This window comes from Haliotis rubra, unplaced genomic scaffold, assembly GCF_003918875.1.
Source record: "Haliotis rubra isolate DU_JTF1 unplaced genomic scaffold, ASM391887v1 Scf77, whole genome shotgun sequence".
Classification (NCBI taxonomy): domain Eukaryota; kingdom Metazoa; phylum Mollusca; class Gastropoda; order Lepetellida; family Haliotidae; genus Haliotis; species Haliotis rubra.
In genome coordinates, this window is record NW_025767490.1 from 2,156,191 (window position 1) to 2,223,753 (window position 67,563).

At 39.9% G+C, this 67,563-nt stretch overlaps 1 protein-coding gene across 1 annotated transcript; it reads left to right on the forward strand.

The window, feature by feature from the left end:
• The first annotated feature begins 13,330 nt into the window (after positions 1 to 13,330).
• On the forward strand, positions 13,331 to 41,523 carry LOC124260602. Its single transcript, XM_046694923.1, has 9 exons — positions 13,331 to 13,339; positions 14,164 to 14,304; positions 33,081 to 33,290; positions 33,561 to 33,701; positions 35,386 to 35,493; positions 35,934 to 36,041; positions 37,609 to 37,662; positions 38,536 to 38,614; positions 41,495 to 41,523. The coding sequence occupies exons 1-9, from the start codon at positions 13,331 to 13,333 to the stop codon at positions 41,521 to 41,523; spliced, it is 879 nt and encodes a 292-aa protein (XP_046550879.1).
• The last annotated feature ends 26,040 nt before the right edge of the window (positions 41,524 to 67,563 follow it).

A 67,563-nucleotide genomic window follows, 5' to 3' on the forward strand; every position in this document is an offset into this window, starting at 1 on the left:
TGGGTCTGTCATTAACACTCCCAGTATTTTTGAAGTGCCTTGCCACATCATGCTGCGATGTCCGTCCTTGTAAACGGCCGATGGCGTTGTGTCGTTGAGCTTCTGCCAGTCTTTTCATTCTCTTGTCGTTTATAGTGGCTTAAAGCAATGCATGTAGAGTACAATTGATGTGGCTTTTTTAAAGTCTACAATCATAGGCTTCAGCTCAGGGTGATACACAATTTCATTATGCTCGTGCATTTCATGTAGGGTGCGTTTTAACGATTCAATACAGACGTGAGTGTAACGTTACGATTTTGTTAAACGTTTCTTTTTTTCAAACGTTTTGTTGTCGGCAACCATTCCCCCACATGCCGGGATTCAGCATGGATTGATTTGTGTCAAATATTTTCCTAAAATTCAAATTTGTCCAATGTCAAGTTTCTCTTTTGATAATATATATTTTATGAATGTGTTATTTGATTGCATGTTTAAGATGTCTATCATAAGTCGCTGAGCGACTGGTCGTAGTATATTTTATTATTTTATTATGCTGTATTTATATGAAGTCTTATACGTTTTATATGTACTACGAGTGAGGCTTTAATAAACCTGTCTGTCAAAAGCTACTTAAACGTCATGGATGGATTTCGAAATGTGTTTAGAAGAATGACGGACGGGTAAAGTAGCAAACATGCTTATGTCAATACCGCTACGGTAACAACATAAAGACAGATCTGAATATATTACAAGACTTAAGTAAGACTTTTGATGTAGTGATGCCCATCGTATGAACATTGAAATATTTTGCTTTTTAGAATAAACTCGTGTACAGATTAAAGAATATCCACGTTGGGTGAGTTATTTAACGAAGTACTGACATATAAAACTATTTATGTTATAACCTTCAGTGTATAAAGATATATTTCCCTTAATAATATCATGATGTTTTCGACTTGTGAACAGAAAATATAGGACATCTTCACAGTAACAACAAAAGAACAGTTAGATATTAAATGTGTCTTTTAAATTTAGATCACTGCAGCCGTGTCTGAGGTGACACTGGGTAACCTGATATAATCTAGTTCCTGAAAGTGCGTGCTGGTCAAATCAGAAGTAGAAAATTAAAATAATATGTATCTCTATTATAAAAATAAGTACATTTACAAAATGTATTTTGCTATACAGAAAAGAAGATATATAAAAACTCTGTTTATTAGTTTATCATGAGTATGAGAGAAGAACGTATTTGTAAAATTAAGTTTAAAATTATTTCACTATCATATGTACGTATATCTGTATATTGGCAAAAAGTTTCTAAACTGAATGAAGTATTGGTTAAATGGATGACTGACCGGTGATGACACCAGGTGTTCAAATAAGTTGGTTTAGGCGTTGGTTTCACTACTTTTGAGGTACAATATTATGTGCTCTTTCTACCAATGGAGGTAATGCTACACCTGGTCAAAATTTGTTACGACATTCAAGGTCTCGGTAATGTTTTCCAAAAGGTTTCAGCAACACGCAAGTCAATTTCCTCTTCTGACTTGCACCACATATTCCCGTGCTTGGTTCCGTGCCCGGTGACCAATTGGCTTGCCTTTAGATGTGTGATTGGTGCCAACTGTGTGTCAGGATAAATTCAACGTTTCACGATCACATGGTACCCATGTTTGATTGTGATGGTTAGGCTTTATTAAATAAACAAAAATGCGAGCAATTAACCCTAAGAAGAATCTCATGTCTCCATGTATGACCTGTTGGAAATCTAGTTTGAAGTAAATTATAAATTGTAAAGAATATTTAGCCGCCATGCAACATTATATTATGGAGTTCACAATAACATACAAATTATCGTACGTTTTGGTAGGATCACATGCAGGTCCGCTCTCAGAGTAAGACAAAAGTGTAAGACATGTGTTTTTTTGTTTTCTATTCCCGATTGATAAATTTCAAAATGAAACCATTTTTCCTATACGCCAAACTATCATAAATGTCCCGTGATACATCCGTGATTTTAGAAACGTTAAGGTAGACAGACCGCATATTATAACACTTCTGATAGAGGCCATATTAAGTGAGTGAGTGTGTTGAGTTTTACGCCGCACTCAGAAATATTCCAGCTATATGGCGGCGGTATGTAAATAATCGAGTCTGGACCAGACAATCCAGTGATCAACAGCATGAGCATCGATCTTCGCAATTGGGAACCGATGACATGTGTCAAACAAGTCAGTGATCCTGACCACCCGATCCCGTTAGTCGCCTCTTACGACAAGCACGGGTTACTGAAGGCCAATTCTAACCCGGACCTTCGCGGGTAAAAAGAGAGGAGAGGAGGGATGTCAGGGAAAGTTATTATTCACTTAAAAGAGAGTTTCCTTAAAATAACACTATTTGTGACACTGGAAATTCGTTATGTGTACAGTAGTATTTACTATTTTGCATGCATAGATGGATGTGGTGACGTGTGACGTTGGATTTTTTATTGAACAATGTATTAAAGGATACTACACACGAGGGTTTAATAGCAACTATGACTGCACGTTATATAATATATCTGATGTGAAGGTGAGGTTGTTCCATAAACCAAGGGGAACAACACAGTTCAGTGGACCAATGGGAATGCCCCGCGACTGGAAAGTTTATTGGGGATAAAATATATAGCATGCTTTTTCACTCAGTACCATATCGAAAATTCAGTATACGGAAGCTGTTCACACAAATTTTCTGTGGCTTTATGGCGTTGACTAAGAGATCAGTTCTCTTAGAAACCCTAAGAATCCCATAACCAACAAAAACAAAAACAAGTGCAATTAGAACAGCTATGACCTATTTTATTGTCAAAATCCCCAGCATGATTTAATATCAACATAAACAACAAGACACATTGCCAACAACCACCGGCATCACGCCGGTTAACAAACAACATGTGTGTACATATGTATCTGTATAGTTTAAACGTACATTTGAAAACGGCCACGGGTAGTTTGAAACCCGACACGTAAAACCAGAGATAAAAACGTTTTTTCTCAAAAACGCTCTGGAACCGTGTTCCCTCAACGTATGCAGCACTACCAACTCTACTGGAGGGTTTACAGTAGCAGACATGCCTAATGCATTGCAAGGTCATATATCATCAATTAAAACGTAATGAAGCAATACGTACATGGTATTATAACGGCTCTGCAGCCCAACTTATTACATTAGAGGGTATTATAACGGCTGGTGCAGCCCAACTTATTACACAGAGGAGTATTATAACAGCTCTGCAGCCCAACTTATTACACAAAGGAGAATATAACAGCAGCTGCAGCTCAACTTATTACACAGAGGGAGTATTATAACGGCTCTGCAGACCAACTTATTACACAGAGGAGTATTATAACGGCTCTGCAGACCAACTTATTACACAGAGAGGAGTATTATAACCGCTCTGCAGACCAACTTATTACACAGAGGAGTATTATAACGGCTCTGCAGCCCAACTTATTACACAGAGGAGTATTATAACGGCTCTGCAGCCCAACTTATTACACAGAGGAGTATTATAACGGCTCTGCAGCCCAACTTATTACACAGAGGAGTATTATAACGGCTCTGCAGCCCAACTTATTACACAGAGGAGTATTATAACGGCTCTGCAGCCCAACTTATTACACAGAGGAGTATTATAACGGCTCTGCAGCCCAACTTATTTTACAGAGGAGTATTATAACGGCTCTGGAGCCCAACTTATTACACAGAGGGAGTATTATAACGGCTCTGCAGCCCAACTTATTACACAGAGGAGTATTATAACAGCTCTGCAGCTCATCGTATTACACAAAGGAGTATTATAACGGCTCTGCAGCCCAACTTATTACACAGAGGAGTATTATAACAGCTCTGCAGACCAACTTATTACACAGAGGAGTATTATAACGGCTCTGCAGCCCAACTTATTATACAAAGGACTATTATAACAGCTCTGCAGCCCAACGTATTACACTGAGGAGTATTATAACGGCTCTGCAGCCCAACTTATTACACAGAGGAGTATTATAACAGCTCTGCAGCTCAACGTATTACACACAAGGGAGTATTAAAACAGCTCTGCAGCCCAACTTATTATACAGAGGAGTATTATAACAGCTCTGCAGCCCAACTAATTTTACAGAGGTGTATTATAACGCAGCTCTGTAGCCCAACTTATTACACAGAGGAGTATGATAACAGCTCTGGAGCCTAACTTATTACACAAAGGAGTATTATAACAGCTCTGCAGCCCAACGTATGATACAGGAGTATTATAACAGCTCTGCAGCCCAACTTATTACATAGAGGAGCATTGTAACGGCTCTGCAGCCCAACTTATTACACAGAGTGAGTATTATAACGGCTCTGCAGCCCAACTTATTACACAGAGGAGTATTATAACGGCTCTGCAGACCAACTTATTACACAGAGGAGTATTATAACAGCTCTGCAGACCAACTTATTACACAGAGGAGTATTATAACGGCTCTGCAGCCCAACTTATTATACAAAGGACTATTATAACAGCTCTGCAGCCCAACGTATTATACAGAGGAGTATTATAACGGCTCTGCAGCCCAACTTATTACACAGAGGAGTATTATAACAGCTCTGCAGCTCAACGTATTACACAAAGGAGTATTATAAACAGCTCTGCAGCCCAACTTATTATACAGAGGAGTATTATAACGGCTCTGGAGCCCAACTTATTACACAGAGGAGTATTATAACAGCTCTGGAGCCCAACTTATTTTACAGAGGAGTATTATAGCAGCTCTGGAGCCCAACTTATTACACAGAGGAGTATTATAACCGCTCTGCAGCCCAACTTATTTTACAGAGGAGTATTATAACAGCTCTGGAGCCCAACTTATTACACAGAGGAGTATGATAACAGCTCTGGGAGCCTAACTTATTACACAGAGGAGTATTATAACGGCTCTGCAGCCCAACTAATTACACAGAGGAGTATTATAACGGCTCTGTAGCCCAACTTATTACACAGAGGAGTATTATAACGGCTCTGCAGCCCAACTTATTACACAGAGGAGTATTATAACAGCTCTGGGAGCCCAACTTATTACACAGAGGAGTATTATAACAGCTCTGGAGCCCAACTTATTACACAGAGGTGTATTATAACGGCTCTGCAGCCCAACGTATTATACAGGAGTATTATAACGGCTCTGCAGCCCAACTTATTACACAGAGGGAGTATTATAACGGCTCTGCAGCCCAACTTATTACACAGAGGAGTATTATAACGGCTCTGTAGCCCAACTTATTACACAGAGGAGTATTATAACGGCTCTGCAGCCCAACTTATTACACAGAGGAGTATTATAACGGCTCTGCAGCCCAACTTATTACACAAAGGTGTATAATAACGGCTCTGCAGCCCATATTTTTATTCAGGAGTATTATAACAGTTCTGCAGCCCGACTTATTATACAGAGGAGTATTGTAACAGCTCTGCAGCCATAATATGGAGTACAAATACTACGGCTCTCCATTCCATGCAACTGTGCTTGGATAAGTGATGAAATCACTGCATAGTCCAACTATGTTCCTCATACACAGCCCACCTTGATACATGATATCAGTACACCTGAAACACATACATCTCATAAATAACAGAGAGCATATATGTGTACATATATGTACAAGGCTTGGAAATGGCTATAGCTACAGATCCATGAAACTCTAACTCCAAACAGTGTTCGTAGAGTATAGCAAAAGCATAGACAAGTCTCCTACACGATAAGGTCCAACACAATAGATTTCCGAAAGATAAAAACTGTTCAATAGAAGGGAAAAGGCTTAGCATAGGTTGTTATTGCAAGTTAGCTAGCCCAATAGGAGGTGTGTGGGGTGTGTTGGGTTGGGGTTGGGGTGTGATCCTTCAGCCTGGGTCCTCTTTCATCTAACATCCGTTTGACGAGATGGTGGCGGAGTTGGGAGGGTCGCAGCGCGCAGATACAGTCAAGAACTGAGTGAGGCAATGAACAAAAGGGATTTATCTGTGGTATTTTGTGCCGATATATTATGCCGTATATTGTATATATACCTTCACCTCTTGGTACACAGTTAGAGTGGGACAAATGTATAGCACAGAACAAAAGTATAGGGCTCACAAACGATTATATATGGCAGTTATAGTGCCTCTCGGGACCACAAGGGCCACTTCTAAGAACATTACGTCTTCTTGTACCCGAAGGTAGTAGTTTTGAAAGCAGTATGGTTCTTGGCACACTTCTACTCCTAGGTAGTCTTCTTCGCAGTTCTCCTGTCTCAATGAGTTCTGGGTCCACTTTTGCAAATGGGATGATTTCTTCACAGTCGCCATATTGCTGGGTGTCTTCAGAGTCCACCTCTGGCAATAGGAAGTCTTCTTGGCAGTCGTCCTGCCTCCATCTTGGTCCACCTCTGGCAATAGGAAGTCTTCTTGGCAGTCGTCCTGCCTGTGGGGCATTTCGATGTCCATTTCTGCAACAGAAAGTCTTCTTTGCATACCCGTAAGTCCAGAGGGCTTCATGGCAGTGGGCTGTCATACAGAAGAGTTCACGATCCACTTCTGATCAAAGTATGTCTTCTTGGCAGACCTCCTGCTTCTGAGGGACTTCAAACTCCACGTCAGGAAGTCTTCGTGAAAGGAATGTTCCTCCGCAGGTCTTCCTGGCGGTCGTCCAACCATGGAGGGACTCGAAGGTCTGTTTGCTCTGTGTAACTGATGGGTATCGAGTAGTCTTGGCATCAGTTCTGTCTAAGCATAGTTCATGTTCCACTTCTTGCCATTGAATGTTTTCTTGCAGTCGTCCTGCCACTAGGGGACTTGAAGGTCCGATTCCATCTAGAGGATGTCTCCTTTAAAGTATTGTGTACTTGAAGGTGGTAGTCTTGGTATCAGATCCGTCTCAGTAGAGTTCCACTTCTCTATTGGATGTATTTCTGGCACTAGGGGACGAGTAGGTGAACTTCCATCAACATGATGTCTTCTTGAAAGTTCTGTGTACCTGGAGGTAGCAGTCATGGCATCAATTCTGTCTCAGTATACTAGTAGTTCTTGTTCCATCTCTTGCCATTGGATGTCTTCTTGGCTGTCCAAAGGCAGAGTCTCCTTTAAAGTCCTGAGTACCTGAAGGTTGTAGTCTTGGTATCAGTTCCGTGTCAGTATAGTTCTTGGTCCACTTTTTGCTGTTAAATGTCTTCTTGGCAGTAGGGGACCAGAAGGTCAACCTTTAAAAACAGAACTTCTTCCAGGAAGTCCTATGCACTTGACGATAGTAGCCTTGCTGTCAGTTCCGTCCCAGTGTAGTTCTTGCTCCACGTCGTGCCATTGGGTGTCTTTTTGGCAGTCGTCCTGCCCCTAAGGGACGAGAAGGTAAACTTCCATCAACATGATGTCTTCTTGAAAGTCCTGTGTGCCTGAAGGTAGGCAAGTAGCCTTGGTATCAAGTCCCTCTCAGTGTAGGTCTTAGTTCACTTCTTGCCTTTGGATGTCCACTTTTGTCTGCTAAACGTCTCCTTAGAAGTAAAGTGCCACTCTGTTTCTTGACAGTCGGCAAGCCTCAAAAAGAGTATTTGATCAACATGTGCTCTGAGATATCACCTTGGCAGTCGTCCTACCTGTGATGGAATTCAAGGTAATCTTGCTTCCTCTGGACGTCTTGTTAGTGGTAAAATGTCACTCTGTTAACGAGATATCTTCTTGGCAGTCGGCAAGCCTCCAGAAGAGTACTTGGTCCAGATCTAACATGGAAAATCTTCCTGGCACTCGGCAAAAAGAGTACTTGGTCCAGATGTGCCTATAGGATATCTTCTTGGCAGTCGAAAAGTCTCAAGAAGAGTATTTGGTCTACATCTGCAAAAGTGAAATCTTCCTGGCTGTCGTCCTGCCTGGCAGGTATTTCCAGGTCCACTTTTGTCCGCTAAACGTCTTCTTAGTAGTAAAATGTCACTCTGTTTACGAGATGTCTTCTTGGCAGTAGGCAAGCTTTTAGAATAGTACTTGGTCCAGAGCTGCCTGTGGGATATCTTCTTGTCAGTTGTACTGCCTCTCAGGGATTTCAAGGTCCACTTCTGTGTTCTGAACGTCCTTTTTGGAAGTGAAATGCCACTATGTTTACGAGATGACTTCTTGGCAGTCGGCAAGCACGCAGAAGAGTTCTTTGGCCGCATGTGCCTATGGGATATATTTAGGGCAGTCGGGAAGAATCCATAAGAGTACTTTATCGAAATGTAACCATAGGAAATCTTCTTGGCAGTTGACTTGATCAAGATGTGCCTATGGGGTATCTTCTTCGCAGTTTTCCTGCCTCTCAGCAATTTCACTTCTGTCTTCAGAACGTCCTCTTGTTAGTACAATGTCACTCTGTTTACGAGATGTCTTCTTGGCACTCGGCAAGTCTCCAGAAGAGTACTTGGTCCAGATCTGCAAACTGGAAATCTTCTTGGCAGTCGTCCTGCCTCTGAGGGAATTTTAGGCCCACTTCTGTCTTCTTAGTAACGTCCTCTTAGTAAAATACTACTCTGTTTTCGAGATGTCTCCTTGGCAGTCAAAGTCTCCAGAAGAGTACTTGGTCCAGATGTGACTCTGGGATATATTCTTGGCAGTCGTCCTGCCTCTAAGGGAATTCAAAGTCCATTTTATTCTTCTGAACGTCTTCTTATTACTAAAATGCCAATCTGTTTACGAGATGTCTTCTTGGCAGTCGGCAAGTCTCCAGAAGAGTACTATGTCCAGATGTGCATATGGGATATATTCTTGGCAGTCGTGCTGCCTCTAAGGGTATTCAAGGTCCACTTCTGTCTTCTGATCATCTTCTTTGTAGTATAATGCAAGTGTATTCAGAAGATGTCTTCTTGGCTGTCGGGAAGTCTCCAGAAGAGTACTTGGTCAAGATATGCCTATGGGACATCTTCTTCGCAGTCTTCCCGTATCTAAGGGAAGTCAAGGTCCACTTCTGTCTTCTGAACATCTTCTTAGTAGTATAATGCAAGTATGTTTACAATATGTCTTCATTGCAGTCGGCAAGTCTCCAGAAGAGTACGTGTTCCTGATGTGCCTATGGGATATCTTCTTGGCTGACGTCCAGCCTCTGAGGGAATTCAAAGTCTGCTTCTGTGTTCTGAACGTCCTCTTAGTCTTCACTGTTTTCGAACGGCAAGTCCCAAGAAGAGTACTCCAGATGTGCCTCTCGGATAAAATGTCCTGCTTTGTGATAGAATTCAATGTCCATTTCAGACTTCTGAACGTCTTCTTGGCAGTCGGCAAGCCTCCATAAGAGTGCTTGATCCAGATGTTGATATCCTCTGGGATATCTTCTTGGCAGTAGTCTTGCCTGTGATGGAATTAAAAGTCCACTTATGTCTTCTGAACGTCTTCTTAGTAGTATAATGCAAGTCTGTTTACAAGATGTCTTCTTGGCAGCCGGCAAGTCTCCAGAAGTGTACCTGGTCCGGATGTGCCTATGGGATATATTCTTTGCTGTCACCCTGTCTGTGATGGAATTCAAAGACCAATGCTGTCTTCTGAACGTCGTCTTAGTAGTAAAACGCCACTCTGTTTACGAGATGTCTTCATTGCAGTCGGCAAGTCTCCAGAAGAGTACTTTTTCTGGTTATGTCTATTGGATATCATCTTGGCAGTCGTCCTTCGTCTGAGGGAATTCAACATCCACTTGTATCTTCTGAACGTCCTTTTAGTAGTACAATGTCGCCCTTTTGATGAGATGTCTTCTTGGCAGTCGGCAAGCCTCCAAAAGAGTATTTGGTCCAGATTTGCAAATGGGAAATCTTCCCGGCAGTTAGCAAGCCAGCAGAAGAGTGCTTGATGCAGATGTGCCTCTAGGATATCTTCTTGGCAGTCGTCCTGCCTGTGAGGGAATTTAAAGTCCATTTCTGTCTTCTGAACGTATTCTTAGTAGTAAAATGTCACTCTGTTTACGAGATGTCTTCTTGGCAGTAGGCAAGCCTTTAGAATTGTACTTGGTCCAGATATGCCTGTGGGATATCTTCTTGGCAGTCGTCCTGCCTGTGATGGAATTAAAAGTCCACGTATGTCTTCTGAACGTCTTCTTAGTAGTATAATGCAAGTCTGTTTACAAGATGTCTTCTTGGGAGTCGGCAAGCTTCCAGAAGAGTACTCATGTACCCATGTGTGGAATCGAATTGGTCTTTGGCGTGACGAGCGAACGCTTTGACCACGAGGCTACCCCACCGCCCCCATTTGGAAAGGATCCGTGTAGATCCGGGAGTGAATTGTCTTCAGCCTACCACGCTTATGCTTATAGCATAGACTGACGCTCGTGTGCAGCGGATGAAGACGTTTATCCCATTAAGATACCACAATATGATTAACATAGCTACACCACTCACAGCATATATACCGACTTCAATACGAACGTTTAAAGTCTTTTGTGCAAGTGACTGTTGTTTCACACTGCACTCGGCAATATGCAAGCTATTTGGCACTAACTTGAGCAAGGACCCGTGAAGATCCGGGTTAGAATTGATCCTCAGTAACCCATGCTTGTCGTAAGAGGCGACTAACGGGATCGGGTGGTCAGGATCGCTGACTTGGCTGACACATGACATCGTATCCCAACTGCGTAGATCGATGCTCATGCTGTTTATGCTCAATTATTTACAGACCACTGCCATATAGCTAGAATATTGCTGAGTGCGGAGTAAAATTAAACTCACTCACTGACTTGGGCAATGCATATCATAGTTCAGTTAAGCGATGATCATGATGTAAATCACTAGATTGACGCGATTATTCACAGGTGAGGTGAGGTGAAATTGGGTTTAACGTCGTGCTTGAGAATATTTCGCTCATATGACGACGTGCATGCGTGTGTATGTGTATGTGCGGCTGCTTGTACTAGCCCTGACTTAAGCTGGTTTTATAGTGCTAGCCCACTGAGATATCATGCCGCAGTTTCAGCATGAATACCCCACTCAGACACATTATACTGACTCCGAGCCGACCAGTCCTTGTTGAACCATTAATGCCGAGCGCCAGACAGGGACCAACAAGTACCATATTTTAACGTCTTATGGTATGACGCGGTCGGGGATCGAACCCGCAACCTTCCGCTCTCCGGGCGGACGCTCTAACCACTACACCACGGAGACGGTCGATTATTCACAGAACGTTGTTACATAGCAATAATTTTGCTGGGTGGAGCGTTAAACAACAACAACAACAACAACAACAACAAAAAGGTCTACATTTAAGGTATGAGACAACTCATAAAACAATAATTGTGATCTATAAAAGCCGTATGCTACAACATCATTCGTGACCAACTGTTATTCAGGGCCAAGCCGAATAGCGACTATTGCCCGTCTGGAAGGATTTCATCTTTCGTTACCAACTCCTGGCGCGCACGTAAAATAACTGTATCTGCGACCGTCTACTCCCACAATTCTATTCTATCTATTGCAAAGCATCGGAGGCAAGGCCTCAGCAATAAGGGAAGCACTTCATCAAATCCAAACAACAAAATGTACACACTGGGCACAACAAATCCAACCAAACAAAATAAATACACAGTTTCATATTTGCATTGAGCAATAAACGCACAGTTTGTTAACCCTCTGTTCCGGTACAGTTTGATCGGATATCCTCCTAAGCCCAGGCACCCTGGCCGATGTGCTCTCACCCGTGGCAGTACGATCACGCAAACTGAGTACCCGGATGTACCGATCTTGGGATGCAGTGGTGACTCTAGGTCTGCCTGTATGAAGAGGGTCATTTGTTATACCTGTTTAGTTTTAAGGAGATGCAAGTCGTGATATCGTGCTCAGCCTAATATTCAGACGCCTGGCAACAGAAGATTGATAATCTCCAGCGTGGATTTTTTCAATGGCGATGTTCCGTGTCGCAGCGTCAAGACGTGGCGTAGTGATTTGACCTTGAAACTCCTTCAAAACAAATGCCAATTTCCGAAAGTAATCTGGATTTTTATAGTCAGCCAGTGCATGCTCTTTGCTGCACAAATTCAACTGGAAGGTGTTTGCTGTTACGTTGTGGCGGTGCATTTTTAATCCTTGTAAAAAATCTCATAAAAAAATCAACATTTTCAGGTAAAGTCGATTTTCTACTTGTGCAATTGTGTAAAATCATGTTATCAATACGTTTGTTACATATTTTGACGATTGTCTGAACACAATAGGTAATTAATACATTTAAAAAAAATACAAAACGTCTATGCGTTTCTTTTTTTGGATAGTATATATGTAACGGTGTTCCACAACCCTAGGCCATACAAGCAATCAGCACCGTTCATAATCAGCATACCATACGTGGATACAACCAACCATCATATCCACAATAACTAAAGAAGCAAGCCAACATAGAAAGCGTCCAAAGGGATCAGGTGGTCAGGCTCGCTGACTTGGTTGACACATGTCATCGTATCCCAACTGCGTAGATCGATGCTCATGCTGTTGATCACTGGATTGTCTGGTCCAGACTCGGTTATTTACAGACGGACGCCATATAGCTAGAATATTGTTGAGGGCTGCGTAAAACTCACTCACTCACTTTCCCATACTCAGCGTGGAGTAGCAATTTTGATCAAAGAAAACAAATGATCATATATGTCCCTGCCACTGTTATGCACTTCATGCACTGTCATCGGTAACCCATACTGATGCATCACTCCTTTGTGTGAAACGTGAAACACTTGGAATTTTATGCTGCATCAACATCATTCTAGCAATAAAGCGACAAGGGTAAGTGGGTTTTGTTTTTCATTTTTATCATAAATACAAAATTGGATTCAGTATAAATTCACAGAAAATTGTTAACAGTGAGTTCAGGTGAATAGTATTTTAGAGGTGTTTTCTGAGAGAAGTTAACGGAGTTAATTAGGTCCTATATGGAGGGAAAACAATGTTTCATATATAACTTATGAGTAGAATCAGTATGAAAGTTATTATGTTTATACATAGTGACACCAACTACTGAACTGATGTGATGTAGGAACACTGAAGTATACTACAAAAGTTATAATGTCTGAAACTGCTATCTTAATCTAATACATAGGCAATAAAGATTCAAACTATCGTTCAGATACAATGAGGTTTGTAATTGATTTATTGCGGAAGAAAAGTACCCCACAAATACCATTAAATTTGATATGCAATCAATATAACTGGTTGACGTTTCAAGCTAAGTATTGATTGGGAGCAGGACAATTGCCACCCGGACAATTACCACCTAAGACAATTGCCACCCAGGACAATTGCCACCCAGTTATGTTTACTGCAAAAGTAAGGACAGTTGCCATCCAATATTTATATGTGATTTTATTTGAGAAAAATGAATGCGGTAAGGGTGTAACGATGCATCGAACTATCGATTGATCGCGATTGTGAGCGCCCCGATAGTACTTTATCGATAGGTGTATGAAATGACGATCCAAGCCATCGATAGTTGCATCAACTATCGATACATCAACTATCGATACTATCGCTATATTTGTTTTATAAATAACGGTAACTTGGAATCATGTTTTGTCCAACAGTCCTACTTCCGATAGGGATTAATCTCCATTTGTGTAAGCGACAGCATTTTGTGGTGATATAAGGGGGGATCTAGAGTTACCCTCCTTACCAAACTAGCAGCTCAAGCAGGTAGCAGGAAACAATACAAACAGATCAAGTGGGCAAGAAGCTTATATTGAAGTATGGTAGAAATACAACTAATTTGACTGATCATCTGCGTCGGAGGCCTAAGAGACAAACAGCCCTGCTAAATGACAACACTACGATACTTTCGTCGTCAGAACAAGCAAGAGGCATTTCGATCATTTCAGCTACCACTAGCAAATAGTTGAGAGGAAAAATAATCCAAACAGCCCTTTGTGAAAAGGACATTACAAATGCAGAAGATGTAATGTCTATCCCGACACTGTTGAAGACAGCAACAGTTTCACTTTGTGAAGAGAAAACCCCAACACTCGCCATCATACTCCCGCTTCAGATGCATCTATTGAACAACACAGTGACCATTCGAGAAGAAGACAATGTTTTCGTCAAACAGGTCAAGGAAGTTGTGTCCGTGGATTTGGAGCGGCGATATGCAGATACAAAAAGTCCTCATCACAGCAACTCTTCGTGATCCAAGGGTTCGAGACTGCCCCATTCCCTCAGGTTGATGAGAAACTCTCATCTTTCAAGTCCATGACCCTTGAAGCTATCAAACAGACTGAGGACAAACCTGTAGTGAAAGCAGAACCGGTCGAGCCTCAGCCAACATTGCCATCTCTCGTTGATGATGATAACGAGATCCCTGTATATTTTGAGGAGAAAAATCAAACTTGAAGAATCTTCTGGAGAATCTCCAGAGTCCATGGATGACTGTAGTACCAATGCTATGTCAAATCTGTTTGGGAATGTATACATACATGTCTTCAAATGTGATTTTCGTAAATCAACCTTGGATAGAGTTGAAGAAAAAGTTGCCAAATACAAAAAGACAGCAACTACCTCATTATCAGCCAACCCATTGTTGTGGTGGAACAACACCAGTGAGATTTTCCCATTCTTGCACGTCTGGAGAAGAAATATACTCATGCCAATAATGGTTGTCACCCCCCCACCCCACCCTACACACACCTCACTTCACCCCTCTCCAATTAAAAAATTGAAGGGGTGACAACCATTATTGGCATGAGTATATTTATTCTCCAGACGAGCAAGAATGGGAAAGTCTCACTTGTGTTTTCCACAGCTGGAGACATCATTACAGCAGTACTGCTCTTAAATCTGTACACGTGGACAGACTCTTGTTTCTAAAGAAGAATTGGAAATGTTCAGTGCACTGGATATATTTTTTCATCTTCATGTTGTTTAAACTTAAAATTGTCTACCTTTGAACTGTTTAATTTTCAACCTTTACACACAGTAAGTGTTTTCTATGGAAACTGAAAGGCGACCATTTGTTAAATATGTTACAGAGCCACAGAGCCAGTATTTTTTATTTAATTGGTATGTTATTTTGCATATGAGTTGTGGCGATCAAAGTGTCTGCAAACCACATTTTTGTAATAAATATTATTAAATCCTGTGTGCATTTGTTTGCTTGTTGCGGAACTGTTTGATACTAAATCATGTTCTTCAAGAAGTCATCATGGCAACTTGAGAAGTACTGACCTGAAAAGTACTGACTGAAAGGAATAAACAACTGAACACATTTTATGGTTAAATAGTTTAATGTAGAAGCAGTTGGTAGAAAATGGTAATTTATCCGAAGTTTAAATTTTGTCTGAACTATCGCAATAGTTATCGCAATAGTCTATCGACATCGCAATAGTAGCATGCAATAGTCTATCAACATCGCCATAGTAGCATGCAATAGTCTATTGACATCACAATAGTAGCATGCAATAGTCTATCGACATAGCAATGGTAGCTTGCAATAGTCATTCGACAAAGCAATAGTAGCATGCAATAGTCTATTGACATCGCCATAGCAGCGTGCAATAGTCTATCGACATCACAATAGTAGAGTGCAATAGTCTATTGACATCGCCATAGTAGCATGCAATAGTCTATTGACATCACAATAGTAGCATGCACTAGTCTATTGACATCACAATAGTAGCATGCAATAGTCTATTGACATCACAATAGTAGCGTGCAATAGTCTATTGACATCACAATAGTAGCATGCAATAGTCTATTGACATCACAATAGTAGCATGCAATAGTCTATCAAAAATCAATAGTCTATCAAAATCACAATAGTAGCATGCAATAGTCTATCGACATAGCAATGGTGGCTTGCAATAGTCTATCAACATCACAATACTAGCATGCACTAGTCTATTGACATCGCAATAGTAGCATGCAATAGTCTATCAACATCACAATAGTAGAGTGCAATAGTCTATTGTCATCACAATAGTAGCATGCAATAGTCTATTAACATCACAATAGTAGCATGCAATAGTCTATTGACATCGCAATAGCAGCTTGCAATAGTCTATTAACATCACAATAGTAGCATGCATTAGTCTATTGACATCACAATAGTAGCATCTGTCGACATCGCAATAGCAGCGTGCAATAGTCTTTCAACATCACAATAGTAGAGTGCAATAGTCTATCAACATCACAATAGTAGCATGCAATAGTCTATTGACATCACAATAGTAGCATGCAATAGTCTATCAACATCACAATAGTAGCATGCAATAGTCTATCAACATCACAATTAGCATGCAATAGTCTATTGACATCACAATAGTAGCATGCAATAGTCTATAACATCACAATAGTAGCATGCAATAGTCTATCAACATCACAATAGTAGCATGCAATAGTCTATCGACATCACAATAGTAGCATGCAATAGTCTATCGACATCACAATAGTAGCATGCAATAGTCTATCGACATCACAATAGTAGCATGCAATAGTCTATTGACATCACAATAGTAGCATGCAATGGTCTATCGACATCGCAATAGTAGCATGCAATAGTCTATCTACATCACAATAGTAGCATGCAATAGTCTATCGACATCACAATAGTAGCATGCAATAGTCATTGACATCAAAGCAATAGTAGCATGCAATAGTCTATTGACATCGCAATAGCAGCGTGCAATAGTCTATCAACATCACAATAGTAGCATGCAATAGTCTATTGACATCGCAATAGTAGCATGCAATAGTCTATCAACATCACAATAGTAGCATGCAATAGTCTATTGACATCACAATAGTAGCATGCAATAGTCTATTGACATCACAATAGTAGCATGCAATAGTCTATTGACATCACAATAGCATGCAATAGCATGCAATAGTGCAATAGACATCACAATAGTAGCGTGCAATAGTCATGCAGCATGCAATAGTCTATCAACATCACAATACTAGCATGCAATAGTCTATTGACATCACAATAGTAGCATGCAATAGTCTATCAACATCACAATAGTAGCATGCAATAGTCTATCAACATCACAATAGTAGCATGCAATAGTCTATCAACATCACAATAGTAGCATGCAATAGTCTATCAACATCACAATAGTAGCGTGCAATAGTCTATCAACATCACAATAGTAGAGTGCAATAGTCTATCAACATCACAATAGTAGCATGCAATAGTCTATCGACATTGCAATAGTAACTTGCAATAGTCAATCGACATAGTAATAGTAGCATGCAATAGTCTATCAACATCGCAATAGTAGCATGCAGTAGTCTATTGACATCGCAATAGTTCCTTAGAAGCAGATAGTATCTTTTTTGCAATATTCCAGCAATGCCATGGCTCATAATAACAGAAATGTTCTTAAAACATTTTCATGTGATTAATCGAACAAGGGTCCTAAGCGTGACGAGCGAACTCTTCTTCCAGCAGACTTCCTTAACACTCCCTTTGAAATACATTACATATAGTAAATAATAAAAAAAACATATAGTACATTTTTCATGAAACACAGTGGATTAAAGCAATTCAATATAGCTTGTTTCCTTTACATCAGATACCAATCACGAGAGATCAACAATGGCCCAGTGAGCAGTGGATCCTTATTCTCTGACGTGTACGATTGTACGATTGTCTGAACAGCAGATAAGCAATACAACCTGATTAACGTGAAAACCGGTTCTACTTTTCTTTCAGTTTGAAGAAGTAAATAATTAATGCTGATTTTGTCAGGTAAATGGGCTTGTTTTTGTTTTTTAAATTCCATAAAATTATTGTGTGGGAGACGGACGATAAGGTTTTAAGATTGTGGTTGCTTTCTAGTGGAATACACTTAGAGCAATCTAGATCTACGCAGCTAGGTCAACGAGTCTGACCACCCGATCCTGATAACTCTAACGTATGTCAATAAGCAATATAAAAAGTATAGAATATTTTTAGGTTCTTTTCGTGCCTTCATATATACATCCAGCTGAAACCGGTTCTATATTTCTTTCTGTTTTAAGAAGTAAATAATTAATGTTGATTTTGTTTCAGCTAAAATTGCTTGTTTTTCAAAAATTCCATGAAATTAGAGTATGGAAGACGATAAGGTTTTAAGATTGTGGTGGCTTTCTAATGGAGTACTCTTATGGCAATTGATCCTTGTCGGTATATGCCCACTGTATCTGTACCTGAGTTCGCTGTGTAGAGATGCTGTGCGTTCTCAGCATCATGTGTTAAACAAGAAACAAACAAACAAAACATATGTTTTATTCAATTGACAGCCGCCTTCAACCTGCGTCATTAATTCCGTCTACCCTGACAATATTCGGAAAAAAACATCGGATAAACGATGTTTGACAGTACAGTTTAGACACTACAATTATCATCAACTATTTCACCGCATGCACATTTTATACATCTGGGGTTAAATTTAATTGGGAAAATATAGCCCCTTTTCTCTTTTCCACCAATGCAGTTAGTAGTTGTTTGTTTGTTGTTTAACGCCGAGTCTGGATCAGACAATCCAGTGTTCAACAGCTTGACAGCTTGAGTATCGATCTACGCAACTCGGATACGATGTGTCAACCAAGTCAGGAACCTGACCACCAAATCCCTCTAGTCCCCTCATGACAAGCATTGGTTGCTGAAGACCAATTCATTGCCAGACAGTTTCGAAACGCACTCGAAAAACACAAAAGAGCCTAATTTGGCAGCTAGCAAACCCGGAGGTAGACCTAATATTAACTTTTGTAAAGAAATCTAAACAACCAACCTATTTTCCAACAAGAATATTATGACATATTTGAGGAGTATTTAGAAATTATTTAAGTCTGTGTTTACAGATGGATGCACTGATATTGGCACAGTTACTAGTGTCACTACCGCTACCATTGGATCCTGGACAATATCTTCACGATTACCAAATCATATACAGTTTCATTTTAAGTGAGTGAGTGAGTTTTACGCCGCTTTTAGCAATATTCCAGCAAGATCACGGCGGGGGCACCAGAAATGGGCTTCACACATTGTACCCATGGGGAATCGAACCCGGGTCTTCGTCGTGACGAGCGAACGCTTTAACCACTAGGCTACCCCACCACCCCGGTTCCATTTTTAATGCTTAAGCAAATGCCTTATAAAGTATATAAATAAGCAGTCTGAATATAAACAGTTTATGTTATGTCCAGAATATTTTCGAGAATTCATATACTATCCACACAAAAAAAGAAACGCATGGACGATTTATATTTCAAAACATCTAATAATTACCTATTGTGTTCAAACAATCGTCAAAATATGTAACAAAAGTATTGATAACATGATTTTTCACAATTTCACAAGTAAAAAATCGACTTTACCTGAAAATATTGATTTTGATGAGATTTCTTACAAGGATTCAAAAGGCATCGCCACAACGCAACAGAAATCACCGTCCAGTTGAAATTGTGCAGCAAAGAGCATGCACTATCTGGCTATAAAAATCCAGATTACTTTCGGAAATCGGCATTCGTTTTGAAGGAGTTTCAAGGTCAAATCACTACGCCAGGTCTTGACTCTGCGACCTGGAACATCGCCATTGAAACAATGCACGCTGGAGATTACCAATCTTCTGTTGCCAGGCGTCTGAATGTTAGGCTGAGCACGATATCACGGCTTGCAGCTCGTTACAACCAAACCGGTATAACAAATGACCGTCCCCGTACAGGCAGACCTCGAGTCACCACTGCAGCCCAAGATCGGTACATCCGGGTACTACATTTGCATGATCGTACTGCCACGGGTGAGAGCACAGCAGCCAGGGTGCCTGGACTTCGGAGGGTATCCGGTCAAACTGTACGGAACAGGTTGAAAGAGATTGGTCTGAGAGCCAGGAGACCCGACGTCGGGACCGTGTTACGTCGTCACCATTGCGCTCAACGTCTCCGTTATCTAAATTTATCCACTTGGTTGTATAGACATTACCTTCTTCTAAACTGATGTAGAACTTCATGTACTAAAGTCTATTTGTGGACGAGTTATACATGTTTGAAAATACAACATTTTCGCAACAGATTTCTGGCTTATGCGTTTCTTTTTTGGGATAGCATATATTCAAATTGTTTGATCGAGATTCTGGAAGTTGGTGAGTCACACATGAAACATACAACTTTATAGATGACAATTTCTTGTTTATTGCATAGAGCGACGTTTCGATATAGATTCATACACCGTTATCAAGCGAGTGAGTGAGCGAGTGTGTCGTTCTATGCGATTAACAAGAAGTTGTTATCCACACAGTTATATGTTTCGCGTCATATATTCATCCACGTTTAATTGAAAGTATTGAAATATAAAGTGATCATGCTTTTGGCCAAAACGACATCGACATCGTTTTCTGTTGGAAAATGCACTGGCAAATGCTGATGCTAAAGCAGTACTTAACAAATCTGTGACATCTCGTCTTATTGCTTACAGTGATCTATAAGCCTATAATTAGGTGTTATCTCAGTGATGAAATGCAAACGAACTGGGACACCCATGTAGGAATAAATAAACTTCATGAGTTTGCCACAGCAATCAAGATTTGGAATTTCCACGGTTGGTTTACTCGCGAATATCTGCTGATATCAGTAAGGATGAGGCTCTTAAGTGTATCCCTTGTGGTGATCAATGTTCACCGTTAAGCACATTATATTTGCAAGACATTCACATTATCTGCAGTAATCCTGAAAGATCTGTTTTACAACGTGAGCTGGCATCTCACAACACAATTACTGGAAAGAATGGTCTGTACCACAAAATATTAATAATATTTGTGTTGGTATTGAAGTAATTGATTGTTTCTATATGTTGTTCTAAATTGTAAACAATATGAGTAGAACCTATGTTTTAAATTGTAAATATTACTTTCATACCCCGTTCCGTGTTCGTATTTGATTGCGTCAATCACTGGATGATGGCCCGGACTTGAATATTTACAGATCGCCGCCATACAGCTGTAATATTGCTGAGTGCAGAGTTAAACATACAGACAAACACATGCTCATAGTCGGAATCGACACTGCATAAAATATGTTTTTTAATGGACGTGGAAAGGGTAACATATCATCTGAAATTAATCACTTTGTATTTATAATTCATGTGTGTATACGGGTGTGCTTAGGCTTTTCGCTGTATGACTGAACTGTAAGTAAAGCTGATGCTATTAAATTTTGAACTCACTCTCCTGCTAGTGAAAGTGTGATTAGACTTATGTTACACATTAATGATGGAATTCCAGTTTTTTCATCAATAGTAATGAAATTCTCAGAACAACTGAAAAAACGTACTATCAAGGGTTCTAATCCATGATATAAACTAAATAGTTAACATTCAATATTCAACACCCCTGTGTTAATTGAGAGGAATAGGCATACCTTGATCCGACTGACGATAGTTCTTGCCTCGTTAATGTTTCTGAGATACTTAAACAACTTCTGACGCACATATTTCTTTGTCAGCGGCACTGGAAGTCCATAACATTACTCAGCATATCATATCTTACTATGTGGGGTGGAGGCTACAAATATGAAACTGGTTTGAAAAGACGGGCAGTGGGGTAGCCAAGTGGTTTAAGTGTTCTCTCGTCCAGCTGAAGACCAGGGTTCGATTTCCCCATGTGTGAATCCCTTTCTAGAGGTCTCCCGTCGTGATTTTGCTGGAATATTACACAAGGCGGTGTATAAAACCATACCTACACATTCGCCCTTGTTGTAACATGTATCCCGGACTCCTCTTGAGTGATCGCCTTGATCCGCAAGTCTGGCTTGTGACGATGCTCATAACATCACTCCCTGGTCCAGATTTGATTTTTGACAATTTTACATAGTAGCGTCAATGTAAAAAAGGAGCAAACTTACATGAAACTAAATGAAACTATATGAAACTTAGCCCAGAATTAAAAAAAAAATGTATTTACGTTGTGTAATGTCGCACTCGTCAGTATTCCAGATATAATGAATCGGTCTGGTAATAATGGAGTCTGGACCAGACAATCTAGTGATGGACAATCTGAGTATAAGCATCAACAAATTAGAGGTAGACACATTAAAGGACCGAAATTCAGCAATCTACATCTCTTGTATGTGTGTATTCACTGTGTAAGAAAGAGGGGCAACGTGATCCTGATAACAATCAGTCATATCCAAACTCCGATTTTGAAACTGTACATTTTCCCAATAAAATAGAGAAATCGTACAACAAATTATTGTAGGGGAATGAGAGCATTTATCTATTCTTTTGATTACATCAAAGACATTTTACTATTTTGCCCATTTTTAATTGATCCTTTGTATTATCTAACATGTCTTTGGAAATTCCTTTAACTGCCACGGCGTGCTTTATGTCGAGTTTAGAAAAAAACAATACTTTACAATTATGGTTCTTACATAATAACAAAAAATACATTTATCAGATACACAGCAATTACATGATATACAATGCTATCTTTTGCAATACATAATTTCACAAAACAAGCACCTGTCACGTCCAAGTGAATGTGCTTAAAGACAATTCCAACACCCTCTTCACCCACCACAAGAAATGAAAAAAAGCAATATACTGATCATTCAAGTCTTCGTTGTGATCAAGGTTAGAGAAAGTTTTGAATAACTCAGATGTCTTAAGAGACTTGCTGACTTGGTTGACACATGTCAGCGTATCGCTACTGCGTAGATCAATGCTCATGATGTTGATCACTGCATTGTCTGGTCCAGATTCGATTATTTACAGACCGCCGCCATATAGCTGTAATATTGCTGAGTGCGGCGTTCAACAACAAACAACACTTTTAAGTGTATTCCTTCTGATGAAAGGTTCGCCGACCAAGCATAAATTTATGCTTGACTGTGTGGACATTTCAATTATCAAGCAGTGAACGTGACGGGTCTGTTGTGAGCTGATATCTCATAGCACATTACTGGAAAGAAATTGATCTGTACCATAAACTATAACTATGTGAATGAAGGTGCTTAACTAATTGATTGTTGATAAAGTTTGTTTTAAATTGTAAATGATATGAGTAGATCCTATGTTTTTATTTGTAAATAATGTTATACCCCGTGCTGTTATTGTATCTATTACTATCTAACTGTCAGTCACTGTTTTGTCAAGTCCAGAGTTGAAAATATGCAGACCACCGCCATACAGCTGCGTGGCGTTTTAACAACAGACAACCCCCCAGAAATGTACTGTAACAAGCAATGTCCCGGATCAATACCACCCATTCAGTCTGTTCACCTCATCGAAATACAGAATGCCGTTTTAGAAAGTGGTCAAATGTAACATATGTCATATTTGGGATTACACTTTCTTTGTGCTGGCGATTAGGTGCCTGGCTCTGAGGGTGTGGGTTCGAATCCCGGATGGGACTCAACCCAACAAAAGTACTAGAATCTGTACGTTACCAAGAAAGTGTAATCCCAAATATAACATGTGTTACATGTTCACCTCATCACTCATCATGATATTTGTAGCTAAATTCAAACTCTAAGATTCTGTCTTCGCTAGTCGTGTATGACATAAATCTATGTGTTATTTGACACAACCTATATTTTTAAAGAGTTTCTGAAAGTGTACCAAACTACTCAATCTCGAGATTAGTAAATATATCCATGAAATGTCACCGTCGAAAAAGCACACGTACTTCATACCATTATGAAATTATCAAGAATTGACACCATTATAAATTCAGTGGTTGACTAAAACGTATAAGGGACCCGTTCAAAAGTTCGTTGTCGGATAAAGTTGAGGTGCGTGCGTGGTGCATGCGTGCGTGTGTCTTTCAAGATCTTCATGCATTCATAACTGCATATTTTAATGGGGCTACCAAATGATGTGGAGAATTGGTAGGCCGGCATTTTACAGGGAAACGACTATTGACATTGGTTACATGAACTACTGACTGTCTATGACTCTTTATTCTCTGAAACCCCAAGGGGAATAATAATGTTCTTCTGCCGATATTCCGTCAAGTTACCTGATATCAGTTTTGTATTTAGCGATGTGTGGGACAATGCTGTTAACTCTGTCACGCAACAGTTTTCGCTATACAAGTGCTCTGTGGATTTGTCATCAAATCATTTTTACTCTTTCTTCAAAATCGGGTTTTGCCGTCGTAGCCATCGTGACAGTGTGAATACTTCAAGAAATTAAACAACTTTAGAATATATTGTCTTCATGGGCGGATGGATAATGGAATGCATCCAAGCTAAATGTCTGAAGCATTTATCCTACATAAAACTTTTGAACTGGTCCCTTCACTCTCTTCTTCATACAAATACATTTATCATCAGGCGTACCGCATTCTGGGAGCTCAACGTGAGCGACTATGCTTGTGACACTATATATTGGGGTCCTCGTTTTGCCCACAGTTTGCTGCTTAGAGGAGTGTTTACCAATATTTGCAAAATTTGCACTAAATGGGGAAAAGTCGGATACAAAGGCGTTCAGATTGTCGGGCAGTGATGTCATGAGGTGTGCTGTGAGATGCTCCCTGAAGCAGTTCTTCTATTTCGTTGACGATGGTGTTTGCCATTGTGCAAATATCCTGAAACCACGCACAAAGAACTACCCAATCTTTTCACTGTCATCGTGGCCGAAGGTAATGTTTTAACCTACTTTGTTCTGTTGATTACGAATTAATTAATTCGGCTGACTTGAACTTTAAATCTCACGAACATAAGATGGCTAAATCTTCCAAGAGGTTAAAGTCAGCTTCAATAATCATGTATTTCAATGCGGCTTGTCTTTGGTTGATTAATTGTGTAATTAATGTGTATCTCTCCCGACTGAAAGTTCATTCTTGTTCTCACCAAAATAACATCCCAATGTCAGCAAGATGAAGAATTCTGTTTTCATTGTTGTCCTCCAAACAGCGTTTGTTTAAAACAACTATATATGGCTATTTTCGTTCAAAATGTAATCCATTGTACGACTTAGGACCGCCTCCGTGGTGTAGTGGTTAGGGTGTCCGCCCTTAGAACGGAAGGTTACGGGTTCGATCCCCGGCCGCGTCATACCAAAAGACGTTAAAAGACATTAATAGGTAAAAACAAGGAATGGTCGGCTCGAATCAGTATAATGTGTGGGGTATTCATGCTTTTCTGCGGCATGGTGTCACAGTGAGCTAGCACAATGAAACCAGCTTCAGTCTGGGCTAGTACAAGCAGCCACACATACACACGCATGCACGTCGTCATAAGAGCGAAATATTCTTAAGTACGTCGTTAAACCCCATTTCACCTCACCTTGTACGATTTGGACTGTATCGTTATCGTGTTTATGAATCATTATGAAATAGTGATAACAGGTGAACGTATTCTGTCGAAATGTTGGCTTCACAATTGATGCGCCAAATTTGGAGATGTCTGCCACAAGTTGTGAGCAACGGAGATAATTATATGGATATACAACTTCACTATTACAATAAATGCAATGATGAAGATACCAAGACGTTTATCGATCAGGTATAGAAATATGTAACGGATTGACATGAAAAGATTTGACAATAGGTTAAGGGATATTAGACATAGTTGTCTTCCCGGCCAATACACCACTTCCGTTCACACCCGGACAGTGACAATAAATACATGACAATTTTAGAAGGAGGACAGTCTTGCAATCTTTGTGTCGACGTTGCATAACTGAGAGGTATCCCAATGAAAATCAATATTGGTCATAACATATTCAATTTGATATTTCCGCTGCCACTGATTTTGAATAAATGTTCGCGCTGATTTGAATATCCTATTTCGTAAACAACCATTGCCGTAAAATGTCTTAGCGTCCCATGCCTGAAATCCTACGATGGTGAAGCGAGGTGGCAGAACAATAATTGGTGATCCATTACCATTACACTGACATAAGGCATTAACAATTTTGCTATACCAGTGTGGCTATAGATATGTTTGGATAGAACAAGGTGTTGAATCAATTCTTAAATTTATAAATGCTTTCAAACAGAGAAATGTCGATGGTGAAATGTGGATAACAGATTTCAAAATGTGAGTGAGTGAATGAGCATTGCTTAACACCACATCAGACCCCGATTTCTCTCGAAACAAACTTAAGTTTTTACTCAAATTTCAAACTGAGTTTGACAATTTGAAACAGCTGAATTTTTAACTCAACTGCATTTATTAAATAAAAAAAGCCCAAACAACCTAAGTAATCTATCCACCAAACTCAAATTGTCTGCTAAGTTTGAGTTTAATATTGATTTCAGTTTATTCTGGGAAATGCATTTTCATGCGTTTTCTCAAATTTGAGTAAAAACTCTGACTTAAGTCAAAACTCAGACTTAAGTTTGTTTTGAGAAAACGGGGCCAGATGGTCGCGGCGATGATTTACAAAGATATTCCAAATTAAATTTTTATCGTACTATTCAGTTGTATCCTTCTTCTGAATTGCGTATTTGTCACACATAAAGGTGAAAGCATACAAAATAGCTTTGTGTAACGTTAGATGTAGTAATCATGAATTAATGATTGGAGAAGGTAGAAAGCAGAACATACCAGCTTTGGAAAGATTGTATTCTGCGTGTATTGTTCCAAGACCAGAAAATGAATATCATTTTATGTTTGAATGTCCATTTTATGATAACTTAAGATGTGTAACATTGCCTCAATATTTCTGTAAAATTAATTCATCGCGCAAAATGGCATTATTATTCATGTCTCTAAAACAGCTGTTTTGAATTGCCTTGGAACATATGTTGTAGAGGGGTGGGGTGTGGGGTGTATAGTCCCAAATGACGTCATCGAACACCTGGCTGACCTCATTTCACAGGGGGCAATGACCTTGTACTGAGATGGCCTTGGGATAAACAACTTTTCCCAGAGGTATGACTCGTGTGGTCAATATAAGACTCCCGAACAATCTCCATGTCATTCAGTCGCCAGAGAGAACGTCTGCTCTCTGTGAAAAAAAAGGGTCTATGCTCCTGACTCTACTGGTTCTGGTAGCCGTTTACCTCGAAGATAGAAAATGGAAGCCGTTCACCGTGATATCCTGAGGAAGAATCGCTCTGGACTAGTGAAAGCTATACAGCGTATAGAAGAGGTGGTCGACAAACTGGTACAGTTTGAAGTCCTTACCATCTTCATGAAGGCAGAGATTATCGAAAAACCACAAACCTCCTTTGACCGGGTCAGAGCTTTATTAGATACCCTTCCCTGGCGAGGACCCCAAGCTTACACCCTCTTCTGTAAAACTTTGGAGGAATGCGGAGAGATACAAGCCATGACATTGCTGGGACTAGAGACAGACAAGACAGAGTAGCCTCATGGTCATGATGATCTAGGTAGGTACCTATGTATGGACAGTATCCCTCTCAAACCTCAAACACGGTTCCAAGAACGGCTGAATTCCTTTCAGTCTTGGCCTGTGCAGATGAAACAGAGTCCTAGTCAAATGGCCCGGGCAGGATTTGTGTACTTAATCAGAGGAGACGTTTGCAAGTGTGTTCAATGTGGTGTTGTTCTCAAGAACTGGGACGTAGAGGATGATCCTTGGGTCGAACATGAAAAATGGTCTCCAAACTGTCCGTATTTGGCCCTGGTAGGAGTACCTCAAAAACAGGTGGTCCGCTGGGGTAGTCATATAGATTTACATGTGTAAGACTGTGATGTTCATTGTACAATACTGTGTGTATTTGTGACTATTTGAGAATAAATCCATATTGGTTGTTAGGACTAAAGACCTATATAATTGACAGAAACGGTTTTAGCTTCATTTAGATGGAAGTGATAGTGACACTTCATCTGAAACCTCTGTGTGAGAATCGTATTCAACTGGAACAATAGGAAAAGACAATGGGAAGGCTAAAGGATATCCCAATCCCTTTACAACGTCAACAAAAGATGGACGAATGAAAACAGATTTTTAGGGAAAACACAATGGAATAACAAGAGACAAAAGGCTAAATAAGTCATTTATAGTAGGACTGTCGATGTGTGAACATCATTATGCATCCCTGTCCCGTATGCTACAAACAATATGTTTGGGCTCATGACTTGTCCCGTCATATTCGAACAAAACATTCAGGAGAAGATATCTAGCAGCAGCAGCAACAACAACAACAAAAGCAGCAGCAGCAGCAGCAGCAGCAACAAATGCAAAAGCAGCAGCAGCAGCAGCAACCAGTACAACCACATTCAACAGAAAGTAATACTCAGTCTTTGGAAGAATTTAGACTAATACACCCATTCACCATGTGAAAAACCTACTTAGTGAAACAGATTCTAGAAAGGATGAACATTAAACCTTATCCTGAACGTATTATCTGGCTCTACAAACAATGGCAGCCCTTGTATAACACCATTCAAAGCCATGTTTATCCCTATGTGGAATTTCATCAAGGCATTCCTTCTGACCTGGAAAAGGATGCGTTTCTGGACCCCCATGTGGTGAATGTGGTTATAATCGATGACTTAATGACGACAGCGAGCAAAGATCCATGCATTTACGGAAGGAAGTCATCATCGTAATCTCTCAGTGATAGCCTTGAACCAGAATTTGTATTTCAGTAAGGATCCCACACAACAAAGAAACTGCCATCATCTGCTTCTGTACAACAACCCTATCGATCAACAACCCATTATGACTTTGGCAAGGCAAATGTATCCAGGTAACACACACGATTTCATGGAGCCGTTTCAAAGGGCTATCCAGAAACCATATGGCTACTTGTTGGTTGATCTAAAACCCCAAACACCTCCCCATTTACGACTTTGTCTCAATGCATTCAGTTTAAAAGGAGACCTCCAAGCTAGGACAATTCAGTCTGAGTCAAACCTCCCAACAATGCCATCTTGTGATGACTGTGGACCCATGTTTCAAGACGTGCAGGATTTTCAAAAACACAGAAGAAACTGGTGTCCCGAAAGGTCTTCAGTGGGTCCACCGGGAATACCCCAAGTTTTCCAATCTGTACAAATATAAGTCTTGGGTGGAAGGCTTGACTGAAGATGAAGACATAACATCTGATGAAGAGAGTGAAGGACAGGAGGATGAGGACGGGCAATAAGACGATTCACAACAGATGTAAAGTAGACTTCTGGGAGCGCTCCTATCCCGTAGTTCTACTCGTTTGAAACGGAGCTAATAAAAAAAATGAAATCAGTATATGTTTTTTTTTGTCTGTCTGTCATGTATACCTCGTTAGGATTGGAAAACCACATTAACTTGGTGTGCCTAGTGGCAGCAAGATGCTCCCCGGGGAGTTGAGAATGGTAATATGGCTGTGATTGACATCCAAGGAAAAATTTACCAGCGCTTTGAGCATGCATGCGGGATGGACTATAGTGCTATATAGATACCCATATAATAATAATATACACCAGTGTGTTGTCATGCATACATTTATGATTACTCTTTCATGCTAACACTATACAATTACACCCCATTCCTGATAGAATTTTAGATGAATTCCATGAAAGTTGCATTCCTAAATATGTTGGAAGCGCAGGTACTATCTCCGTGACGAGAACCCACATTTCTACAGTCAAAGCTGACACGCCCTAGCTAGTGTTGATTCTAACGAGCATGTAGCATTTTATTTATGGATGTTTTTGGTTTTAAAATACATCAAGCATTGTCTTATCATGATGCATTCAGTCAATACAAAATCATAATATTTAGTTTGAGAGTAGGGAGTAATTCATGGGCTGCTAATTCCACCATATTAACATAGGTTGTTTACACTCGCGAGAAATCTCCAGGCTAACTGTCGACAGAAACTTGACACGCCCTCCCCCTGCCACAGCAGTGCCCCCGCCCCTCACCCCTCTCCTCCACCGCCCCCCGCCACAGCATAGTCCCACACATGCAATAGTATGGAATTTGAAACAATCACAAACATATATTGGCATTACAAGGCAGGATAGAATGACAATATGGATTGGATATTCAAATATGGACTGTGACGATGGCATAGCGGTAAGTTTGAAATACATTTGAAATTCTATTTAGTTGGGTTGTTTCGGTGATGGTCAAGACAAACTCAAACCATTTTCATGTGGCAATGAACGCTGATCTATATCGCATTTAACAAATGTGTTATAAAACCCGTGAACTGAACCCGTATAATTTCTTTTACACATATGTGTGCAGATGACTGTTGTTAGGCCAGTGATTTAGAGCTGAGGTGATGTCACGTTAAGTGGGTAATTGGGTAATTGATACTGTGGTAACGAGTGCTTGCTTTGACATTTGAGATAACAGATTTTCTCTACACGCGAAAGGAAAGGTTAGAGAGTGTGGAAAATATAAACATTTTGTAAAAAGACATATGTAGCAAGTGATAACCTCAACTCATTCTCAGAGGGGTTTTTATAGTTAAAATTGAAACCGGATGAAACTAGTTTGTGGTCAGTGGTCAAGTGAGTTCGATAGTTGCTCTAAGCTGATTGGTCCAAAATAATGGCATGATGTCATGGTGTGATGCTATGATGTCACGCTGGATGTGTCATCCGTTTCCAACGGGGTACGAGGTCATTGACCTCAGTCAGCCTGAGTCACACCAGAGTGAGTTCGATAGTTGCTCTATGCTGATTGGTCAGAAATAATGGCGTGATGTCATGGTGTGATGCTATGATGTGTCATCCGTTTTCCCACGGGGGTGCGCGGTCATTGCCCTCTGTGAAATGAGGTCAGACAAGTTTTCGATGACGTCATTTGGGACTATACCTCCCTCTCTACAACAAACATACATGTATCTAAGTAGGAGTTAGTGAATGAGTGAGTTTTGTTTTACGTTGCTTTTAGCACCTTTCCAGCAATATCACGGAGGGGCACACCTCTTGGTCTGACGAAGCGTGATAGAATGCTGAATGTTAAAAATCGGATATGTTACCACCTCCCCACAGAACTTTTGGTGCTCCAGTATTAGTAATAAACCTACTGGTTTCTTTATTTTTTGTAATTTGGACCGGTGGTTGCTGAAATAAACTGACCTGAACCACCCCGACATATAAAAAATGTGATGTTGATGTTGTTCATGTGGATTACTGAAAAGTTTCCAAAGAAGCATAGATATTTATATACATTGTATACTGAAGCACTGCGCCTCACCCTATTATTATTGATCATGGAATATGCAAAACGTACTTAGAAACCAAACTATGCTTGTAGTAATCTGACTGTGTCAGATAAACATGATGCACACCGAGAAACACGTGCATCCCTATGTGATCACGTAACCCACCATTTGCTGAAATTAACCTTTTCACTTGCAAATCGCCGGAAAATGCATTAAACGTGGTGGTTCCATGACATATGAACAGATAATTCAACTGTGTACCAAAATCACACCGAATGTTTCAACTACATTTTTGACTGGCACAACATGTGATCGACCACTCCCAGTACAAACACGTATCACGACCCCGGCCCAAGATCGTCACATCGTCCTTACTCATTTGAGGAACGGGTTATAACCAGCGTCCAGAACAGACACTACAATTGCGGACGAAGGGGTATCATCAGTTCCCAGACGGTATGGCGGCGATGTCATCGCACGTACTTGTTCTCCTTCCTGACGTGTCCAGATTTCATGTCATGTAAAGGGAAGGATTAGAGTCCGAGAACGTAAAGCTGATCATCGAGTTCAGCAGCTAGCCCGCTGTGTTGGTGGAAGCGTTATGATTTGTGGAAGGATTGGTAGTCATTGCTGGGCACATCTACACATCTGTCGAGGTCAGTTACAACTCAAACGTGTAAAGCGGAGGTTCTGGGAAGGTACAGTCGTGCCCGTTCCCTACATGACGGCAGATCAACGTCTTCCTATTTTGCATCAGGATAAAAATGCATGACCCCATAATGGTAGACACAGCATGAACTTTCTTCAGCAAAAGAACATTCCTCTCTTGTCGTGGCTGTGCTCGACGCAAATGATGGCCATACCTGTTACTGATACTGACTGTGTCAAAGTCTTGGGAGCATGATTAATTCAAGTTTCAACCCGTCAATTTTACCGTTATGTTATGGATGCACTAAATGGTGAATGGCTGCTTCTTTTTCTTGTTTCATCTTGATTGACAATTTCAATGTCAACAGGGCCAAGTTTTTCATTTATCACGGAGATTAAACGTTTTATCCTGGTGATGCGTTTCTAAAGTAGTACGGTATAGCTTACAGTCTGTCTGCACTCATTTTCTCGTTTGTCGTGACCTTTCGTGTACACATAATGAATACATGAGCTTTGAACGTGATATTTATTTCAGCAAATTTGAAGTCGACTTGTTCGAAATGCTTCACTGAGACAAATACCACATTTGCATTTTGTTATGGCATATGAGTAAGATATCGTAGTGTTAGTGTCAACCAAATCGTCAAAAGGACTCTCGCGTAACTGCTTTTTTCTGCTCCATCGACCACGTGATTGGTTGGTCTGTTTACAGGACTCCGTCTCTTTCTATTATTAATGTGCAGTCTTTCAAGGTTGCAAAACATTGCTCGTCAGCCGTGACAGGCTGTGTCTTTAGATCTCTTCCTCAAACAAAATGTCTTGGATCAGATGGTTGAAGAATACAACAGGACACGTAACCAGTCGGTTTAGCCACGTCATTTGGTTGAAATTTTGAACACATTCCCCTAATTAATCATCGGATGCCTCTCTTGCATCACTGCGAACTGCCGTTGTTCATTGGATTGTTTCATTACCTCACATTTGGGCGTGTCTCTCTTTGTCCCGTTACAATGCATGCGTTCTGTCAGTGAATTGTCATCAAAGTGTTTTATCAATTTACCGTTGAAAGCAGATGGTTTACATGAATTAATGGCATTAAAATATTGAATGCGTTATGCCCAAATCATATAGGAGGAATATCGATGGGGGAACATTATTATTTCCCTTGGCCTTTTCAGTGACTACCCGTGAAGATCTGGGGTAGAATTGATCTTCAGTAACCCATGCTTGTCGTAAGAAGCGACTAACGGGATCGGGTGGTCAGGCTCACTGACTCGGTTGACACATGTCATCCCAATTGCGTAGATCAATGCTCATGCTGTTGATCACTGGATTACCTAGTCCAGACTCGATTATTTACAGACCGCCGTCATATAGCTGGAATATTGCTGAGTGTGGCGTAAAACTAAACTCATTCACTGACTCACTTTTCAGAGACTACAGAGTGGCAGGCAAGCAGTTTCCATCGTCACGATCCCCCCTGAGGTTGCCGCAGCCCACTCAAACGACACAGCGCTAAGGCCAGTGCATGTAACCACCACCAAGAAGCCGGTCAATGTGAAACGCCAGCCAACCAAACCTCCGCAGAAAGGAGTGATTGTTAGTGAAAGGTTATCTGCAGGATCATCAAATAGCCCTCTGAAGGTATGCGGCTATGAATGCATTATATAGAATGTGTGTGTGTGTGTGTGTGTGTGCTCTTCAACAAGAAGTATACGATCCTCGGCATTATATTTCTTTTCCCATAACTGGTAGACATTTGTTTTCAGTAATTGTGGTATGGTAAACGCGTTACACACAGTAGTGATGTGTTACGGCAGTTCTTGAACGACGATAGGGGTTAGATTAGAATTTTTCACACATCTGACCTTTTTTATACCTCCACGATTTGTTCATTATTCATCCACTCAACAGAGGCCTCTGAATGGCGATGAGAGGGTGCCCATCTCAATCCTGTTGCAGCGCCTCACCAAGTTCAGCCAAACCGGTCGTCGGACATATGACTTTGGCGAACACAACTCCTGTCTTGCCGCAGGCGTTTTCCTTTTGGGAAAAGTCTGACCTCATAGTCGCTTATGGCATTCTCTGAAGTTAGAGTTGAGTACTGACGGTTTGTGCACCGTGAGGATGGGCGTTGTTGTTCTGACAGACAAAACGTAGATCCACATGGAGCACAAAAAGGACAAGAAACGCTGGCATTATATTTCCTCGGTGGTACTGTAAAGTGACACCTCCTTCTATGGAGTTTAGCTCGCCCAGTGATAGTGATGCCACCCCACCCCGTAACCGATCTACCGCCAAAGATTTCATAAGGTCTTTGCCTGACCAAGTGTCCAGACGTGATCAGTCGTAACATTTTGTGATAAAATAATGCTATCGATAGAAATATGAGGGAGCCTGTCCAACTCCCGTTGTAACGCCTTGCCAAGTTTAATCCAAACTGGCGGTGGACTATGACTTTTAGGATTGTCGGTATTTGTCCCGGCGTCTGCTAATCACAGACTAGGGCATATAGACGTGCTGACCATTGCGCGCTGATTTCTCCATGCAAAGAATCCACAGACTCTTCATTTCTCCTGGGTGACCCCAATGAAAGCATTCTTGTCAACAACCTATGCACTATCATGAAAAAATACATCTACAAATGGAAATGCATGGCTAAACAGTTACATTTTAACCATCTCCTAAAAATTATAAAGCTTCATTATAATGTTGAAAAGTATATATTCGGTGAAGATAATGAAAACTTTTTGAGAAAATGGTCTGGCTGTTTTACAGTTTAAACAACATGCTACCTCTTCTTGTCTTCTCTCCAACCCTTTAACCCCACCCTCCCCTTTCTCTCTCCCTCATTTCCCCCTTCCCTACCTCTCTCTTGTTGCTTTTTTGCATATATTAATAACAAAAATGAATTATCTTCTCAACTGCCTTAGCGATCCCATGACATTTCCCCAGATCGGTGTCTAGATCTCCAAGGGACACATTCGTGGTCAAATGCAGCACGCGGGTGTTTAAATGAATTCCATGTCAAATGGTTGCAGCAGTCCGATAATGAACTCACCTTTAGTTTGCTTTGTTACTATGAATGTATATATTGCTGTGTTTGTGTTATAGATTGCAAGTATCATTTCAATATGGCTGTATCTTGGAAAATAAATATTATCTAAAAAAAATAAAGATAAAAAGAAAATCCATAGACGCTCCTTGTGTAACGCATGCCGCATCGCCCTGTCTCCAACAATCAACGACGACCACAGGACCGTAATCACTCGATAAAGCTGGCTCATTTCAGAAATTTGAGGTTGAAACGTTTTGGGCGTGTCGCTCGTTGTCCTGTAACAATATATGGGTTTTGTCAAGGGCTGTATTATGTTAAAACCTACATAAACAAATGTCCAACATTCTGTAGTTACTGTTAGGAACAATTATAGAAATGTTAGCGCTGATTCCTGTTGTATTGACTTTTGTTGTGTCGCTTCAGTTTTATTTGTGTTTTCTCATAGGACAGTCATGCATATAAATATCCAACCGTATTTATGTAATTCCAAAACGAAAACAGCATCTTGTAATACAATTCAAAATGTATCAACATTCCAGACGCCATGGACGGCAAATCAAAGTGTTTTATCAAGTTATCGTTTTGGGCTTGAATTAATGGTCTGAAGATAATGTATTTATGCCAAAAAACGTTTAAGGAATATCGATGGAGGATCATTGATTTTTCCACTTTGCTTTTCAGAGAACAACGAAACGCCCCCCTGTGAAACGCCATCCACCCAAATCTCCGCGGAAGGGAGTGAATAATTATAAAAAGCCACCACTGCGACCGTTAAGTATCCCTCTAAGGGTATGTAGTTATGAAGATCTAAAAAGACACACGCACGTACGCACGAACGAAAACGCATACACACAAGCACAAATGTCCTCAACTGTCCTCAAATGTCCAACATTCTGTAGTTACTGTTAGGAACAATTATAGAAATGTTAGCGCTGATTCCTGTTGTATTGACTTTTGTTGTGTCGCTTCAGTTTTATTTGTGTTTTCTCATAGGACAGTCATGCATATAAATATCCAACCGTATTTATGTAATTCCAAAACGAAAACAGCATCTTGTAATACAATTCAAAATGTATCAACATTCCAGACGCCATGGACGGCAAATCAAAGTGTTTTATCAAGTTATCGTTTTGGGCTTGAATTAATGGTCTGAAGATAATGTATTTATGCCAAAAAACGTTTAAGGAATATCGATGGAGGATCATTGATTTTTCCACTTTGCTTTTCAGAGAACAGCGAAACGCCCCCCTGTGAAACGCCATCCACCCAAATCTCCGCGGAAGGGAGTGAATAATTATAAAAAGCCACCACTGCGACCGTTAAGTATCCCTCTAAGGGTATGTAGTTATGAAGATCTAAAAAGACACACGCACGTACGCACGAACGAAAACGCATACACACAAGCACAAATGTCCTCAACTGTCCTCAAATGTCCAACATTTTGTAGTTACTGTTTTCTGCAAATATAGAAAAGCCAACCCTAGTTATTTTACTGACAGTTTTGTCGCATCCGTTTTGTTGGTACTATCACTCAAGACAGTCATACATATACTGAACAGCAAAAGAAACGCAAGTGAAATCTCATGAAGGTAAGCGTTCATGTTTATGGAACGTTCATGGTTAAGTGACGTAATGATCCCATATGAGATGATGTCATGCAATTTCACGTCCATACGAAATATTCGCACAAACACACCAACAGTGCAGCAAAACCATAATTTTAGCACGTGCATCGAAGTTTATGGATGAAAAGCATGCATTTCACTCTGAGGTATCCTTTATAAAGGTTTGTGTCAAAAAACAGTTCAGTATTGACGCTAGGAGGTGTACACGCCACACAAATGATGCCTAGACTAACGACCTTAGCAGAGGGGAATGGCCATTGGAAAGTTACACGGAGGTAGCGCTGCAACCGCTGTAGCTAGACAATTGGGCTGTCATCTGACCACCATTACACGACTTGCTCAACGTCATCAGCAAAGCGGGTTGCTGCTGATCTTCCCCGCACCGGACGGCAACGAGTGACAACTCATGCGCAAGATCAGTTCATCCGGGTCACTCATCTAAGGAACCGAACTCAAGCAGCAACAGTAACAGCAGCCTTAGTTCTTGGGTCAAGGGGAGCAGTGCCAAGCGATACGATTAGGCGTCGTCTTCGGGCTGCTGGAATCCACTGCCGAAGGCCATATGTGGGGCCAATTTTGGCACGTCAACAACGCCAGCGACGTTTGCAGCCCTCACACAGCAAGGGTGTCGATGGATTATCTGGCTCAGAACAACATTAACGTCTCTTTCCCCGGATATGGCTCCAATTGAACATTCTGGGACGAAATTGGATGGAGGATTGCTGCAGGTAGACAGCCACTCACACTTGCACAGTTGGAATAGAGATTGGTGTTTGAGCGGAACCAGTTGCCTCAGGCATTCTTTCAGTCTCTAGTGAACTCAATGAGGCCACGTTGCACGGCCTGTGTGCAATCTCAAGGTGGCTATACGCGCTACTAAAGAGACTGTCACTTTTCGCGTTCAGGGGGTATCTCCATTTGACGGACTGTGATCAATTTGAACTTATTGCAATTCAATGTCAACAGCAACTTTTAGCTGTTACATTGACAGTGTTTTCTTTAGAATAAATGATTAGACATAATTTGGGTTGTCTTCTATTAACAAAATTGACAAAAAGCCAGATTTGCGTTTCTGTTGCTGTTCAGTATTTTTATTATCCTACCGTACGTATGTCATAGCCGAAACGAAAATAACATTTTGTTATGCAATTCAAAATGTCTTAACACTCCAGACGCTCAAAGTGTTTTATAAAGTCATCATGAAAGGCAATTTTGTTGACTGAATTAACGGCCTTAGAATATTTGATGAATTTATTATTATTTCCCTTTGCGTTTTCAGAGAACGAAGAATCGATCCCCTGTGAAACGCCAGCCACCCAAATCTCCGCGGAAGGTAATGTATATTCCTAAAAAATAACCTGGGCGATCATTGGGTATCCCTCCAAAGGTATGTATTTAGTTATGTAAACATTAAATCATTATATTCTCAAATAACCAGGGTTGGTTTTACAAGAGCGAATACGATTATTTTATATAGAATAACAAAATAAATTAAAGTACGGAAGCGAAGTAGGGCCAGGGTGAACAAAATTTTGGTCTCACTATCTCCTACATAGGACTTAATATCTCCTACCTAGGACGTACTATCTTCTACGTAGGACTTACTATCTGCTACGTAGTGCTTAATATCTCTTACATAGAAGACGAATTCCTGTAAACCAACCTGACCTTGGCTTTTTTGATAAAGCCAGTGAATTCATTATATCATTGAATTTTCTGTACCTTTTGACAGCAACGTGATTGACAAAATTCAGGAAAAGCATGCTAAATATGCGGACTTCGCCTTTGAAATATCCCGCTTGCATTCCAAGTACACTATCGTCAGGCTCCCCATTGTTCACGGTGTCCTTGGTTTTGTACCACCTGATCTCTTGGCGCAGATCAGGAGAGTGCGTGCCCGGGTTCTCCACCTGGTGCAGAGGCCTTCTGACACTGTGGGTAATGCAGGAGGCTGCAGTGTTTGGGAGCCTTCATATTCTCCGGAAAGTCCTTGATAGGTTCATTACTGGGAGAAGTCCCATTGGCTGTGTTGGCTGCGTGTAGAAGGGCAAGGGCCCTGAGCTGACGATGAGCCTTATAATGCAAGCCTGACTGTACCATGATTACCGAAACCCTCTCTGCTGCGTACTATTTTTAATCAGTAAAACATAATAATACTAATCAGTAGCTTGTAGCAAGACAGTTCAACTCTTATGTTCTTCAAAAGAGAACGACGCCAAAGGTGACCAACAGGAAAGGCCTTCCCAAGAAAAGACTAAAACCAGGAAATAAACGCCAACCACCAGGTAGGTTAATACAGGTTAAATTACAGGATTTCGGGTAGATGAATCTTTTCTCTGTGTCTTTTTAAAGCCGCAATCAGCAATATTCAGCCTGTATATACGACCAGACACTCCAGTGAACATGGAAATCGAACGCAGTGAGCATACCACATGCATCAACCACGTATACATGTCTGACCACCCGATCCCGATAGCCATCTACGACAAGCAGTAGACCAATGGAAAGGCTGAACATTCCAATATATGCATGAAGATCCGATTTAGAATCGGTAGCAGTGGGTAGGTTGGGATTTGGGGAGGGGATAGGGGGTAGCGAGTGGAGAACAGAAATAGGCTTCACACATTGTACCCATGTAGTGAAATAGACCATGGTCTTCTTTCCGACGTGTCAACACTTTAACCACTAGGCCATCCGAACAGCCCCTATTTTGAACCGAAACGTATTCATGGTGTCGTCGCTCCTGAGAAGGACAGGTGCGTAGGTTGATGGCCATTCTGTCAATCTGTCTATTGTCGCACCATCAGTCATCACCATGTTGTTTGCCGATGATATGGTACTATTTAGTGAAACTGTCCATGGTCTCCAAGAGGGCCTAGACTTGCTACGTGAATATTGCCAACAATGGGGTTTAGAAGTTAATGTAAACAAAACTAAGGTTGTAGTGTTTCGAAAGGGTGGTAAATTGGCTAAGAGAGACGTTTGGAATTATGCAGGTAGTCAATTGGAAATTGTTAATAGCTTTAAATATTTGGGTACAGTTTTTACCCCCTCGGGTAGTTTTTCGGAGGCTCAAGGAATATTGTCTGAGCAAGCTAGCAAAGCATTATTTACGTTATATAGAATAACTAGTCATAAACCCTATATCCAAGTCAGCTAACAATATGAATTGTTAATATCACTTGTTATACCTATTTTGAACTATGGGTGTGAAGTCTGGGGCTTTATGTAGGCACCCGCTGTTGAACGGATTCATTTAACGTACTTGAAAAAATTGCTGAAAGTTAAGATATCCACACCATCAAGTTTTATATATGGTGAGTTTGGTGTTTTGCCTCTGTACACAAGTAGAATATTACGTATCTTACATTATTGGTTAAAACTCATTAACTGTGAAAATCATAGATACATACGTGTTGTATATGATGCCTTGTTAGAAATGTCTATAGTCAATCCAGAATGTAAAACTTACTTTACTGAGAGATGTATTATGTCAATACGGGTTTGGTTATGACTGGTTGTCGCAAACTGTATCTTGTAAGATTAGCTTTTTAAATGAATTCAGACAAAGAGTAAATGATATCCATATCCAAATGTGGAGATATCAGCTTTTATCGCCTAGCGACACTAGATTGTATCTACACATCAAGGAAACATTTGAATTTGAACGCTATCTCTGTAGGATAGAAATAGCTAAATATAGAAAAGCCTTAACGCGATTTCGATTAAGTTCTCACATGCTATTAGTAGAAAAGGGACGGTGGAGTAAGTTAGATATATCGAATAGAGTATGTCCTTTTTGTACTAGTTGTTTGGAAGATGAGTATCATGTTGTAATGGTTTGTCCAAGGTATGTAAAATATAGACAGTTGTATTTAGACAAGAGTTTGTATCAAAATCCGAGTATGTACAAGTTTGTACAATTTCTGAAAAGTAAGTCCAAAAATAATATTCTGAAGTTAGCTAAGTTTGTTTATCATATCCTTAAAGAAAGAGGCAGTTATGAAATGTATGCTAAGAAAAACTAGAAAACTGTGAAAAACACCTATAAGACTACGCCTATAATATTATTCCATTCGCTGCCATTGTGTTGACTTGCAATCTGTACCAACATCCGATCACAAATACATTTGTAGGACTATAGTTCGAAAACGTAAGTGCAAAATAGTATTTGCAAAATGACCAAGCCGCTAACCTTATATCCTTATTTGTTGTTAACATTCTGTCACCAGACAATACTGTTCATTTAGTTTTCAGTACCCAGTACCATTGGAGATGTGCCTATTGCATGTGCATTATTATCATTATTGCAATATGAATTGTAACTTGTATACTGGCCTCTGGCCTATTCAGAAATAAATTCAATGTCATCAGTCAACAATATTGTCATTGGTGACGAAAAAGAAATAAATATTCCGGATCCCAAGATGACATGAAGCCCAAGTTTATTCATGTATGTTCTCAATGATCACAGTGGCATTTAAGCAGTTGGGACGTACGCTATTGAACAGGATCCTGCTTGACAAGGGTACAGGAATCTGTATAAAAATGTCGCACTCGCGAAATAAAAGAATTTATTATCCGTTCCGGGCCCAAGATGAGATAAACCCGTTATTTGAGACGAAAGCCAATGTTTAATTATGTATGTTTTCAATGATCAGAGTTTAGTATGAAACTCTTAATGCCATTCCGTCAAACATATCTCGGTATTTTCTCTGAGTAGAAGAATATGTTTCTTTCAGTATTTGAGGCCACATGGCCAAAAGTACAAACATGTAATTACAATATTGTGCGGATGGACAGATAAAGCAATGTCGTTAGTTCATTTTCATACAGGCAAGTTACGCTTTAGAAATATTGCAATAGACTTCAATAGATGTGCATTTGTTGTTGTTAAAAGTTGTTTAAATTTTAATCTTGATGGAAAGGTATGGTAATAACTAGGTAAATACAGTTTTCTGTGTACAGAATAGAATGGACACACAGGTAAAAAATGAAATTCATCTTGTGTAACATTAAAATCACATTTGTCATCAGTACATTGAAATTTATATTATTACTATAACGTTGTTGTTAAACATTCAGTTTATGGCTTAAACAGCGGAATTTGCATAAAATGCGTATAAGGTCCTTGTTATGGCACAGTTCTAATATGTATTTTTCAGGTTCCAGGGTGGACTTGATTGCTCCATAGTCTTTTAGAAAAGATGATGATGTTATCCTAGAATGGCAATTTTGAATTTTAATATCTTGATAAATGTTTCAATATTCCCACATTCCTGCGTAATCCAAACATAAGAAAATCCAGTTCGGAATAGAAGTAGACGCACATGTGTAACCCAGTTGCAGCTGCCACTATCATCATGCAGCTTTTTCATTTCTTTGAGTGGCATTTTAGAAGTTGGGACGTACGCTATTGAAAAGAAAGTTCGATATTATATTGATGTTTCCGTAAAATACTTCTGTCAGTCATCTGTAAATACGTAATACTTGAAGATTGAAAGACATAGGTTGCATTTTTGACAAAATGACTGTGAATGAGTCTCCATGGATTTACATTTATTTGGGGACACTTCTGTTTCCGAATTATCTCCTCGTAATTGTTATTCCACGTTTACGTGTCTCGCGATGTTCTTGTGAAGAACAACACAACAATGCACAGAAATATCTAATTCAGACTGTTGTCTCATTAGAAACAAAATCACAATCCGTATGCAGGCTGGTGGCCAATTCAATGACTATTGTATATTTTACTGAGTTTCCACAAGGGATGACTGTAGACCCGTGAACATCCGGGTTAGAACTTCAGAAAACCATGACTGTCGCCAGAGGCTATCAACGGGATCGGGTGGTCAGGCTCAATGACTTGGTTGACACATGTTATCGTATCACTACTGAGGCCTGTAGTATACACAAAAGGATTATGACCGAGGGGATCTTTGGTGCGTTGATAGAATGCTGGAGGTATGAAATAGCCTTGATAACAGTCTTGACGTTCATCTTGAACCTGAACCTCACACAGCCCGAATCAAAGGGCATCAGACCTCAGTATTAGGACTTTACTCCAAATCAACACTATCACACGAAATCTGTGACAATCCTGGCCACAGCATCCAGTGGGACAGAGTCAAAACCCTAACGACCAGCCACAAAGACTTTTTATATCAGGAAACTCCAAGAAGCTATCTACATCAAAAGACTCCAACCATCAATCAACCGTGACCAAGGCTATTACATACCTCCTGCATACTATCAACTCGTCAAAGACCCCCACCAGTCACAATCCCCGTGTTTATACTGCAGGCTTCTCGTGTTAACACAACCCGTGAAGATCTGGGTTAGAATTGATCTTCAGCAACCCATGCTTGTCGTAAAAGGCGACTATCAATTGCGTAGATCGATCCTCATGCTGTTGATCACTGCATTGTCTGGTCCAGACTCGATGACATGTGTGAACCAAGTCAGCGAGCCTGCCCACCCGATACTGTTAGTCGCCTTTTACGACAAGCATATTCGCTTTTTGTGGCAAGCATGGGTTGCTGAAGACCTATTCTACCCCGGATCTTCACGGGTCTACCAAATGAGTTGCCATTGACATCGGGGTACAATGAAATGTTACTCGCTTGTAAGCGGGGTACATTGAAAATAATAGAAGAGCGCTCAGCCAATCAGAAAGCGTCATTTATGTGCGAGGTAAGATAAAATGGATTGTCTTGTCCTGACGCGATTTTTTGCAGATCACCGCTTTATAGCTGGGATATTGCTGCGTCCGGCGCTAAATAACAAATAAAGCAACCACCCACTATCCTCCATTTGGTCACACAATAAACACACAATGGTCTTGTTTGCGTTTGGGGGCGGTGGGGTAGCCCAGTGGTTAAAACGTTCGCTCGTCACGCCGAAGACCCGGGTTCGATTCCCCACATGGGTACAGTGGGTGAAGCCCATTTCTGGTGTCCCCGCCGTGATGTTGCTGGAATGTTGCTGAAAGCGGCCTAAAACTAAACTGACTCATTCACTCAATTATTTGCGTTTGTTTCATTACAGCGTCGTGTCGGAAGCCTTACACTCTTACCAGATTCCTCGACAAAAGGCACGTATACAAAGGGAAGCCTCCGCCATGTCTATGTCTTCGACTGCATAATAGTATTCAGAAATTTGCAACCTGGCAATCGGCGGAGAGTACGTGTAACAAGGAGGGAAGTAGATTAGCTGTTGGAAATACACACGTTCGAATGAAAATCATTCAACAGCACTTAAAAAAGAAAAGTAAGTATAATATGGCAATGACAATACTGTATTACCCCAAGGGGAATTCTCTTTACATTTGAAAGTGGTCACATGATATAATATTAAAAATGACATAAAGGTTAAGAATACACAAAACAACACAATAGACAGACAAAGTTAACAGTCATTTGAAGGGTGAATACTTGCTGGAATAAAATAATTTCGAACTCTTTTTGTGTTAAAACGGGGCAATTGGTATCGGTGGTTAAGATAAGATTTGCTTTTGATATTAAGAGAGCCATACCAGCATTGAATTGAAAAAGTCAAAATACTTTCAACAAAACAACGATAAAACGACAGCATCACCTTTTTGCTTATGTTAAAAGATATGCTTCTAGGACGTGCATGTTGTCGGTTACTGTCGATCCAAAACTCACATTTCATGTTAGTACAATGAATATATTATTTTCCGTTTGATTTTTCTGCAATCGATTATGAACGTATGTTTGCCAATGAAAAAACAATCGTTTAGGGATTTTGGATTCCGTCGGTGGTTTACATAAATTCAGTCGGTTCGTAACCTCGTGGGAAGTTTCGATGGGGTAGCCCAGTGGTTAAAGCGTTCGCCTGTCCCGCCGAAGTCTTCACATGGGTACAGTGTGTCAACGAGCGTATAACGAACTTTATTGTCCCGAATTCACCTCTATATTTTCGTCGAAATGCATAAAACGAACAACGATTATAAAACAACAACAACAAACAAACAACCACCACCATCAGCATTATCATCATCATCACCATCACCACCACCACCACCACCACCACCACCACCATCATCATCATCATCATCATCATCATCATCATCATCATCATCATCATCATCACCATCACCACTATCATGATCATCATCATCGTTCCTGCCTTTATCATGAGCATGCATAGATAGTCAGAATTCCATCGATAGCACTAGCCACAAACACATGCAAAGGCAAATCAACTCTTTATCTGAAAACGAAACGGTTTAAAGCAGAGTACACGCAAACTCGCTATTGCTTGCAGGTATCCTTGGTGCTCTTCAGTCAAGGTTTGGTAATAAGAGAGTTTGGATCGGACTGCGTGGTAACCAATGGATCGATGGATCTGAAAAAACATACACTAAATTCGAGTCTAAGCTTAAGGAAAATGGCGGTCCCAACCAATGTGTATCGGTTCAAATGAAGGGTAAAATATTTTGGCAGTATCAAACTTGTAATACACCAAATTATTTCATTTGTGAAATGGTTTGAATAAAAACGCAATTACCCGAGAAGCTTGTGTATTCACCGTGACGTCTTTTTGACCTTTCTACTCAACCGTACCGTAGTTTTTTTTTTGTTATTTTGTTTTTTTGGGGGGATGGGTTTGGGAGTGGGGGGTGGGATGGGTGGGAATGGGGTAGCCCAGTGGGGTTAAAGCATTGGCTCGTCACGCCGAAGGCCAGGGTTCCGATCTAACCATCCCAAAATTAGCCAACTATTACGACTGTCAGCAACTGTGACAGCCAAGAATGGTTATGCACTTGGTCCGGTCTAGTGAAGTCCTATTTGACGGTCGCGCAAATTGGAACCAGACCTCGTTCTTAAATACACCCTTGTCACCGGAAATCTGGTACCGGAAGTAAGCTGGGCCCCGTCTCGCATATCGCAAGTTAGCGCGCGCAAAAGGAGAGAGTAACGTCCCTTGGTAACGACAACACGATCTCAAAGCTGAGGACAATTTACGAAAAATATATTCTAATGTATGATTTATGAAGACTGAAACTGACGACAAAGTTGCTCTTGGTGCACAGTGAACATCTTTTGTGCCAAAAATGGTGTCTATTGATGTCTATCGGGCCAGAATTGGATCTTTCTCCCACCCCAGTGGAACTCAGTAACAAGTAATGTTACAACATGAGAGTGAGTACTCGCCTTTCGTGTCGGGGACAGATGTCCACTTCAGAATACTCATTTGTGCATTTCTATTTTCTATACATCTTTTGACATCAAATGCTGTGTTTGGCTGTCTTGAAAAAGTGAACTTTGGCAGTTTTTTACCCAAAGAAAATATCCTTTTGTGTACCCCATGTGACGTCACCACTTCTACCTGTGACCCGGTTTTGTTTATACACCACACTCGGATTGCACGTGGAATGTGTCTCCTCGGAGGTGACACGCGACCAGCGAGTGTTATAACACAGATTATAATGTGTGCAAACGATGCTGAGCCGAACCCGGGCCTACCTCACTTGAAGATGTTAGGGACGCTATCTTGTCAGAATTACGTGACGTAAAATCAGATCTATCCTCGCAAATGAACGATTTGAAATGTGAAGTGAAAACTATAGTATCGAGATGTGACAGGTTGGAAGATTCTGTGAAAGAACTAAAAACAACTATTGAAACAACCAAACATGACTATGACGTTATGTACGATGATCTCGATGCTGTCTCGGGAAGAGTTGAGAGTTTTCAGAAACGTCTATCCAAGATGGAAGATGAAATTGATAAACTCGAATCTTTTAGTCGTCGTGACAACATTGTAATACACGGTGTTCCTGAAGCAGAAGGTGAAAAGTCGATGGCGTGTAAGGACACAATTATGTCTTTATTTACTAAGTACTTGACCTTTAAAACCTGTCAAACGTCTGACGTCATTAGAGCCCACCGCCTTGGAATCAAGCGTCATGGTGCAATAAAGCCACGCCCTATTATCGTTAAACAGAAAGTTTCCGAGGACAAGGTTCGAGCCCTCAAAGCCAGACCGGTGCTAAGGGAGATTGGGTACGGCATATCAAGCGACCTTACAACTCGCCAACGCCAACAACTTCAAGCCCTTAAGGAGACAGGACAATTCGGCTATTTTAAGAATGGAAAGCTTGTGGGAGTTCAAAGTGATAAAAAACAGGGTTCAGTCCGTCCCCCACTTAGAACGACACAACATCGACCCCAAAAAGAAACTGCCACTAACATGAACGGGGCTCAATAGGATAGCGGCCAAGGCCCGGTTAATTTATCACAGGGCTCGCCGAACGCGAACACCGGTAACACTGGCTATAGTTCGGATGATGTTAACGACTCAAACTTCACGTTTTTGTGTTGGAATATCAATGGGTGATCTGATAAAATTGATCACACTGATTTTATTTCATATCTTCGCAAGTTTCATATTATTTGTCTCGTGGAGACATTTGTCCAGGATATGTTAAATATTAGTTGGTTAGATGGTTATGATATCAAATTGTCTAAATGTGGACGTCTTTCAGGTGGCGAGTGTATATGTATTCATGAACGTTTTAGAAAGATGTACAAACAAATGACATGTGATGTAGATAATTTTATTTGGTTAAAACTGTCAAAACAATTATGTTCCACTAACAAAGATGGCAATCTATTTTGCACTTATATCCCACCAACAGGTTCAACGTATTATAAGAACAAAACTTCCAAATGTAACATTGAACAGCTTGAACACTTCTTTTTAGACAATATACAAGAACTATCTTATTCATATAAAGTTTTGTGTGGAGATATGAATGCACGCACTGGAGAGTTGAACAATGTACCTGTCACAGTTGATGATGATCATAACACAAACAATAACATGCATTTTATTGATGATGAAGAGTCTTATCCTATTGATGATTGTAAATCTCATGACACTGTTGTTAACAGCTTTGGTCAAATGCTATTAGATGTGTGTTATGTACTCCAGTTGTATATAGTGAATGGTAGAGTATACGGTGATATTAGTGGTGAATTTACATATTATGGCCATCAACGGTCTAGTGTGAATGACCATAACAGAAAACATTTTTGCAAACTGAGAAACAAGTACATTTGTATAAAGCTTGCTACAGAAAATATAAGACTGATATTTCTATACAAAAGGTACAAACACTTACTGACTCCATACACTCTCCTTCTAAATTTTGGAAACTGCTTCGGACATTTCGAAAACCGTCAAGTCCAAGATCAAACATTTCGAAAACAGAATGGCTTACTCATTTCAAGAATGTTTTCTCGAATGAATCCGTTTTTAATGACATTGATACACAGCGTGATTTTACGGACGCTTTGCCTGACATGTATATTTTAGACACCCCCATTTCAGAAATCGAAATAAGGGAAGCTATATCTAACTTAAAGAATGGTAAATCGCCAGGTCCTGATCAAATTATAATTGAAATGATAAAATGTTCGACGACAGAGCTTTTACCTTTTCTCCAAAAATGTTTTTATACCATATTCGAAAGTTGTATATTTCCAAAAAGCCGGTCGTGTTCAATTATATAATTCCAATACACGAGAAAGGCTGCTTTGATAATCCAGATAATTATAGAGGAATCTCCTTAATGAGCATCCTTGGAAAAATATTTACATCAATATTGAATACAAGAATTACAAAATAGTTCTAATCTGCATGATCTAATTCCAGAGGCTCAGGCTGGCTTCAGAAAAAAACTATTGTACTTGTGACCATATATTCACCTTATACGCAATTATCCAAAAATGCTTAACGTGCCGTAAACATAAATTGTATGTGGCTTTTGTTGATTTTAAAAAAGCGTTTGCTTCTGTTGATCGGCATAAATTATGGTCATGTTTACGAAAGGCTCGTTTTAAAGGCAAAATGTATAATATTCTAAAATCTATGTATTCCAATATAAAATAACGTGTACGTTGTGGGGATGATACCATCGACTACTTCGACAAGGCTGTATTTTAAGTCCAAATTTTGTTCTCTTTCTTTATAAGTGAATTGTATCTTGAAATTACAAATTGCAGAAAACATGGAATACAAATGTTTCCCGACATGATTGAAATATTGATTTTGCTATTTGCCGACGATGTTATCCTAGTATCAAATACTATTGTTGGACTACAAAATCAACTTAACATCCTAGAACGTTATACACATGATTGGAAACTGTCAGTTAATTTTGACAAAACAAATGTTGTCATTTTTAGAAGAGGAGGCCCTGTTGCAAAAAATGAGAAATGGTCCCTAAATGTAAAGTTCATTACTATTACTAATCACTATACTTATCTGGGTGTACTGTTTACCCATACAATGAATTTCAAGAAAAGTGTTACTTATTTGACATCACGAGCCAAGAAAGCATTAATCAACCTCATGGCTGTATCTCAGAACTTAGGCGTTTTAACACATAGTATATACTTTAAATTGTTTGATTCTCAAATTCAACCCTTAATGCTATATGCCTCAGAAATTTGGGGGTTCCAAAAACATGATTGTATTGAGAAATTGCATCTTTTAGCTTGTAAAAGATTTTTATCCGTTGGTAAATCAACGCCAAATTGCATGATATATGGCGAGTGTTGTAGATACCCTCTTTTTATCAACTCAAAAATAAGAAGCTTAAAGTATTGGTTTAAGATTCTCGGAATGCACGACCGACGAATTCCAAAATTAGCTATAATATGCTTCTCAAACTAGATAATATTGGTAAAACAACATGGACGTCACATATAAGAAATCTTTTATTTTCTCACGGTTTTGGGTTTGTCTGGTTAAATCAAACAGTTGGCAATGTTCCCCTATTTCTTAACCAATTTCGAGAACAATCAATCAACATGTATCATCAAGAATGGCATTTCACATTAGAAACAAGTTCACGTTATGATCTATATAGATCCTTCAAGAGTCTCATTCAACCAGAAAAATACTTATCTGTGCTAAGATCCAAAATCTCAGGCGCAATTTTGTTCAGTATCGACTTGGTCTTTCAGACCTATTCGTAAATAAGGGTAGAAGATTGTCAATAGAGAAATGTTTAAGATTATGTCCTTTATGTCATTCAGCCATTTTACATTCTTCTGTCCATTTTATGTTGATCTAAGAACCAAATATATATCAGTGCAATATCAGTCAAAATATCCCGAAATATCCCAATTTTATCCTCAAATAATGAAAACGTTATTCTCCAACTTGCCTTATTTGTAAAACATGCTTTATCTTTAAGAAATGAACTGTTAAGCATTGGTTGACTTTATTCCTTTCATCCTTGTATTATTGTGAGTATTTATATATGTATATCATGTATTCTCCTTGTATGTGGGCCGACATTAGAATCTATGTCGAAACGTCGCCTATACAGAATAAAAAAATTGTATATCCATAAAAATAGTCCTCATCCTCCAACTGGTATTGCTTTCATTAGAGACATGAAACATTTTCAAACCAGCCAATCAAAAAGAATCAACTCAATGCACTGGCAGAAGACGACTATCTTGAGTGCATTGATATCCCGAGTCAAACCCCTCAAGGACTGACGCCGTGACCTTGCATTTCCCCATCTTCCCTGAGCATCTTCAAGCCACCTCCACAGATTTGCTTCACATTCTCAGAAACTCACTCCATCGTTGATTCCTGATATTTAACGGTGTTTTTGTAGATTTACAGGATTAAAAGATCATATAAAAATACTCGGCATCAGATATCAGATGTTCATGTGATTAGTTTTTCGATTTTATGGGCTGACGAAAACTGATAATAGAAAGAAACAATTTCAAATAGAACTAAAAAATAGTGAGTGCGTGGAGTTGAACTATATTTTCGTTTTTCCGAGATATTGTATACTTTTCTTGATGTGAAGAGTGAGTGAGTTTAGTTTTACGCCGCACTCAGCAATATTCCAGCTATATGGCGGCGGTCTCTCAATAATCGAGTCCGCACCAGGCAATCCAATGATCAACAGCATGAGCATCGATCTTCGGAATTGGGATGCGATGACATGCGTCAAATCAGCGAGTCTGAACACCTGATCCCGTTAGTCGCCTCTTACGACAAGCATGGGTTACTGAAGATCAATTCTAACCCGGATCTTCACGGGTTTGACGTGAAGAAAACGGAAGTGATTGCTTATTTCAAACCCAAGAGCACGGGCGACCAGCGGACTAGGCAGTGATCATACTGGTTCGAAGTCGCTACCAGGAACTCCAAAGTTAGCTGAGGTGCGCAAAAGTGTAGATTAATGCATCTTATTTTAAAGAGATGCTCTTGAATGTTTTGTCGTTTGCTTGTTTTTTATATCAACGATATACCAGTCATAACGCAGCAATTTGGAAATAATCGAGTCGACAAGCCTATGATTGACATTCTGAACATCGATCTACCCAATTCGGATACGATGACATGTGTCAACCAAGTCAGAGAACCTGACCACCTGATCCCGTTAGTCGCCTCTTACTACAAGCATGGGTTGCTGATAACGAATTCGTTGTCAGATCGTTTCAGAACGCTCCCGAAAGACACAAAAGAGCCTAATTATGTGATTTATTTGTTAACCCGTTCACCGTTTTCGAACCATCATCCCCATTATCAGAGCAATACGTGTGGTAACATAACTACTCAAGTTGACAAGCGACGTTGTGTGTTTTGCTGTATTAAGTTACGATCGAAGTGTTGATGTAGACGTTGCCGCAAATATCCGATGCTATAGCGAGTGAGTATAGTTTTACGCCGCTTTTACCTCCATTCAAGCAATGTCACGGTGGGGGACACCAGACATGGACCAATGTGGGGAATCGAACCCGGGTCTTTTGTGTGACGAGCGAACGCTTTAATCACCAGGCTACCCCAAAACCTTGGACAATAGTGTTTGGAACATCGATATTGGACTCGATTCATATGTGAAAGTAGCCTTAAACGATGCGGTGTGACAAGGGGTTAAATATAAGACATCAACGCCAGAAAGTAACCAGTCTCGATTGTCCACCAAAGCAGTGTCAAAGGGAAATTGAATATCGGTGAAAATTATATGTTACAGGACATTTAAAAGGGAGGCTAGCGCGTTTGTGTGTACCTCTATGGGCCAGGGGTGAACCATATCCTTCACACGGGTCAGTGGACTCTCATTAACTCAAGATTTACAATTTACATCTCTTCGTTTTGTTTTCTATCTCACCTTTCATTTAAACAACTGAAACTGAAATCCGGTCCTGTGTTACATGCATGATACAAGCTTGAGACACGAAGCGCGTACGCGCTTCATATCAGTTGCGTACGCGTGTGATACGGGGTGCGCACGCACTGCACTCATTTGTGACACGAGGCGCACACACGTTGCATACCCCTCCCGCACGCCTGTAAAACGGGTTGCACACGCGCTACGTGCGACACAATTGCCCACGATGATGCACACGGGTTGAGCACTCATGTGGTATGCGTGTTACACGATATCTCATCACGTGTATGGGTAGTAAACTTTTAGGCAGTAGTGTAGCATGTTCACGCCCAGAGAATGAACTTTGACGAAGACGTCTTCAAGGGGACTATGATGACACTGACAAGCCAGTGTGTACAGCAAGATGGGCGAACAGATTGGCCATCAAACAAACACCAGATAATGATATGATGAAGCAAAGATGCCTCGCTGCCTCCCGTTGAACTAGAATTGATTATTTCTAATGGACAATTTACTCACCACAAGGGACCGTAAGTGGATTTCCAAACACCCCATCCTACAAGATTATGTTTCATGGACCCCTTTGTGTGTAGCTGGCTTTGATTTTTGTCTGGTCAAACTCCCTAAGGAACCGACTGGTAATAAACCTAGGTGACGCTTTAAGCTGAGCCCCAGCTAGGCCATTTTCGATAGGCGATGAGCGCCGGGATAAGGATTCATAGCTGTAACAAAAACCCAATCCGTTTCCTGGTAAAAAGTGGATTTTTATATTTCTCCATTAATGGCTGATTGTTGCGTCTGAACCTGATAGTCTCAATCTCTGTTTTTGTCGTCGGTGTTGCTTTCATAGTTGTCGTTGTTGTGGGAGCGGCAGATACAGAGGTTGTGTAGGATCGGTGGTACTCAGATTGGAGACATGGTAGAGTTATCCATCTCATCCAACAATGCCGTGGGGTAGCCTAGTGGTTAAAGCGTTCAATCATCACACCGAAGATCCGGGTTCGATTCCCCATAGTCTCCCTCGCTGTGATATTGCTGGAATACTGCTAAAAGCGTCGTAAAAACGTGTGATTTGGGGTGATTGTTACAGACAGTTGCATCATTCACTCACGCTCAGTATATGTTGCTAGGCAATGCTATCCCTCGAACATGTATTAAAGAAACCATACGATACATATTTCATACAGTATAGATACTTCACAAATTCATTAATTTTGGAAATGATTAAAACCCACTAAATGAAAATCAAAAGGCATTTTTTTAGGAAGTGAAGTTTTTTAAAATAAATCATTTTGTTGTCCATAACTGGAGTTTGGTTCTTTAGACTTCCGAAGCAATGTGATTACATTTCTATTTTTAATGGCATTGTTGGAATAATTTGCTGAATTTAATTTCAGTAAGACATATCCAGACCTTTCGACCATGCAACCTTTCACATTCACACGAACAAAGGGATAAATCAATACAAACCCTCGCCAGGGAAGAGAAATAAAGGATGAAATGGAAAAAAAGTGAAAGGATGGTTTTCAAAATAGTAGCATCTGTCTACATATCTTTGATTTGGGATGTAGGTAGCAATAAAAAATGCTGTTTCCCGGTGGTAATGGACACAAACAGGGCTCCACTATCTCATGGTTGCTGTCAGAGATGGATAATAGAAAGAACATCAGATGGTCGTGACTCTGATGAAATCGGGTGTCGTTGCGTGAACATGTGTGTGTGTGTATATATTTACCACCAACACTGACACACAAAAATACACATACATACATACATACATACATACATACATACATACATACATACATATACATACATACATACATACATACATACATACATACATACATACATACATACATACATACATACATACATACATACATACATACATACATACATACATACAAAGCATGGCTATGATGTGGGTGTGATCTTAATTACCTCGAGTTCTAATCCTGGAGACAGTGGATATGTGATCTGGTATATTGAGGTGACATTGGTACTGACGAAACTGCCGAAAGGGCAGGATATAATACAGCCAGTGACTGCACACCAAAACTGGAAGACATCGATTCGTGACAGCCATGTAACAGTATAACACCAATTGCTCCAGAGGGTTATGAAAAGAGCATCAAGTATTTCTCTCTTGGTATAAAAAATGTATGGAAGTGACAGAAAACGTTTTAGTCTGGTAAAATCGGCAGGTAGCTCCTTAATGTGAGTTTCCATTACCTCTTTGAGCAGCCTTATGGTTGCCTCTAGTTCCAGGCTAGCTATTTTTCTGTTTTGTGTTGATTTTTAAATGAATTTGTAGTACTGGAGACCGCTATAACACGGCAATACTGATGAGACCATAACCCCAATTTCCAAAGAGGTTTTAGTGTGTAATAATGGGCTAAGATCATTCTCGTTCAGTGCAGGCTAATAGAGCTACTGGACAAATGCGTTTCATTTATTCATGACTGATGTACGTTTCCTGCAACTCCAACGGTAGGAGCGGGAAAACATATTCAAGTTTACAACCTGTAAATGTCTGTAATGGAATTTCCAAAATGCTTACAAATGTCTTGATTTAAACTCCTAATGTAATCGCGAGAGAGCTACGTGAAAATATTGCAGATAATATAAAGCACCAGTGCAAGAGATTTAGCAGTCTCAATTAAGTAACATACCCGATTCAATTTGTTATAGACTTGATGAACAAGCAAAACAAGTCATTCACATGATGCAATCAGAATCGTACAATAGATGCAATTTCAGCATTATGGTGAGAGTTTTGCCGCTTATATGTAAAGGACATGTTAAGATCAACAACAGAAATAGAGCTACGCTGAAGAATGTATAAACTAACGGTGGTTTTCACTAACGAAAAGTATGAGCATTGCGTTTGCACAACACATCGCAAACAAAATGTATTCCCCGTGTTTCGTCATGTAAATGTTAGAGCTAACACCAACAACACGAAAACTCTGGAAACAATCAATTTTCATCCCATGCGCTACAAAGCAGTTTCATCTGTCATTTAACCCATGATAGGAAACCTTTCAGTGACAACCTGTTATCTTCTTTCATCTCCACTTACCTACATATCAACCTTCTCATTAGTGTTATCAGACAGACATGGTAGCGTTAATGCATTTTCGAGTTGACCTATCAGTTCTGTAATGAGCACCTATCTTATCTCCTGGAGAGTGATATTACTTTGTATGTTTCCTCATTATAAGATTGCAGTCATCAGCACTGAAAATGTCCAAGTCAGGCTTAGAAGAAACCCTTAGAGGATCAGAATGTTAATGTCACAGTGATGGTAACAAGGGTTGTACTTAATGATTTTGTAAAGTACCCCCAAATTGATAACTATTAATATTACTCTTGATACATCCGTAAAGAGAGACCTCCTTAACATCTGGTTGCACACTCTGTCTGAAACTTAGGGAACGTATTTATTGTGACGTTATGTAAAAATACCAGCAGAAAAAACATATCTTACAATTCCTTCCCTTCTAAAATGGAGTTGTGAAAATATTCTGTGAATTTATTTTTGGTACCTTGGAATTTGTAATTTCCTATTCAAGATCAAGCGAGACAGCGAATATCCGCTGTTTTCGATTCTGCAGACGAAACAGTGTGCATTTGTTATACATTATAAAGTCCGTGTTCGTATGAGCAGATTTCTGACAATTCACAGGAAACGACTAGAAATAGTTTAGAATACACCCTGTTTTTACCAAAGACAAGATGAGCATGTGCAACATCAAATACTTCATATAAATATAACATAATCGACAGTGTACAAAAGAAACCAATATAACAATTGATTGTGAAAAGACCCAAACAAAAGACTCAATCAGGCGCTGAAAGGCAAACAGTAGAGAACAGTACGAATCGACAACCCCTAATAACACACATATTTATGTTTCGGCCAAATATTTAAATTGATTGTTTTAAAGTCGACACATGGGGAAGTTTGGGATCATGAAAAGATATTAATTTACATGCCGCTGCATGTGTTACATACTAGAGCCACGGTTTGGACAGGATCCGCTCCCCTTTCATCCACTTTACTCTCTCTAAATCTAAAAATATCTGACACAAATCAAATAAAATATCAAGGAAAACCAAGTTCTATGGATAGTCAACTTCTTTATTGCAATGAGTGCGACGTTTCGGTGTAGGTACTAACACCGTTATCAAGCAATAAAATATCAACAGGAATATATACAATTACAAACATAATATGACATAATAAGGGTCAGGGCATGTTTTCCAGTGCAACTGTCGTCGGATCTAAAGTTGAATCGTTAAGGATGCCAGACAGCAGTTCCATTTTTCACTGCTGAAGCCAAGGCGGTCCTAATAGCCTTGGAATACATTCAACACTGATATAACCAATTCATAATCTATTCATGATGGTTTTTCTGCTTTCAAACCACGTGGATATTCACCTCCAGAACATCCAGTTACACTTGACATTTTAGAATTGCACAATACATTGATTTCTTTACAGGCCAGTTTGACATCGTCTCCTGTTGCTTTGCCAAGCCATGTTGGCCTTGTAGGTAACATACGAGCTGATGCTGCAGCTAAATCAGCTCCTGATAAGACTGCTTCTCCACTACTAATACCGCACTCTGAATTGTAATCCCAACATCAGACAATTTATCAGAGTGTTTTCTAGATAAGTGGAAACCCAAGTCGGTATAAACAAACGCCATGAAATTAAACAAAGTTTAGGTTATACCTGCTTGTGTTGTGAATGAAGACACGAAGAAGACGTACTATGCCGAAATGCCCATACACGTTTTACTCATGAATATTTTTGAAAACTAATGCTCCTCCGTTTGGTGTCCTTTGCGAGAATCACAGTCAGGTATGTTTGTGTGCAATTGACTATGTGAAGTTTCCGTTCACAAGGAATATGCACTATCATTCATCATTTTGTAATTACCTTTTTAATAATGTCAGCGCCTATTCCGTTTTTGGTCGTGTAAAAGAATTGAGTTATTCATGAACATTAGTTGAAGTGCTTTTCAAATAAGTATGATGTCATCATCAACTAAGATATTTGACGACAGTGACATTCGGGGATTGAAGTGCTGTAAAATGTCCATCTAAATCAAAGTAAAGAACATATACTGGAAACATATTAATATAACCTTTGCTCTAATATAGGTGTGGTTTGTAATATAACTGGACTCTCATACATACTTTCTGTTTTACTGTCTTTATTAACAGGTATTTAATTATAACATATTTGTTCACAGTGCTGTATGGCTGCACTATTGCCAATGCTAGGAACAATGTTCACTCAACTACCACTATTTGGTCGTGATTCATAAACACGTGATCACGACGAAGTCGGAATTAAAACCGACACTGGCTTTTGCAGATATTTCTATGGATGTGGAAAGGATTTTGTCGCTTTTTTCACTGTGCAGATATGAGAAATCATGAATAAACACTATGGTGTATTTTTATAAGAAAAATTGTCTGAAGTAAGTGAGTTTAGTTTTATGCCGCTTTTAGCAATATTCCAGCAATATCACGGCAGGGGGACACCAGAAGTGGGCTTCATACATTGTGTCGAAGTGGGGAACCCGGGTTTTTCAGCGTGACCAGCGAACGCTTTCACCACTAGGCTACCCCACCGCCCCCGTCTGAAGTAGAAACAACCATTTTAAGAAGTGACATTTCAGAATAAGTAAAGATACATTGATGACACTGTCTTCCACTGAGACATGGTTTAATTATTTAATGGAACTCATTTTGCAGCATGTCAGCATCATTGCGAGCGTACATGTGTAATAACGAGTGTTTAGTTGGAATGGCCAAAGCTGCAGAATGGCGTTTTCCTCACCCCACGGCCGATTTATTTTTCATGCATTGTAACTTCCCTAGAGGGTTTCTTATTGGGCACTAAAGGTCTCGTTTTGTCAAAAAGGAGAGCTATTTGTAAGTGTGGAGGTTACTATTTTTATAGCAAGAGTTTGCCATTTTTATTATTGAAAACTAAAACCACGTTGTCAGGAAAACGAAACGTACAAAGCCTATGCATAAAATTGTAACGCTACCTTCCAGCAAGAAGAAATACTTCAAAATATACTGCTGCATTTGGCAGTTTCTGGTAATGACCCGCCACAAATAAACCGTTAACGTCGTAATGATACGTGTTTCTTCTTCATGGACCGATTTTCCTATTAATACGACAGATAAAGAGAACAATAATCTGGAAATCGTCATTAACAACGTAGCAAATTTGAACAATATCAAATGAAATATTTAGAAAACATTGCTGATCTTGAGTGAATGATGAGCAATAACAACACTTTGGCACATGTAATTGGTACAGTACCGCAGTTGTGACCTTTAGTTACTATATTTATTTTCTTTAGCGTGTAATGAGTACTCGTTATGGAAGATGATACGATGTTACAAATAGGATTAATGTAATTCGAGAACTGTTGTAAATAAAGCAAATTACGCTTGTATATACCTAGGAGAATACTTAGATGTTAACAATTCCACCATATTTTGTCATATTTTCATATGTATAATTCATATAAAAACCATAGTACGTATGTTTCGTAATGCTTTCAAAAGGTGATGAACATATATGTCTTGTAGCGTTCCGTATGTGCCAAAGATGTTCAAAGCTACATGCCCATGAGATATAGAAGTGCATGGATGTCAACTTCTTTGACACGAGGAGCAAAACGTTTCTGAGTATACGGTCACTGCTTTGTCAGGTGAAATATTAGCACTAATCCCCTTGAGCTTAGAACAAGTACAACATACGGGAACACTGGATATAAAGCAACGGGGTATTAGAAGCTAGGAGTTCCATAGCATGGGTTGCGTAGCTGGTGTTGTACTTCAAATCCTGTAATGGGCAGAGGCATGAGTGATGAAGGTGCATATGGTTATTGTTTAAGATATCAGATGTCACCCATAAACTGAAGGTATATTAGTGACATCAGTCTCAACTCGGCCAACTACCCATAACCAACTCAATTCAATGGTGCAAAAGCAACGTATAAAATCCTGTGGGTACACAATGCCATTTAGAAAATGGTCAAATGTAGCAAATGTTATATTTGGGGAAGTCGTGGTGGCTGACTTAGTTAGGCGGTTGACTTTGTGTGCTGGCGATTAGGTGCTTCACTCTGAGGGTGTGGGTTCGAATCCCGGATGGGACACAACCACACAAAGTACTAGAATCTGTACTTTACTGAGAAAGTATAATTCCAAATATAACATATGTTACACATCCTCTGGGCACTGATGTCCTGTTAAAAGACCCCCAAGGGATGACCGTGGCGTGACAGACCGTGGCGTGACCGTGGCGAGACCGGGGCGTGACCGTGGCGTGACTGTGGCAGACCGGGGACTGTGCGTGACTGTGGCGTGACTGTGGCATGACTGTGGCGTGACTGTGGCGTGACTGTGTCATGACCGGGGCGTGACTGTAGCGTGACTGTGGCATGACTGTGGCGTGACTGTGGCATGACTGTGGCGTGACTGTGGCGTGACTGTGGCGTGACTGTAGCGTGACTGGCGTGACTGGGTGACATGACCGGGGCGTGACCGTGGCGTGACTGTGGCGTGACCGTGGCGTGACGGTGGCGTGACTTTGTATATGGTTATTGCTTAAAGTGTGTGTGCATTCTCCCATCTTCACTCAGCCACCTCCACAAGTATCACAAGTATACTTCACCTTCTTCAACACTCCTTTCATTGTGGATTCTAGATAATGAACAATGGTTTATGGATTTTATCGAGGAAAACAACCATTAAGTATTAAAACATTAATGTCAGTCAGATTAAACGTTGATTATATACATGAAAACTGTTTGAATATACTCAACATGATGCACAACGTCATCTGACAGGTGTGAAGTTATATAGCATGTTAAGGTATCCGATAGCGGTAACTTCTATATAAAGGAAACATACTTTGAGTTCGATTATGAATGAAGTTCCCAATCGATAATTCTTGTGTTGTGTGTGTTTTACGTCCAAGACCAGTGTCCGAATATGTGAGCAGACTTGATCATCTAAGGTAGTTGATATGCTGTTCATAAAGCAGTAAAAGTCCCAAGAGAGACACTTAAAAGAAGAAACAAATACACAGATGAACATTCTTCCATTTATTTTTACCTACAATCCTAATAACTGAACAATTATGTCCATTATAAAAGCAAATCTTCCAATTTTGTATGAAAGTGATGCTATGAAAAAGGGTTTACCAGTCAGTATAACAAAATGCCAAACACCTCGATGCGGAACTTGTTCAATCATAACTGAAGACTGCAAATTTACATTTTGTGAAGGCAAACTATTTACTATCAAAACCAACATGAACTGCCGCAGCAAAAATGTTATATATGTTTTATTTGTTTTGTGTTGGGCAAATCCATTAAGCAGACGCAGGTGACAGCTTGTAGTTAATCTGTGCACTGGACCATAACATGTGTTGGTTTAAGCTGTAGTTCTTATGGCATGTAGTTCTTATGGGAGGACACCCATGTCCCGATCAGATGTTGGTTTGCATGTAGTCCAAGCAGACCACATACATTCTGCTTACTGCTTTATGTTATTTCCTTCATATTGTACACAGTACAGCAGGGCTTATCTCTGGTACATGGAAGAAGGTATGAGCCTTTAGACAAAGAGGTGATTGAGTGTCTTACAGTGAGTGAGTTTAGTCTCATGCCCTCTTTAGCAATATTCCAGCAATATTACGGCGGGGGACACTAGAAATGGGCTTCACACATTGTAACTATATGGGGAATCGACCTCGGGTCTTCGGCGTGACGATCAAACGATATAACCACTAGGCTACCCCACCACCCCGTTGAGTGTCTTACAGTAAAGGTTGAATGAACTATGCTAAGTCTATATTGGGTGCATATGCATATGAGTACGTGTATGCTGTTTTGATACTTTCTTCGAAGAGCTTCATTTGAACCACGTTTGCTCATTGAAGTCTTATGGTGGATACGTGGATGACATTTCCACATTTGACGTCTCAGTGGGACAGATGATGTCCGTAGCAATTCTGACTTTTGACTTCCAGTGTTTTTCAGGTAATTGACTTGCCTTTGCATGTAGTTTTGACGGATGAAGCCAGGGGCGCAGAAGCACCTTTTCGCTTGGTGTCATTACTACTTGTAAAATAATTAATCAACACATACTTACTATAATAATGTCGGAATCGAGTAAGGATCTCTTCTGTAGGCTTCTGCCTATGTTCCATATTTTCAGGTAAAACATTGACTTGCCTTTGATTGAGATTTTGATGGTTTAGGCGGTGGTTCAGTAGCACTCCCCTTTTGGCTATAGCCTGGTATCATGACTATTTGAAAAATAATATATCAACACATACTTAATGTAATAAAGTCGAAATCGAACAGGGATTTGTGTTTTGCAAGAGATTTCTTGTGATTATGAAACCCCTTTTGCCACTTTTGTTTGCAGAACAAGCTTGTGTGTACAGCAAGATGAATGCACAGATTGGCCATGAAACAAACACCGGCTAATGCGTTGATGAAGCAAAGATGCCTCGTCTGTTTCACTCGCTGTAGTGGGATTGATTATTTCTAGTGGACAATTTTCCCTTCACAAGAGGCCCTAAGTGGATTTCTAAACACCTTATCCTACAAGATTTAGTGTTATGGTCCCCTTGTGTGTAGCTGGCTTTGATTTTTGTCTGGTGAAAGTCCTTAAGGAGCAGACAGGTCATAATCCTATGTGACGCTTTAAGCTGAGCCCCAGATAGGCCATTTGTTCTTTTTCGATAGGCGTTGAGCGCCGTGACTTGCATTCATAGTTGTAACAAAACCCCGATCCGTTTCCTGGTAAAAGAGTGGATTTTTGTATTTCTCCATTAAGTGAATCAATATGGCTGATTGTTGCGTCTGAACTTGGAGACTTGGCAGGCTCAACCTCTGTTTATGTCGCTGCTGTGGCTTTCAAAGTTGTCAGCGTTACCTTAGTTGTAGTAGTCGTAGGGGCAGAGGTTTGTAGGGTTGGCGTTGTTGAGATTGATGACATTGCAGTATTCCCTTATCTTGGCAATGAAGACAGTGTCTCGATTCCCGACTCTTAAAGTTCTGATGCCCACTTTTGTATTTCTTGAAATAATTGAAAAAAGTGTGCATCTTTCACTTTGTTGATTTTGATTTAAATATATTTTTTTCACAAATGTGAAAGGGATTGGGGACAAGTTATCCAACTTAAAATACCCGCTCCCTAATATTTACATACATACAATTTCAATTATATACATCTTAGGAAAGAATACAGAGAAGAGATAGGAAAGTAAAAGAGAGAAAAGAGGAAGGGACACGACTTATGTGATCACTCAAAACGTTTTGATTGATGAATAAAAGTTTGCACACATTTGAAAATGCATTCATTCTGTTGAATAGTCAGGTCAGGACTTCCAAGTAACATCAGTGTCAATGTGATTGGAGAATCACGTTTTACAATATTTTTAATATTTAACATTAATACATTCACTTTGTTACAGTTGTGAAGTTCATAATTCCTTGTCGAACCACTGGTCGGATACGACAAGATGACATGGCTGTTTGTGTGCCATCGTGTCTAGACGACGCTGATCAATCCTCACACTATCAAGCAACGTCCCATTACAATTTTAACAGAAAGTGGGCGGCGGGGCAGCCTGATGGGGCATTCTTCGTCACGCCGAAGACTCGGGTTCGATTCCCCACATGGGTACAATGTGTGAAGCCCATTTCTGGTGTCCCCTGCCGTGATATTGCTGGAATATTGCTAAAAGAGGCGTTGAACAAAATTCACTCACTCACTTTAACAAGAAGTAACAGAATCACAAGCGAAAAAGTGTACAAATTAATAATTCAATAACGTCTTCAGAAGTGAAATGTGTACACATGACACGTCTCTTGTTTTCTGACCTTTTAAACTGAACATTCCTGGCCATGTTTCTCGAATATTTCATAGTTCCCCGTGCCGTTCGAACAACAACTGCTTGGTTGTATTTCTTCGACAATTCTTCCTCTGGTTGAAATCCAAAAGATGATTAACGAGATAATCCACGTCACAGTAACCTTTGTCCTGAGTATAGTACAATTCAGCAGTAAGGTAAGTTGATAAAACTTTTCCCGTGGTGATTCAAGGGAAAAAGTGAAGAACAGACAGACCTCCCCTGTCGACTGAGTGAACAGGAGACTAGTTTATTCACAAAGTGAAAAGAATCGTGGAAAAGTTCTGACAACCCCTCTCCACGAATATTTAATATAACTAGTCGCCACAAAAGCAACAGTTAGAGACAAACGCAGAGGAAGATTGATATGGAAGGGACATTGTAATAAAACTGGTACGGAATATGAAAACTACTGGAAATATTTTGATTTGCACATATAAAGAATGATGCATCCACACGGAAACAACAATATCCCAAGACATTTGATTATCAACTCCCATATGTATTTATATCATAATAATGTTTCTATGATTATTTTATTTCCTTCATCTTGAAATACAAGTAACCGTCATTAAGAAGGTATCAAGTATCAGTTAACTGTTCTAAAGGCTCCATAACTTGGAAAATCAATTGATTTCGTTGTTGATCAGCAAACATATGATCTCCTCCACTGATAACTGATCAAAGATGGCAGGATACTGCTTTGCAAGTCATTGAGGACTATTGCAAGATATGTCGGTTGTCATCCATCGACTATCAGCCGACTGGCTATCAGAAAACATCAGCAGACTAATGACGTGGAGGACTGCCAGTGTTGAGGTGTGCCACAAGTAACAACTCCTGGTGGGGATACAGCTCTTATCAGGATCACAATATGTCAAGTGGAGTGTTAAAGCAAAGTGGCTTCCACATCGCCGTTTGTCCGACAGAACCCTAGATCTTGACGTTGTGCGCTGTTATTGAATCTTGAAACTATTCGCACTTGTTAACGTCAAACAACCATAGTTATCAGCACTACAAAATGAGTTTTACCATATTTGCTTCTCTTAATAAACTACAGCTCTTTCTGCATTCAGTATTGCGATTTAAGTATTCCTTGAAGGTCAGTCTATCCGGATAGAAAGATACCATGAAAATATGGGAAGCTGCAATACGTTTGTTTCATGTATATACATTTACAAAAATATAATTTTATTTTCATTAGTTTGCTCCGCGATACCACTTAAAATAACAATGTAATCACAAAAATACAATTACAAATATCTTCACTGGTGTTTCGATGATGTTTGTATGACACACAAAGAAACAGTTATGAACATATCAGACATACTGAATCGTTGTCATAATATCAGTCACTAGTTTGCAATAACTGCTTATTCAGTTGACGCCTTGGTATTCTTTTGACGTTAAACTCCTTTCAATGTAAATAAACGCCTACTTTGATACCGCTATTTACAGATAGTCGAGACGGGCTATTCTTTGGCGTTGACACTTCATGTCAACTGACCCACTCCCGAAGTACACGCATGAGCAGATGACTTGCTTTGACTGATTATACACTTTATTCAGAAACAATGATTCACAACTCCGTAAGAGAACAGAGATTAGATGGAAATTGAACTCAGTCAATGTATGTATTGAACGATCGCACCTCCCACGCTCCACCTGCTGATAATCTGCCCACACATGACGTGTATTTCGTTGGTCACATATATAACCTGTTTTTACGCCACGTTTGCAACCAATGGCTATAGTCTATTTATGCTCAGCCATTGTCCACCTAATCTGTCTGGATCAATGTCTGAGTTACTCACAGTTCCGAGACCAAGGCAGTGTAATATCTCTGTTGACAAATGACCTCTAAATGCGTCCATGGCATTGTGTTGGATGTGCCTAGGGTAGCCAATAAACTGACACTAGTGCATATATCTTCCATATCAATTACGTGGGAGGCATATGGATGATCTAATCCTGGAGAGAGATGAGGTCTGATCTGAGGCATTGACATCACATAGGACCAAGAGCCAGGCTGCAAGGGTTAATATAGTCAGTGACTGCACGCCAGAGCTGTGGGATGGTATGTGGCACTTATGTAATGTTATGTTACTACTTTCATCATCAGGTTTCTACTAGGACCCTGTCATTTACATTGTCATTATCAGGAATCACAAACTAAGCACCCTATGTATCAGTTAAGTAACACTCTATATAGGTAGCAACGGGCTACTAACAGAACCACGCTATTGACATTGAACTTGATTATCACCACTGTGGAATCACAAATTAAGCACCCTATGTAACAGTTATGTAACACTATATGTAGCAGCAACGGGCTACTAATAGAACCACGCTATTGACATTGAACTTGATTATCACCACTGTGGAATCACAAATTAAGCACCCTATGTAACAGTTATGTAACACTATATGTAGCAGCAACGGGCTACTAATAGAACCACGCCATTGATATTGAACTTGATTATCACCACTGTGGAATCACAAACTAAGCACCCTATGTATCAGTTAAGTAACACTCTATATAGGAGCAACGGGCTACTAATAGAACCACGCCATTGACATTGAACTTGATTATCACAACTCTGAAATCGCAAACAGTGCACTCTATATGACAGTAACGTGTCACTTTAGCACTTCTTTCATATGCGGGTTACTAATAGGACCCTGTCATTTTCACTGAGCGTTATTATCACAGCTATGAAATCACTAGTAGTCCATGCGTATTCAAACGTGCATGGTGAATTGTTTGTTCAAATAGTATTCATTGGTTCATGTCTTTGGCTTTGTTCCATGTAAAGGTGAATCATTCTCAACATTTGTTTCACATTGTGTTACCGTTTCACCATGAAATCAGCTTTTGAACACCAATTAGGGAGAGTGATTTTACGCCGCTTTTAGCTATAATACAGGAGATTTCACCAGAGATGGGCTTCTTACATATATCCTATGTGGGAATGTCTGACGCCTTGTTTAAAACAAAATGTTACACACCTATATAAAATAAGGAAACCATTTCACTTTCATCATTTAAAAAATACATGTTATTTATGAATTGTCTTTTTCCGAAGTGTGAGCTGGGATAGGAGCACACATAAAGGCGATGTAAGTAGAAGACGTGCTTTGAAGAATGTCCCTCCTACATGTAAGTCGCTTGCAATGAAAAGTTGGTATCTATCATACCGTGATCGGCGTTGATAGTGCGCCACATTTCTGTTAGTAACCGATGAACGAGATGCATTGGAGACATGAAGACATCAGATATATGTCCTTGGGTTCAGGTAAACCAGGTTCGAACCCATGTGTGCAGATAGAGTAACGGACTGGATTTCCTTAATATCATGTTCCAAAAGGCATGATGCACGTGTAGTTGTCAGTCTAGCACCTACCAGTCTGAAGTGAATTAGCACCTTCCTGATCAGTCGTACTGACCAACCAACTAACGTTGGTAAACGCTTTGGAAAACATATCTGATTTCTTGTATTGTTTAACATAATGGTTTAAACATATTTATTTTCAGAAACCTGGGCTGGTAAACAAGCATTTTCATGCTTATATAAATACCGCCCCAGCAATATAACAATTCCAAAATCGTGATGTTACAAGTAAACGAAAATAATTAACAGCTCACGTGTTCATATATAAATAAGCATGTGTTCATCAGTAAATGAAGCAAATATGCAATTAACAATATGATGGTAATGCCTGAGCATTTACAAATCGATTGCTTATAGTTGTGATGGACAGATTTTATTATATGCATATCAACATCTTTGCTTAAAAACTAGTTACCATATAAGATAGTTTCTAGATCATATCCATGGATGTAAAGAAGGCATTTTTTCTGAGTTCACTATATTTGACACAAGTAAAGAAATAATTCTGTCATTTAACAGAATGACCGCAAAACTCAAGTGTAGATGTTCTCTGTAGTCGGATCAACGTGTTTGATTCCAATTCGATTTGTTTCGAGATGGACGTTAGCACAGAACATCTTTTGTGATGCTTGAAAACATGATAACGCGTTTTCTTGTGTGTTTCAGTTGTCAATATAAGTTTACATTGTACCATGGCTCCTGAGAACTGTTCAGTAACCTTACATTTCAGCATATCAAAAATGTAATTGATCTTGTTATCAGCGCTTACAGATCTATGGTATGCAATGTGAACTTATGTGACCAGTCAAGATACGTGTCGGTTATTTGATGGAAGAATCAATTCTTCCATGCCATGATGGACCACGGATATTACACACGTGGCACAGAGTGCATTCATGACGCAATTTATACAAGAGAAACCTGTGGAATCTCTTTCAGAGTGGGGTTAAGTCAGTGCGTCATGTTGTTTTTGGTAGAATGCACAAGCTGAAGAAGAGGAAACAGAATTGGAATAAATCTATTTTGTCCCAGCCAGCTGTCATCCAAAGTCTTGCTGCGTGCATGGGAGGTTTGAAATTATTCCCACTGACAAGGAGGCTTCATATAGCATAACCATTAGATGTAAACATCATTACATGAATTGTTTGATCAAAGAGCTTGGTATACGTGACATATCAAATAATGCCACATATATACTAGGCAGAAAAAGAAACGTCAGTTTGGAATTTTCCTTCACAGAAACGGATAACTGTAAACTCATTTAATGTTTGAATGTATATTTTTGACAACATCTCCAACTTTACCTGAGCAAAGACATTCCTTCCCAACCTCGGAATGGAACCCAGGAAATGGTCTCAAAAACGCAACCTGTTCTCGGAGATGGTACGATGTTCTCCATGTTTTTCATGCAACTCATGCTGCACGTGCTGTTCACAAGGACCAGCCCTATAAAATGCACCCCCAAACCTGGTTGAAACATTCACATTACAACGTCAGCAGGATGCCGCGACTCGCGACAGCTCAGAGGAACCAGGCGCTAGGGAGACTTGAAGCTTGGAGACAAGAATATGGCGACGGCGTGGCCAGCGTTACTAAGGCCAATGTGTTATGGAAGGAGACTCATGTGGAGGTGCAAGCATCATGGTATGGGGTGGAATAGGCCTGAACCAGAGAGTGGGTCCTGTGGTGTTC

Excerpts from the sequence above, each read along its gene's own strand:
- LOC124260602 (XM_046694923.1), top strand. Across the intron at positions 33,291-33,560 it reads CATCAAATAGCCCTCTGAAG|AGGCCTCTGAATGGCGATGA; the intron begins GTATGCGGCTAT and ends TCCACTCAACAG. Across the intron at positions 35,494-35,933 it reads CGTTAAGTATCCCTCTAAGG|AGAACAGCGAAACGCCCCCC; the intron begins GTATGTAGTTAT and ends TTTGCTTTTCAG.